Source organism: Salmo salar, chromosome ssa14 (assembly GCF_905237065.1).
Source record: "Salmo salar chromosome ssa14, Ssal_v3.1, whole genome shotgun sequence".
NCBI lineage: Eukaryota > Metazoa > Chordata > Actinopteri > Salmoniformes > Salmonidae > Salmo > Salmo salar.
Genome location: NC_059455.1, coordinates 43,638,472 through 43,699,419, shown reverse-complemented (window position 1 = coordinate 43,699,419; position 60,948 = coordinate 43,638,472). Strand labels below are relative to the sequence as shown.

Genomic DNA, 60,948 nt, shown 5'->3' with positions numbered 1-60,948 from the left:
ATATGGTATAGTATAGATATGCCTGTGTATGTTGATAATTGTTTTAAATAATTTAATAATAAGATAATTGTTTTAAGTAAAACATTCTTAACAGTGGGCCATTTACAGAGTATAAACCTTAGTTAATATGTAACCTAAATATACTAGACTCAAGGACATCAAGAACAGAACGAATGGGAATCCAAACAAATCGTTATATGACCGGGTTATATGGTTGGTGAGGCTCTCTCTCTCTCTCTCTCTCTCACACACTCACTTAGTACTGCAGATGTGCTACACAAACCAAGACAGACTGCGAGACAGACTGACAGACAGACAGACAGACAGACAGACAGACAGACAGCGAGACAGACAGACAGCGAGACAGACAGACAGACTGCCAGACAGACAGACAGACAGACAGACCAGACAGACAGACACCCCCGCACAGTTTCCGTGAAATGCCCAATTGGAGTCTGGGTGACGTATCATCGTCATTAGGTAGTGTTGTGACGTTGTGTGGCTCGAGCAGTAGTGGTTTCTAACTGTAGCTTGTTGATGGTCGGTAGAACCGAAGGAAGAGAAGCCGAAACGACCTCATTCAGGCAAGTATTTTTAAACGGGTTTCTGTACGTTGTTTTTAGCTTGATTGTAAATATGTAATTTATCACGTTTTCATTTTTGATTATTTGACGTTTTTTTTCCCGAAATGGAGCTATGATTTGAGGCTTTAACAAGCGGTCGCTAGTAAAGGTTAGCTAGCCTAGGCTAGCTGGCTTTGGCTTCACACAGCGTTGCGGTTGGATGTGTATTCAGTGGCCATGCTAAGCTAACTTCAATCCCCGTTTGCCCAACTGGCTTCAATATACATTTTTTTGTAGTTAAAGTTGAGCGAAAACAATGTTAATTCGAGTTATCGAATTGGTTTTGTGTTTTCTCTTGCACAGTCCTCATATGTTGCCGTAATTACCCCCTCAACATTTAATTAACCCAGACTATTCGCTATTGTATCAGTTTTATATTCCGAAATACTTATTTGTTGTGGTTCGTTGGTGTAAAATACACCACAGCCTTGGCTTTACCTTGCTAGCACATTTTTTTGTATTCAGACGTGTTGGCTAAATGTGTTGCTAACGTTAGCTAAGCCCGGAATGTTGTTCTACGTTCAGCTAGCTAACGACGTTAACGTTAGTTGGTAATTAATTGTAGGTCGGTGTTAGACAGTCTCGTAGCAGACAGCAGCCTAGCCAGTGAATGTCATTATCAGTGCTGTCTACATACCAGTGCCATGACCGTGGCGAGCCAGAGGAGGTGAAGTACAGTTTGTAGACGAGGGGGAGAAAGGGAGTTTGGAGAGGAAAGGAATGAATGGAGCTGTGCGCGTTGTCCTTGCTAGCTACGAAGGGGATACTGTGTGAGATGGAGAAAAAAACAGGGTAAGGGACCCTCCAATCTCAACGTCCATTTTTTTTAATTTAATTTTATTGTTTTTTTCAGGAGAAAATTGACGTATTTTGAATATCAATATTAACAACCCTGTTAAAAAAAATAACTATACAACTATGTTATTTGTATTGCGTGGAAACATTTCCGTTTTGGTTGGTAGGCAACGCGTGAATGAATCAAGGGTGGTGAAGCTCGCCTTGAACCTGTTCTCCATTGCATTGGTGAAGCATTCGGTATTATTGCATTTAATTATGACGCGGAGCCATACTAGAGAATGGGATTTTTAACAATAACTACAACCACCTGGTCTGCAGCCCCGCGTTTTGTACCCCGATAGTTGCTTCCTTTGGTGGACAGATCTGTACATACTGTAGTTACTGCATGGATGTCAGTCAGTGGTGCGGCTGGTAGAATGCTGTACTGTCGTCAGCACACGGCTACTGAATATGCACCGTTAAAGACATTCGACTGCCTAAATGCAGTATTTATATATTTTTGCCCTATATGTTTGTCTTTGAGTCATTTTTTTTTTTTACATGGATGAGATTGGTCACACAAGCACTCAATGTGATTGTGGCTAGTTATATGGGAGGCTGCTTGTCATGTTGTCGCCGAATGTTGACTGTTTCCACTGAAATGCTGTAGATATATTTTCCTAATGTTGGATTACAGTAGTTAACAGTGTACTGTATTTACTGTTAATACAACAGTCGTTTAGGTATACACCGTTTTATTATAGTCGGAGTTGTGAGCTTTAAATGCAGCTAGGTTCTGCGGTGTAGGGAAAATACCATGTTCCACATCCATTGAATGTCACACTGCGTTTCAGTAACGTAACGTATTGACCCTTCACTAAGCCCCGCCTCAGATTTTTCGGAACGCATTCTCAGTGATCCAGTTGATAGCAACAGTCCCTCTAGTCTGACACATTGGACAAGTTCAAGTTTAAATCGCATAAAAAGCCAGCAAATGAGGGCTACGGCAATAACTGAGTTTTCATAAAAAAGTATTTAAATGTCTTGAGTAATTTTAACAGGGAAAATTGTTCCTAGGCTGTACCAGGTGTGAACTTTTTGTGACAGTATTTAGAGACCTAGAGAGGGCCAGAGAGACAAGCTATATACTAGTTGTTTGTTGTCTTGCTACCTGGTTGGTTTAACTTGACAAAACTAGCACTTTCTGTTGGCAATGGAATGGTGATTTTACTGCCATTGGGTGAAAACTTGGGATGTGAATTGCCCCATGGGGTTCAATGAAAAGGGCTGAATGGGGAGATGTTTGGGTGGTGAGGTATGGGTATGCTAATTGCCTTTTGGCCCCCAATTGGTCTGTTGAGCCACTCAACCCTCAAACAGGATAGCCCCCACCCCAGAAAATACACCTTAAATATATACATACATTTTTTTGCAACCCCCCCAAACATTTTAATTTCATAATCGGTTGTAATTAGTCTCAAATAAAATGTTTTTCGTCACATGCTTTGTAAACAACATGTGTAGTCTAACAGTGAAAAGCTTACTTACGGACTTTCCCAACAATGCAGAGATAAAAGTAAAACGCCTATTAATTAAATACACCATGAGTAAAGAAACTTGGCTATATACACGGGCTACCAGTACCCAGCTGATGTGCAGGGGTACAAGATAATTGAAGTAGATATGTACATTTGGGTAGGGGTAAAGTGACAAGGCAACAGGATAGATAATTAACAGTAGCAGGAGCGCATGTGATGAGTCAAGTTAGGGTCAATGCAGATTGTTCTCTCTGCTACCAGATAGCTTCTCGGACTGTCTATGACTTGCGTGGCTAGAGTCTTTGACAATTCCTTTTACACATGGAATACATTTTAATATAGTTAGTTTTACCGACGGGGGGGAGAATAAAGCCCCCCCCCTCGTTTCCTCTCTTGGTTTGTGTTAACTCCTGAACCTTTCCCATCCCCTACAGGAAGCAGACAGAGACTTAGACGCAACAATCTGAACAGAAACACTGCAGTCTCCACCATGTACCTTTCTGAACACCAGCAGATGTGGAACATTTGAAAAGATACTAACAAAACCTACATAGACTACTCAACGGGGGACGAATAGATCCAACGAAGGTGGTCGTGGAAAGACTCATCCGTAGCTCTAACTCTGACATGGCCAGTACTCAGACGAGTCTGAAAACCCCATTCAAAGACCTGACCTCGTTCAAGGGCAACATGAAGCAGCTGTACCGTGAGAGAATAGAAGACGTGCCCATTAAGAAGAGGCTGATGGCTGAGATGAACCTGAAGCGCCGAAGCCTGGACCCTCTGCCCCCCTTGCCCTGGACCCCCAAGGTAAAGAGGGAGGCTGGGGAGGAGCAGACCCAGGACCGGGAGGTGGATCCAGGCATGACTAGATCAATAGAGATGGACAGTAGGGGGGAGTTCCAGGTATGTGGAGCGAAAGCTTTAGACCTGAGCCCTGGGCTGAAACACACGCTGGCAGCCTTCACTCTCAGCAGCGCGCGCTCTCTGGGGGGCCCAGCAGCCTTCTCAGCCCGCTCTGGCCACGAAGCATCCTCCTCCCCCGGCCCTGATTCCTATCCTGGCATGGCACCTCTACCCTCCCCTCCTGTGCTGGGAGGTATACCCCTGCTGGTGCCCAGTGACAGCTCCACGGAACTCAGCCACTCCCTTCTCGAGGGAGAATCCATCTCGTGCTTTGCCGTCGGCGGGGAGAAGCGCCTCTGCCTCCCCCAGGTGCTGAACTCAGTTCTCCGCCACTTCTCCTTGCAGCAGATCAATTCGGTGTGCGACGAGCTCTATGTGTACTGCTCGCGCTGCGACGGGGAACAGCTCCACATACTCAAGGTGCTGGGTATTTTACCCTTCAATGCTCCGTCCTGCGGCCTCATCACCTTAACTGACGCCCAACGCCTCTGTAACGCCCTGCTCCGCCCGGGGGCTGTGCTCCCCTCCGAACCCATCACTAAGCTACCCGGCCAGGAGCTCCTCAAGGAGACTGAGGCCAGCTTCCAGGTGGAGCACCAGTGTCTGGGGAAATGCCAGGGTCTGTTCGTTCCCCAATTCTACGCCAAGCCCGAGTCGCCCTGTATTCAGTGCGTGGAATGCCAGCTGCTCTTCTCTCCGCAGAAGTTTGTGATGCACTCTCACAAGTCGCCGGACAAGAGGACCTGTCACTGGGGCTTTGACTCGGCCAAATGGCCGTGCTACCTGCAGCTGGGGAGGAAGTACCTGGGAACGGCAGAGGAGCCGCATCTCAAACAGCTGTTGGAGGACATGAAGGACAAGTTCCACTACAACCGAACCAGCGACAAAGTAAGTAAGAATGACTTCTTATTGTGTTTCTCAACAGATAAGTTTGCGTTAGACTTTTAGTGTGGTTGCACTGTCGTTGGTAGAGTCTAAAGAAACCAGCTCTTGCTGTGTGTAAGACGATACATAGGGGACAGGTGACATTCCTCCTGCTGCCTGTATGGTGAGTTTTCATTGAAGATTTTACCCTATTGTGTTTTACCCAAAATACTCAGACTTTTCTGTTTCCATCTATGCGGACCAACCCCTCATGTCTCACTGGGCCATGGCTCTGGCGGATCTGCTCTGACCTTGGGCCAAACTTGGGCCCTGGGTACTTTTCAGCTGGAATGGCAGGTAGCCTAGCGGTTAAGAGTGTTGGGCCAGTAACCGAAAGGTTGCTGGTTTGAAATCCCCGAGCAGACTAGGTGAAAAATCGGTCTGTGCTCTTGAGCATGGCACGTAACTCTAATTGCTCCTGTAAATCGCTTTGGATAAGAGTGTCTGCTAAATGACATAAATGTAAATTTACATAACAAGGGCTAACTGAACTTAAGCGCTTTCTCACAAAGCAACTGTCTTGAAATCAAATCAAGTTTTATTGGTCAAACACACATGTAGCATGTGCTGTTGTTGATTGTGCTCGCCCCAAGCCTTTAGTGTCACATTCCTGGTGGAAACACAACAACACAAGCGCTGACATCTACGTGGAAACACAACAACACAAGCGCTGACATCTACGTGGAAACACAACAACACTAGCGCTGACATCTACGTGGAAACACAACAACACTAGCGCTGACATCTACGTGGAAACACAACAACACTAGCGCTGACATCTACGTGGAAACACAACAACACTAGCGCTGACATCTACGTGGAAACACAACAACACTAGCGCTGACATCTACGTGGAAACACTGGCAACCCACTAATGTGGGGGGTAAGTCGAGATGGTGTAGTAGATCAGAGCGGGGGCGGACAGGCTAACTGCTGACCAGCTGGTCTCTCCCGCTCTGGGTCACTGCAGTGTGTGTGTGTGTGTGTGTGTGTCACACACAGGGGAAGAGTATCATTTGTCCTTCGGGTCAGCTGGAGGTCACTAGAACCATCACTAGACAATAGGCAAGAGCACTGACTGGTGTAGTGGACTCTCCCTCGCTCACTCAGACCTCTGGGCAAGATATTGGGGACAGTTTAGATTCATTACATTCACCCCTCCCCTCTTTAAATGACCTTTTTAAGCATGCCAAAGTTATTTTTAAGTCATTCAATTTGTTGATGGTTATAAAATACAATTTAAATGGAGAATCTTAATTGAATGCCTTAGTCAAGTACTAGGCTGAAGATGTTTCTGGGAAACTGGCCTTTGATCTTTATTCGTACCACTGGAGTGTACAGTAACTGGCAACCCAAGCCCATACATGGGCGAATGCCCAAGTTGCATCACCTTCACCACCAGTGCTTTTCACTGAAGACCAGAACCAAACAGGATTCTACAGAGCAGAGTTATAAAAAAAATATTTAAATGTTTTTTTCTTTGTCATTGTGAAAAAAAAACATTTAAAATGGACAGTGTGAGAGAGCAGGCCAGCAGGACCCATAGAAATGGCCAGCAGGACCCATTAAAATGGCTGACTCCAGCTGAAAACAAAGCTCTAGATGGTTTCTCCTCTGTTGACTGGTTCATCGCTATGTCTCATGACAGGACCTCTCTTCTTGATCAAACTGGACTATTAGGGTACGTCACAAATGGTACCCTATTTTCTATATAGCGCACTATTTTATAGGGCTCTGGTAAAACGAATTATGTACTATATAGGGAATAGGGTCTAGTTTGGGACGTAGGCTTAGTTTTTTGCCTTGTCGATTTAATGATGGCTCACTAAGGGAGAGTTGACTAGTTAGATGACCCTGATTTTAAACTGGTGTTTTCCAGGTAGGCTGATTTGAATTCAATGCAGCCTGGCAGGTTATCGGTTAAACGAGACTATGGACTCAAAGCGTTTTTATAGTGTATTTCTAGTGTGTGTGCTGTGCAGGTGTGAGAACACTGCTTGCTGTACAGTCATTTGGCACTCCCTGTCTGCTGTGTTTGTCTGGCAGAAAGAGAGGGAGGAAGAGGGGCCCAGCCTCTCCCGTATGTTTCAATTTGTGTGTGTGTGTGCCGGAAATACCGTCTGGTGTCTAGTCTAGCGCCCAAACCACATTCCTCCCTCCTTCCTCTCGCACTTTGGCTTGGTCCACTGTGTTCGTCTGAGACACTCATCTCTTTCATACGAAGATGTTTTTCCGTCAACTTGACCATACCACCAACTTTTTCTCCCTTTTCTTTCTATCTAAAAGGTATTGCCGGTATCAAAGCCAACACTTTTCTTTTTCTTTTTTTCCCCCCCTGCCCAACGACCTGGTAATAATTTCGGTAAAGTTCTGCCTACAGCTTAGTATGAAACATAGCCTTAATGCTGAGGCGGCATTGGCACGCGCTGCCCTCTTAAACTCTTAATGGTTGCTAGGCAGTGCCAGTTAACCATCTTCCTGCCAATTGTAGACTTTGCGAGACATATCACTTCTCTCTTCACATAGCCCACCACTAAGCATGCATTGTTTTCTTAATCACAACTGGATGGATCCATTTTTAAGAATTACTGTGGAAATAAATATCACTGATATGAAGAAAATATTGGAATAAAGTTAGCTAATTTGAAGGTATGTATCAAATTGTTTCTTACTGAAACTCCTAAGGTCATCCACTCGTATGTAATAAATTTGAAGCAATAGCCTATACCTGCGTGTGGTCAACTAGATGATAATTTCAGCACCGTTTTCATTTGGACAGCGCCATCGGTCTGCTTAAGAAAAGTGTTGGGACTAGTCTTGATAAATCAATCTATATCAGACTTTTTTATTATTTTTTTTCACCGAATATCCGTTTGCATATTTTTAAAATAATTGTATTTATTTCACCTTTATTTAACCAAGTAGGCCAGTTGAGAACAAGTTCTCATTTACAACTGCGACCTGGCCAAGATAAAGCAAAGAAGTGTGACAAAAACAACACCGAGTTGCACATGGGATAAACAAACGTACAGTCAATAACACAATAGAAAATCTGTATACAGTGTGTACAAAATGAAGTAAGGAGGTAAGGTAATAAATAGGCCAATAGTGGCAAAGTAATTACAATTTACACTGCAGTGATGGATGTGCAAGTAGAAAATACTGGTGTGCAAAAGAGCAGAAAAACAAATATGGGGATGAGGTAGGTAGTTGGTTGGCTGGGCTATTTACAGATGGGCTGTGTACAGGTACAGTGATCGGTAAGCATCAGCTGTCAGAGCAGCTTAACGTTAGAGGGAGATATAAGACTCCAGCTTCAGTGATTATTTTTTTTTTGCAATTCGTTCCAGTCATTGGCAGCAAAGAACTGGAAGGAAAGGTGGCCAAAGCAGGTGTTGGCTTTGGGGTTGACCAGTGAAATATACCTGCTGGAGCGCATGCTATGGGTGGGTGTTGCTCTGGTGACCAGTGAGCTGAGATAAGGTGGGGCTTTACCTAGCAAAGACTTATTGATGACCTGGAGCCAGTGAGTTTGGTGACGAATATGTAGCGAGGGCCAGCCAACGTGAGCATACAGGTCGCAGTGGTGGGTAGTATATGGTGCTTTATTGACAAAACGGATGGCACTGTGATAGACTACATCCAATTTGCTGAGTAGAGTGTTGGAGGCTATTTTGTAAATGACATCGCCAAAGTCAAGGATTGGTAGGATAGTCAGTTTTACGAGGGTATGTTTAGCAGCATGAGTGAAGGAGGCTTTGTTGCGAAATAGGAAGCCAATTCTAGATATAATTTTGGATTGGAGATGCTTAATGTGAGTCTGGAAGGAGAGTTTACAGTCTAACCAGACACCTAAGTATTTGTAGTTGTCCACATATTATAGGTCAGAACCGTCCAGATTAGTGGGCGGGCGGGTGCGGGCAGCGATCGGTTGACGAGCATGCATTTAGTTTTACTAGCTTTTAAGAGCATAGAAAGAAGGGCCAGATGTATATAGAATGGTGTCGTCTGCGTAGAGGTGGATCAGAGAATCACCAGCAGCAAGAGCGACATCATTGATATATACAGAGAAAAGAGTTGGCCCGAGAGTTAAACCCTGTGGCTCCCCCATAGAGACTGCCAGAGGTCCGGACAACAAGCCATCCGATTTGACACACTGAACTCTTATCTGAGAAATAGTTTGTGAACCAGGCGAGGCATTGACTACGGTTAGGCTTGGGAAATGTCAGCTGAGGTGATTTGATTTTTAAATATATATATATTTTTATTTCACCTTTTATTTAACTAGGTAGGCTAGTTGAGAACAAGTTCTCATTTACAACTGCGACCTGGCCAAGATAAAGCAATGTTCATGATCGTCGTGTTTTGTTGGTTCCTTTTATTAGAACATGTTGCCATGTTACGTAGTTTAACAAGTGGGTTATTTTGCTCTTCACTTAAAGGCCTACTCTCAACCAAAAGCCTGTAACTTCGCTGACTTGTCTCAATGTGATTTTTGTTTGTTTCACTGAATAGGTTAATTTAGTTTCTGGCTGGGTAGATAAGTCTGGGGGGTGGTATAGCTCATCTAATATATTTGCTCATCAAGGTCTGTTCAGAAACATTTAGCATGCAATAATGTAACCTAAATCAAGTGTAGACTATTATTATTTTCTTGGTCGCGTAAAGGCAACTCCAAAAGCCCACTGAGGTTGTGAAATATGAACACGAGACTTGCATGCTTTTGAAAATAGGATTGCAATTATTTTCTATCAGTATCAAGATGAAAATACACTCAATGTAAGAAACACTACGCCTGCTCCCTATCAAAGTGCAGTGAGTGTAGGAAAGAGATGCATTGTGTGTCAAAAAACCATAGGCTTGGGCTCTGTTTCAAAATAACTTTTTATTTGACAGCAGTTCCACATGTTCCCGTGACACAAGTTCTGTGGGAAAAATATTCTTTGTATTTTATTCTGTTATATTCTTACTATAAATATACTAAGCGGACAGTTTATTAGATACACCCATCAAGTACCAGGTCGGACCCCCTTTTGCATCCAGAACAGCCTGAATTCTTTGGGACATGGAAACATGAATCAATTCAAGGGACCAAACGTGTGCCAGGAAAACATTCCCCACACCATTACACCACCAGACTGTACCGTTGACACCAGGCAGGATGTGGTCATGGACTCGTGTTGCTTACTCCAAATCCTGACTGCCATCAGCATGACGCAACAGGAACCGGGATTCGTCAGACCGGGCAATGTTGTTCCACTCCTCAATTGTCCATTGGTGGTGTTTGCGTGCCCACTGGAGCCGCTTCTTAGCTGATAGGAGTGGAACCCGGTGTGATCGTTTGCTGCAATAGCCAATCCGTGGCAAGGACCGACAAGTTGTGTGTTCCAAGATAGTACAACATTGGTGTTCAGAATTCTGAGCCGTTATGTCTGTTTGTGGCCCGTCTGTTACCTTGCATGATTCTTGCCATTCTCCTTCGACCTCTGTCATCAACGAGCTGTTTTCGCCCACAGGACTGCCGCTGACTGGATAGTTTGTTTGTCGGACCAATGGAGTTCTTTTTTAATGGGGTTTATTCAATGGATTTATTAAAATAGATGCCCACCCACATCTGCAAACTACTACTACCAGTTGTACCCGGCAAGCCGGAATGCACACGGGAGGTATAAAACACGTATACAGGCCAGAGTGTGGTAAAAATGGGCTTGTTTTTTAAGGGGGTCATAAACACAGCCCAATATTTTACAGGCAAAATACCATGAATCCTATCAGACGGACAGACCTGGGGGCCACTCACTCACAGACACATCTCCACTGCAGAGCAGACTAATACACACCTTCAGCAGGACACTTGATACACCTTAAGGTGTGTGAGACCCTACTGTCTCTGTGTAATGAGCTGCAAATAACTGGAGGTTAGTGACATCCCTGTGTGTCTCACTCATCAGAGGCCCTCATGTGTGTGACAGATACAGTTTCAGGTGAAGGTTCTTTTTTGCCCTCTGCTTGTGGGGGGACTGTTCTGTCTTCTGCCTGGAGGGGGAGGGGGGGAACTGTTCTGTCTTCTGCCTGGAGGGGGAGGGGGGAACTGTTCTGTCTTCTGCCTGGAGGGGGGGATTTCTTCTTCTCCTAGATTGTTTCTGCCTGGAGGGGGGAACTGTTCTGTCTTCTGCCTGGAGGGGGGGAACTGTTCTTTAGAGAAAAAATATAACTGTCTTTGTTGGTTGAACTTGTTTTTCTAGCTTTGTCTGTCTTCTGATTTGGTGGAATTTTAATGTTGACTACTTTACAACGTCTGTACTACACTGTGTGTTGTGGTACACGCGCATCCACGGTCCGCTGTAACATGAACCTGGGCCGTTCTGAAAGGGCACAGAGCAGATTCCTGTAAATGTTCTGTTGTAGAGGAAGCAGGTGACTGTCTGCTCGAGGGTGACGTTATCGCCCCCCCCCCCCCCACTAGAACGGACATAGGAGTGTGTGAAAAGTCTCCCTGCACTGGGATTCCCTTCCAATATCTAACCCTCCCCTCGTGTGTGAGTGAGAGAGAGAAGTGGACAGACTGTAGGGCTGGTCCCTAGCTGCTAGCATTCATCCTCCAGACTGGGACTGCCTCACAAATGGCACCCTATTTCCTATACAGTGCACAACTTTAGACCGAGAGCTCCACAGAGCCCTGGTCAAAAGTAGTGCACTTTAGGGAATATGGTGCAATTTTGGGAAACAACCCAGCCACCTGCTGATCTACCACGTTGACTGACTCACTGTTTCCACATCCTGCTGGAAGTTGGATAGCGAGAGGGGGGAGAGACTGAATTGTAGGGTTGAGCTATATCCAGATTTCCATACCTTCATTCCATGCCTGTGCCATCCCGGGATATACATTATTACCGCTAGTGCACAGAAGGGGCACATTTTTTCCCCCAAACGTAACGCATTTCCACTGCTCCAGAGTCCAATGGCGACTAGCTTTACACCGCTCCAGCCGACGCTTGGCTTAGCGCATGGTGATCTTAGGCTTGTGTGCGGCTGCTCAGCCATGGAAACCCATTTCATGAAGCTCCCGACAAACAGTTCTTGTCCTGATGTTACTTCCAGAGGCAGTTTGGAACTCTGTAGTGAATGTGGCAACCGAGGAGAGATTTTTACATGCTACGCGCTTTAGCACTCGGCGGCCCCATTCTGTGAGCTTGTGTGGCCTAACACTTTGTGGCTGAGACGTTGTTGCTCCTAGACAATTCCACTTCACAATAACAGCACTTACAGTTGAGCGGGGCAGCTCTAGCAGGGCAGAAATTAGACAAACTGACTTGTTAGAACAGTAGCATCCTATTACGGTGCCACGTTGAAAGTCAGTGAGCTCTTCTGTAAGGCCATTCTATTGCCAGTGTTTGTCTATGGAGATTGCATGGCTGTGTGCAAAAAAAATGTATACACCTGTCGCTGTGGCTGAAATAGCCAAATCCACTAATTTGTAGGGGAGTCCACATACAAAAGTATTTCTCACACACTCCGGACTCCGACCATTGCTCATCCTAATATTTCTTGATTCCATTATTTTACTTTTAGATTTGTGTAGTGTTGGATATTACTCTGCTGTTGGAGCTAGGAACACAAGTATTTCGCTACACCCGCAACATCTGCTAAACGTGTATGTGACCAATAACATTTAACTGCTGTTTTGGGAAACTAGTACCGTTAAGCTTCATAATAAAAAAATTACCTGCCTGGCAAAATGATGAACGCAATATGCTTTATTACATAGTGCACAAGTTGACTGCAGTATTTATTTAAAAAGTACTAATTTTCAAAGCGTAAAGTCCCTTACCAAAATGCTAACAAGTATTAAGGAATCCTGATAGACAACACTAACCTAAATGCTAACGACCGCATTGCGAACGTTTTGTACAGTTTCTGACCTAAAGTATGTATACAAGTAACTCAAACCCTACTCAGTTTTCTGCACGCACAAAACTAATATTAGCTGGCAAGGTTCTTGATCCAGGAGGGAATTATACTGTTACTAGGCACATGCTTGATTTTGGAATAAGCTAGCCATCTAGCTAAGTGGTTAACTAGCTAATACATTAGCAAACCAAATGCACAACAGCAGAGTGTTCAGAACATTTTTAGACAGTTAATTTAATAGTTATAAGATATCTAGCTGGTAGTTGTGAATTGCAAACTGTAATTAGGTCACCTGGCGCATGCTGCACTACTGTGCTTGACACAAGGCTCCGGTCTCTTGTCGTTGTTAGCTTGTAAACAAACACCACGTGACTGTGGACTACCGTAAGTTACATAATGTGACCGATAAAATGAACGCAATGTTCTCTATCTCAACGTATTGCACAAGTTGACTAGGTATTTACTACAGATTCAAATTTATAAAAAAAATAAGAAATAGTTTTGACACTATTGGGGAAAAACGGTCCACTGACTTTTTCCAAATACTACGTTATACCGCCCAAGCCTACTCAATTGCGTACTTCTCACGTCTCCTCAACCCCTCCCCTCTGACCTCCTCCAATGGGTTTTTGAGAAGGACCTAGAAGGACCTAGAAAGAACTTCAGGAAGTTTGTTTTCCCCAACAGCTGCTGTTTCCATATCCTTATTGGAGTGTTGAGGAGTCAAGGCCCTTAGTCGTGTACCTTCCTATGGAGTGAAAGAGAACATGCCTTCAGCGAGAGCTTAGCTTTGTGTGTGTCTGGAAACCCTTGGACTGGTTTACAATGTGCACATTGACACTGTGTAAACAGTGGCTGGCTGACGAGAAGTAAGGGTTAAACTAACACATTGGTCAGGGTGTGTGCGCCTGTGAGGCTTCTGGAAGTGTGTTTTCCCCAACGGCTGCTGTTTCCATATCCCTATTGGAGTGTTCAGGAGTCAAGGCCCTTGGTCGTATTCAGTAGGTACCAAATGGTGGACAATTGGAGTAGGTAGCTACTTGAACTTATCCAATAAATGCTAATTTTGGCATTTTCGCTTCAGTGTTTTGCTGCAATGAGTTCTACTGAACACAACCCCGGTCTGGTCTCTTCATTGTGCCTAGTGTAGCCACTAGTGATGCACCGACATGACATTTTTGGCCTATACGATATCCAATATTTTCCTTGCCAATAAACGATGCCCATATTTAACATTTTAGCGGCCTTTTAACTACTAGAATGCTTAAAACACACACACACACACACACACACGGACGCAGCGGTCTAAGGCACTGCATCTCAGTGCAGAAGGCGTCACTACAGTCCCAGGTTTGAATCCAGGCTGTATCACATCCGCCCGGATTGGGATTCCCATAGGGCGGCGCACAATTGGCCCAGCGTTGTCCGGGGTAGGCCGTCATTGTAAATAAGAATTGTTCTTAACTGACTTCCCTGGTTAAATAAAGGTTACACACACACACACCACACTGACCAAAAGGTTATTTTGTTGCCATTTAAATATGTCCCCATTATCAGTAAAACAACATCTCTACCTATTTCTTTCACTGACTTGCTGTGCTGTTTCGTTGTTCAGTCGTTTCATTCTCAACCAGGATTTCTATGGAACGCCGTTTGGGTCTTTGCGTGTCAAAAAAGATGTGTCAAATAAGCTTGTTGACCAATCAGGACCTGAATATGACTGCACGTCACATAATTTAACCTGTTGGGGGTAGGGGGCAGTATTTACACGGCCGGATAAAAAACGTACCTGATTTAATCTGGTTATTACTACTGCCCAGAAACTAGAATATGCATATAATTATTGGCTTTGGATAGAAAACACCCTAAAGCTTCTAAAACTGTTTGAATGGTGTCTGTGAGTATTACAGAACTCATATGGCAGGCAAAAACCTGAGAAGATTCTGTACAGGAAGTGCCCTCTCTGACCATTCCTTGAGCTTCTTGACTGTTTATTGAAGACTGAGGATCTTTGCTGTAACGTGACACTTCCTACGGCTCCCATAGGCTCTCAGAAGGCGGGAAAAAGCTGAATGATGTAATTCCAGCCACTGGCTGAAAAACATTAGCGCTTTTGGCAAGTGCTCTATCAGAGGACAATGGGCTGAGGCGCGTGCACGAGTCGACCCAATGTTTTTATTTTCTTTCGTCTTTGAACCTAAACACGCTTTCCCGGTCGGAATATTATCTTTTTTTACGGGAAAAATGGCATAAAAATGGATTTTAAACAGCGGTTGACTTGCTTCGAAGTACGGTAATGGAATATTTAGAATTTTTTTGTCACGAAATGCATCGTGCGCGTCACCCTTCTTTACCATTCGGATAGTGTCTTGAACGCACGAACAAAACAGAGGATATTTGAACATAACTATGGATTATTTTGAACCAAACCAACATTTGTTATTGAAGTAGAAGTCCTGGGAGTGCATTCTGACGAAGACAGCAAAGGTAATAACATTTTTCTTATAGTAAATCTGATTTTGGTGAGTGCTAAACTTGGTGGGTGTCTAAATAGCTAGCCTGTGATGGCGAGCTATCTACTCAGAATATTGCAAAATGTGCTTTCACCGAAAAGCTATTTTAAAATCGGACATAGCGAGTGCATAGAGGAGTTCTGTATCTATAATTCTTAAAATAATTGTTATGTTTTTTTGTGAACGTTTATCGTGAGTAATTTAGTAAATTCACCGGAAGTTTGCGGGGGGTATGCTAGTTCTGAACATCACATGCTAATGTAAAAAGCTGTTTTTTGATATAAATATGAACTTGATTGAACAAAACATGCATGTATTGTATAACATAATGTCCTAGGGTTGTCATCTAATGAAGATCATCAAAGGTTAGTGCTGCATTTAGCTGTGGTTTGGGTTTATGTGACATTGTATGCTAGCTTGAAAAATGGGTGTCTGATTATTTCTGGCTGGGTACTCTGCTGACATAATCTAATGTTTTGCTTTTGTTGTAAAGCCTTTTTGAAATCGGACAGTGTTGTTAGATTAACGAGAGTCTTGTCTTTAACATGGTGTAAAATAGTCATATGTTTGAGAAATTGAAGTAATAGCATTTCTAAGGTATTTGAATAACGCGCCACGGGATTCAACTGGCTGTTGAGTAGGTGGGACGATTTCGTCCCGCCGACCCTAGAGAGGTTAACACGTTAATATTTATTTTTACATAGTTATTACACTCACTCGTATTTCTTATGTCATAACGATTCATCGATATGTATGCTATGATGCTGGTGAAGTTGTCTCGCGCACCTACAGTGCTGGTCATAAAAAAATAAAAGCTAGCTAGCTCATGGATGCATACAATGTTCTTCCCATAAAACATAGCAAAACATCTGTTTCAGTGACGATATAGCTCGGTGTCATCTAAAATAACCCTGATTAACCCTGAACCCTGATTTATAAGACAGTTCTTATTTGATCAATGGTGGTCGGACCCATCTACAGTTGAAGTCGGAAGTTTACGTTCACCTTAGCCAAATACATTTAAACTCAGTTTTTCACAATTCCTGACATTTAATCCTAGTAAAAATCCCCTGTCTTAGGTCAGTTAGGATCACCACTTTATTTTAAGAATGTGAAATGTGAGAATAATTTATTTGAGCTTTTATTTCTTTCATTACAGTCCCAGTGGGTCAGAAGTTTACGTACACTCGATTAGTATTTGGTAGCATTGCCTTTAAATTGTTTAACTTGGGTCAAACGTTTCTGGTAGCCTTCCACAAGCTTCCCACAATAAGGTGGGTGGATTTTGGCCCATTCCTCCTGACAGCTGGTGTAACTGAGTCAGGTTTGTGGACCTCCATGCTCGCTCACGCTTTTTCAGTTCTGCATCACACATTTTCTATAGGATTGAGGTCAGGGCTTTGTGATGGCCACTCCAATACCTTGACATTGTTGTCCTTAAGCCATTTTGCCACAACTTTGAAAGTATGCTTGGGGTCGTTGTCCATTTGGAAGACCCATTTGCGACCAAGCTTTAACTTCGACTGATGTCTTGATGTTGCTTCAAAATATACACATCATTTTCCTTCGTCATGATGCCATCTATTTTGTGAAGTGCACCAGTCCCTCCTGCAGCAAAGCACCCCCACAACATGATGCTGCCAGCCCCGTGCTTTACGGTTGGGATGGTGTTCTTTGGTTTGCAAGCCTCCCCCTTTTTCCTCCAAACATAACATTGGTCATTATGGCCAAACAGTTCTATTTAGGTTTCATCAGACCAGAGGACATTTTTACAAAAACTACAATCTTTGTCCCCATGTGCAGTTGCAAACCGTAGTCTGGCTTTTTTATGGCAGTTTTGTAGCAGTGGCTGCTTCCTTGCTGAGCGGCCTTTCAGGTTATGTCGATATAGGACTCCTTTTACTGTGGATATAGATACTTTTGTACCTGTTTCCTCCAGCATCTTCACAAGGTCCTTTGCTGCTGTTCTGGGATTGATTTGCACATTTCGCACAAAAGTACATTCATCTCTAGGAAACAGAACGCGTCTCCTTCCTAAGCGGTATGACTGCTGCGTTGTCCCATGATGTTTATACTTGCATACTATTGTTTGTACAGATGAACGTGGTACCTTCAGGGGTTTGGAAATTGCTCCTAAGGATGAACCAGACTTGTGGAGGTCCACAATTATTTTTCTGAAGTCTTGGCTGATTTCTTTTGATTTTCCCATGATGTCAAGCAAAGAGGCACTGAGTTTGAAGGTAGGCCTTGAAATGCATCCACAGGTACACCGCCAATTGACTCAAAATATGTCAATTAGCCTGTCAGAAGCTTCTAAAGCCATGACATTTTCTGGAATTTTCCAAGCTGTTTAAAGGCACAGTCAACTTAACGTATGTAAACTTCTGACCCGCTGGATTTGTGATACAGTGAATTATAAGTGAAATAATCTGTCTGTAAACAATTGTTGGAAAAATGACTTGTCATGCACAAAGTAGATGTCTTAACCGACTTGCCAAAACTATAGTTTGTTAACAAGAAATTTGTGGAGTGTTTGAAAAACGAGTTTTAATGACTCCAACCTAAGTGTATGTAAACTTCCGACTTCAACTGTATGTGATGCTAGCCACAATAAGGATTAGCCACAATAGTGGACTTTGCGGTTAGCCTTCAAAATGAAAGTATGGCACAGTTCTACTATTTGTATTCATTTGCATCACTGTCAATTACATACTTTTATTTTGAAGGCAGGCTGCAATTCCACTATTGTTCCTAATCCTTATTGTGGCTAGCTTCACAACACATAACCCGGTACAGTCGAGCCTCACTAGCGAGATGAAGCGATCTGGCTGCTGATAATATTAGCTTTGGGCTACAGGGTTAAATAGCTTGCTAGCTATTTGTTTTCATGAACTGAAGTTCAATTCCAATAAGCAAACAACAAGTGGAAACCTAGCGAACACTTACTCACAAGGATTCCTAAATCATTGCTAAGAATAATGAAAATGAATGCAGATTCTACTGGTCATTGTTTTCAGGCTGGTTGTATTGGTGCTAGCTAGGTACCGAGCTAAGAGAAGTTGCGGTCGAACAAATGATGCATTATTACCAACATGGTATTGTAAACACATTGTTCGTGACCTGTGTTTGCTTGTTGGCAGACTTTTTTTTGTATAGCTTTGACAGTGCTACTGTATCTTTTTTGACACGCAAAGACCCAAACGGTGTTCCATTGTATGTATGTATGTATGTCGTTAAGCTAATAGCAGTGACACTTACTGTGTAACTCCGGTAGAGCAACATTTGAAAAATAGCGCACTTGGTCGGTGCTCGACCAGTCGGCGAAAGCCAACACCCCCCACGACCGAGAACGGTTGATTGTCAAGGGCAATGAATTCCATTATCTTGGCTTTAATGGATTTTGCCTTTTGAGTTGCCTCGCTGATGTTTTGTTACTTTTTCAAATGACTGCTCAATCTACACAGCAGACGTTGTGGGCTAGGTTATGAATACTGTGTTGCACGTGTAGTGCAACATTTTACGTGGCATCATTACGAAATGTGCATACCTATATAACGTAGGTACGTCAGCTTTGACATCGGTTTTGCACATCGGCGTTAAACTAGACATTGGCATATAGATATAGATATATATTATAGAATTTAAGTAATTTTTATTATTTTAAATAATGTGCATCCCTAGTAGCCACTGTGCCTAGCTAGCCTCTCCTGCCTTTACCAAGGGCTCTACACTGATCTTTTTTACAAGGAGCACTTGTGCTCCTAATATGAAAAATGTAGGTGCACAACCTAAAACATTTGAGGTAATAAAGCTAGAATCTTTCATTTTTCTAGGGGCTCTGGTGCCCGTACAATTCAAATTCCAGGTCACACAGCAAAAATATTTAGGTGCATGTGCGAGTAAAATGGTGGCTCTGTAGAGCCCTGCCTTTACCTAGTAAGTAGCCTAGCCAACCTCTGCTCTCCTCCCAGTAATGTCAATAGGGTGTTAGTTAAACCTGGTTCACACAACACCCGGGGAATGCGTGACCTCATTCAACATTAGTTTTGGGTGTTAAATTTTGACTTACTCAAACTGACCCATATATTTTATTTATTTATAATTTTTGGTTATTTGACCCTTTTTTTTTTTTTCTTTTCCAATTTTGTGATATCCAATTGCTATCTTGTCTCATCGCTGGAACTCCCAAATGGGCACGGGAGAGGCCAAGGTCGAGTCATGCGTCCTCTGAAACTTGACCCGTCAATCTGCACATCTTAACACCCGCATGCTTATCCCGGAAGCCTGATGACCGAAGTCAGTCTGCAGGCGCCAGGCCCGCCACAAGGAGTCGCTAGAGCGCAATGAGCCAAGTAAAGCCTCCCCTAACCCGGACTGGGAACCCCGGTCATGGTTCGGACCCCAGGTCTGTAGTGTCTTAGACCACTGCGCTACTCGGGAGGTGTAACTGACCATGTTTGAAACTGAAAATTGAACTTGGCCTGTCATATTTATTCACACCAAAGATGAAGAATCAAGTTATCAACTTGTGACCCCGATGTGTATTTCAACAATGGAATAGTCACGTAATTGTTTTCTCAACAACTTGTACAGCAACGATCTGGTGTTGATAGTGTCAATAGAGATGTTGGTGAGATAACAGACTTGTGCTTTAAAATAGGGCGATGACGCTACCAGCATGAAAACACGAAGCAGAACAAACTATTTGATCCTTTAAAAATCCTGCTGTATTTAAATTTGTGTGCTATGTTTTATATATTTTTATACATTTATATTTTGGAAAATAAATACATGGATGACAATGTTTTTTTTCCCAACATTGGGGCTATTTTTACTGAAGAAGTTAAATTCGTTTTGTTTCCTTGCCATGGTACTGTGTTTTGCAATACTATAAAAGATGACGATAACTAAACTGGCAGCTCGGGTGTGTGTTTGGTGTCTAAAACAATGAGGTAATGAGCCGGTGAGTATGACGAGTGTTTGAACTTCTCTCTGACACACACACACACACACACACACACACAGATAGGGTGGCGTCATCTATGGTGGGAGAGGTTTTGTCTCTTCTCTGATTTAAAGGCAGAGATTCTCAGTGCGTGACTCCTTGGCCTGGTTGTGAAATACCTGTTAGTCTGTCTGGGGGGACTCCGTGTCCTAATATACACGCTTTCAGATTATGAAAGGACACTGGCGTGCTTGTTAGGAATGTGTGTGAGGCTGGGAGCATTTACATACAATTTTGTTCTGAGAGCGCAGTGTGTGTGTCGGTAGGGCCTAGACGGCAGCTGCGGTGCAGACAGCTGCTTTTCTGTCTTCCTCTATTTACAGACCAGTGACTTACATTACCACAGACCAGTCTCTCTCCTCAAATTCTTTCTTGTTCTCTCTCCTCGCTCTCTCTCTATCCTCAAACACGTCTCCAGAACTGCTCATGTTCACTAACTTGCTTAACTATCTCCTATATTGTTCTAAGGGTTCTACTCCTATATTCATACTTTCTGCAAGGTCCTAGAATGGATGTTCCCAGACAGTGTGTCTAGAGGGCCCCCACCACCACCACCACCACCAGTGTTTTTAAACAGTCAATGTCCCCATGGGCCCAATTTAGAAGAGGGTAACAAAATAAGTGTTGCAACGATCCGATAAGGATCTGTCTGGGAGGAGAGGAGGGAAAGGGAGCCTAGAGTATTAATCTAGACAGACAGCTAAGGCTAGGAGTATATTATAAACTGCGTGGTTCGAGCCCTGAATGCTGATTGGCTGACAGCCGTGGTATATCAGACCGTGCACCACGGTTATGACAAAACATTTTTTTACTGCTGTAATTAAGTTTGTAACCAGTTTATAATAGCAATAAGGCACCTCTGGGGTTTGTGGTATATGGCCATTATGCCACGGCTAAAGACTGTATCCAGGCACTCTGCTTTGCGTGGTACATAAGAACAGCCCTTAGCCATGGTATATTGTCCATATACCCCACCCCCTCGTGCCTTATTGCTTAATTATAGCCCCCATGGGAAAGGCTGAGCTGCTACAGGGTGAAGGGAGGAGAGGGGGTGGGTCAGTCTAGGATAGCTGGTTCCTGCTGTTGTCTTGGTCAGCCTCTCCCCTTTCTCTTTTTTATTATTATATGTTTTTCTGTCTTTCTCTACATACTGCTCAGACATGCAAAACCCTCATGAAATCCCCTCTCCTCCTGGGTGAGACTAACTTTGACCTCACATAACTTCCACTGAACGGAACACTCAGCCTGGAACAACCCACCTATTCAGCCAATCACACGCGAGGGCGGGCCTCCCTCCTCAGTGTGTCTCCTCTCTCGCTCTCTCCCCCCACTCCCCCCTGGTCTCTCTTTCTCTCCCTCCATCCCTCAAGGCCTGCCTCCCTCTCACTCCCAGCCGCTCTCTCTCTCTCTGCTCTGCCATTTTTTTTTTTTATATATATTTTTTTTAACTTTTTTTTTTCTCACACTTTCTTTCCCCTCTTCCGTAAAAAACAATCTGTTCATAGCTCTGGACGAGAGTCACTACATTATTTCAAACCATCCCATCTATGGAAAGAATCTTTAAGAGTTACTAGGGAAACGTGAACTCTACACCGAGCAGTGCTCCTGCCCTGTTTTTCTGTCAGGGGCACGGTCAGGGGAAGGGGCTTATTGTAACTGCAGCTAGCTTACATACGCACTCCAGTCAGGCAACCGACTGAACACAGACTGCTGTTCCCTTGTCTCACTACCTGACCTCGATAGACGGCGCTGGTTCCAACAACAAAGGAAAGAGGATAACTAGGAGAACATGGAAAATAGGTTATTAGCATGAGACCAGGTCTCCCCCCCAATTTGGCACCTTATTCCCTATGTAGGGAATAACACCCTATAGAGAATAGGGTGCGATTTGGGATGCAGACCAGAATAATTAGTAGTAAGTAATAAATTGAGTTAACCAATGAAAATATTTAACTGCCCCAATGTCTGGTCTCCCGGAGCAACCAGGGGGCTGTGTGTACTGTAGAGATGTCCTTGTTGGAACTGTGATTTAATGGAGTGATGCCCAGACATGCCCAGGCTTTACACACAGACAGTGCTATACACTCACAGACACAGGAACTGTAGTGTATTCAGACCCCTAGACTTTTTTTTCCTTCACATTTTGTTACGCTACAGCCTTATTCTAAAATGGATTACAATGTTTTTTTCCCCTTCCTCAATCTACACACAATACCCCATAATGACAAAGCAAGAACAGATTTGTTGAAATTTTTAGCAAATATGTAAATGTGATATTTCCGTTTTTTTTTTGGTTTTAATCAAGGAACGTAACAAAATGTGGAAAAAGGAAACGGGTCTCAATACTTTCCGAATGCACTGTTTAAAAGCAGTGTCATCGCTCTCTCGATTCAGAGATGGGGGAAAGACCAGATATGGCATTAAAATAATCCTCTTCTCTTACCACTCAATTAGTGCCTTCACAAAGTATTCATACCTCTTGACTTATTCTGTTTTTCTGGGTAAGTCTCTTAAGAGCTTTGCACGTCTGCATTGTACAATATTGGCATATTATTCAAACTCTGAAGTTGGTTGTTGATCATTGCTAGACAGCCATTTTCAAGTCTTACCATAGATTTTCAAACCTATTTTAGTCACAACTGTAGGGCACTCAAACATTCAATGTCGATTTGGTAAGCAGCCCCACTGTATTTTTGGCCTTTCGTTTAAGGTTATTGTCCTGCTGAAAGGTGAATTCCTCTCCCAGTCTCTTTCAGAAAGTAGACTGAAGCAATTTTTCCTCTGGGATTTTGCCTGTGCTTAGCTCTATTCCGTTGCCTTTTATCCGAATCTCCATTCCATTTCTTTTTATCGTGTGTGTCAGTCAGTCAAAAGTTTGGACACACCTACTCATTCAAGGGTTTTTCTTTTAACAATTTTCTACATAGTTTGTTTTAAGTATTATTCTACTATGAAATAACACACCGCCATGCAATCTCCATAGACAAACATTGGCTGTAGAATGGCCTTAATGAAGAGCTCAGTGACTTTCAACGTGGCACCGTCATAGGATGCTACCGCTCTAACAAGTCAGTTTGTCTAATTTCTGACCTTACAGAGCTGCCCCGGTCAACTTTAAGTGCTTTTATTGCCAAGTGGAAACATCTAGGAGCAACATTGGCTCAGCTGTGAAGTGGTAGGCCACACAACCTGACAGGACAGGACTGCTGAGTGCTGAAGCGCGTAGTGAGTATAAATCGTCTGCCCTCGGTTACAACACACACAGTTCCAAACTGCCTCTGGAAGCAACGTCAGCACAAGAACTGTTTGTTGGGAGCTTCATGAAATGGGTTTCCATGGCTGAGCAGCCGCACACGAGCCTAAGATGAGTGATGAATCGCGCTTCACCATCTGGCAGTCTGATGGACGAATCTGGGTTTGGCGGATACCAGGAGAACGCTACCTGCCCCTATGCATAGTGCCAACTGTAAAGTTTGGTGGGGGAGGAATAATGGTCTGGGGCTGTTTTTCATGGTTTGGGCTAGGCTCCTTAATTCTAGTGAAGGGAAATCTTAACGCTACAGCATACAATGACATTCTAGATGTTTCTGTACTTCTAACTTTGTGGCAACAGTTTGGGGAAAGCATGACAATGCCCCTGTGCACAAAGCTAGGTCCATGCAGAAATGGTTTGTCGAGATCGGAGTGGAAGAACTTCACTAGCCTGTACAGAGCCCTGACCTCAACCCCATTGAACTCCTTTGGGATGCATTGGAATGTCGACTGCGAGCCAGGCCTAATCGCCCAACATCCGTGCCCGACCTCACTAATTCTCTTGTGGCTGTGTGGAAGAAAGTCCCCATAGCAATGTTCCAACATCTAGTGGAAAGCCTTCCCAGAAGAGTGGAGGCTGTTATAGCAGCAAAGGGGGGGACCAACTCCATATTAATGCCCATGATTTTGGAATGAGATGTTCAACGAGCAGGTGTCCACATACTTTTGGTCATGTGTGCTTCTAAATCTGGTTCTTTACTTGGATAGTTGAAGAAATGTGAGTAAAGCTGGAAGTAGAGGATAAAGTAGCTAATTATCTTCAGCGAGCTAGTTGCACACACTACACTGTCTTCTCTGGCCGTTAGGAACCTCGGGGGGGAATAGATCCTGTCTTCTCTGGCCGTTGAACCTCGGGGCCCCCAGAATAGAACCCTGTCTTCTCTGGCCGTTAGGAACCTCAGGGGGGGCCCCCAGAATAGAACCCTGTCTTCTCTGGCCGTTAGGAACCTCAGGGGGGGCCCCCAGAATAGAACCCTGTCTTCTCTGGCTGTTAGAACCTCGGGGGGGGCCCAGAATAGAACCCTGTCTTCTCTGGATGTTAGGAACCTCAGGGGGGGCCCCAGAATAGAACCCTGTCTTCTCTGGCTGTTAGGGACCTCCAGGAGACACCCTCCTCCTGAGGGTTTTTTACCAAAACGCAGTGACCCTGTCTGTGTGCTACAACTTCACATTTACTCTTAGTGTTGTTTGGGCTAATAGCCTATATCACCCATTTCAAGTACACATTCTGCATGCCATACCAGGACATGAGGGTCTGCCCGTACATAATGTGTAAGCTATAACAAATAGTTTGTGCTGCACTGTGAGGGTATGACCTGGGGCCATTATTACAAATACGCTGGATGACACGAAAGCACACTCAGTGTACTGGCATCCTCATTTCTGACCGTCTCCGGCGCCCAGGGGTAGGAGGGCGGAAATTCAGGGTCGTCCTCCCCCGTCACGTGCACACACAGCTCCCTTCGTCCTCCCCCGGGTCACTTCCTCTCCTTCACTGCTCTGCTTCCTGTAGCCTGATGACTTGTGTGTGTGTGTCGTCACTAGCGTGTAGCCTCACATGACACATTCTTCATCAGATGAGATTCCTCCGGACAGGAATCATTCCTTTAGTTTCTACATTCGTTATACAAATAATTCTGTACTCCCAATCCAATGACCCCTGGTTTCGTGTGTGTGTGCTGTGGTGTGCTTACTATAAAGCGTATCATCATCCCTTCCACCCACTCATGCTTACTACAGTCATTTAGAACACAGTCGTTCTAAAGAGTCCTTGTTACCGCGGAAATTGACTCAACCGCACAAATGCCCAGCCATCCGGTCTTCTTCGGTCAGCTGTTTGTTAAAAAAAAAAAACGTATGACTTAATTTATTTCATCCATAGTCGTGGACTCGGCTGACGACATTTACTCTACTGGTCCGTTGTTTGGTCAATAGGCTGTTGGTCGACCGACATTTTATTTTATTGAGCAATAGCAAAAAAACACTAATCATGGTGTACAAGACACCTATCTGATTGGATACTGTCTGAGTGGACTGATGCATTGTGGAGGTGTGGGGATGGCACAGTCCATCACTCTTAAGACGTGCTACTGAAATGGTTATATTATGTAAGAACAATGGTGCAAAAACAAATTCTCCTGTGTTGGATAGTGGTTGCTGTCTGCGGTTCTGAAACACATCAGTGCGCTGTTGAAATGCCACCTTTTCCTGGACCATGTTGCTACGGTGCGTTCGGGAAGTATTCAGACCCCTTGACTTTCCACATTTTATGTTATTTCTCACGGTCAAGTAAAAAGTGCGTCTCCCTGTCGTGGACTGACCACAGACGCTCCTCTTTGGGTAGCCATGTCTTTTTGTGTTTCCCTTTTTCTGTAGCCAATTGGTGGGCGACAAGCCTGTTTTTGGTCAGGATCGGTCTCTGTTTTGTATCTGACAGAGTAGTAGTCTTTTGAGGCCAAATAGCAATTTTAGTTTATTCAGTGTTTTTGTCAAATGGGTGGTTTTCATTTCTGTAAGAATTTGATTTCCCTGTGTGTTTGGATAATCGGTCTCTCTCTCCTGTGGTAAAATACGTTACTGTAATTGTTCCATGCTATATCCTACAGGCCTCTATATGTTGAAGGTGTATGTCCTTATGTTTGTTGTTTCAGTGCAGTTTGAACTTGCAAGAGTGTGTGACACCTGTGTGATTGTGTGTGCAATTAATGTCTTTAAATAATCCTGGAAAATAATGTCTAGAGGAAGAGTGGAAGCCTCTGGCTGACTCCCTCTTTCTGTGGTACTTTTACCTCACTGTAATTGTTGTGCGTCATAGCCTTCAGAGGCCTACCTCAGACCCTGAGACAAACTCTCTCTTTCTCTCTGTGTTTCAGAAGGTGGTAGAAGAGGACGGCGAGGTGAGGAGATCGTCTCCTCCAGAGCCTCTAGTGTCTCGTAACAGTAAACTAGCCGACAACGACGCAGGGACCAAGGTATGACACACAGGAAGCGGCGCTCTGCTCACGCTGCCGACGTAGCTGGTTGCATTGACGGCACTGACCCCTCCCCCTAACTATTGTTCCTCTGTATACCAAAACTTCTGTACATGTTTTTTTTTTGTACTAGAACATGAAAAATGGTTTGCTAGAATGTGTTACTTTCGCTACTTTTGTCAAATGTCTCGCGTCTTCTACCGAGGTTTGAGAGAGAATCAATTCTGTCGATCAGCGCAGCCGATGGCACTGTGATAGCACTGTCAGCTCCATGTACCCACTGCTAGCTGTAGTCTGTCCTGAGGAACCACTGAACTCACTGGGAGTCTGGACTGTATCATGTTATCTCCTCTCTCATACTGACTCTAGTCTGTCCTGAGGAACCACTGAACTCACTGGGAGTCTGGACTGTATCATGTTATCTCCTCTCTCATACTGACTCTAGTCTGTCCTGAGGAACCACTGGGAGTCTGGACTGTATCATGTTATCTCCTCTCTCATACTGACTCTAGTCTGTCCTGAGGAACCACTGGGAGTCTGGACTGTATCATGTTATCTCCTCTCTCATACTGACTCTAGTCTGTCCTGAGGAACCACTGAACTCACTGGGAGTCTGGACTGTATCATGTTAGCTCTCCTCTCATACTGACTCTAGTCTGTCCTGAGGAACCACTGGGAGTCTGGACTGTATCATGTTATCTCCCCTCTCATACTGACTCTAGTCTGTCCTGAGGAACCACTGGGAGTCTGGACTGTATCATGTTAGCTCCTCTCTCATACTGACTCTAGTCTGTCCTGAGGAACCACTGAACTCACTGGGAGTCCGCCACTCATGCTGCACAGAAGTTAACATGCTTCAATAATGCAACACGGCATGTCAATGTTGAAATTGCTAATTACTGTCGCAAAATAATGTCCGTTACAGGCTAGAACACTTTAGAATGCAAGAAGATACTGGTAGCTTCCAGCTTTGTAGGCTAACTTTCCTTGCTAGCTTACAGCTGAAGCTAGGGTCAGTTCACTACCCTAGTACCTTGTTTGTGATATGCAAACCATAATGAAAGATATTTCTGATTGTCAAACTCTATCCATTCACTTTATCTTTCCCCAGTCAAGATCATCTTTGCTCGAGCCTCAAACTGACTGTGTGTGAATGACGTAATGGGTCTTAGAGAGAGCACGCACGTTTTATATAATAAGAGATTTCTTCTATGCAAATGTTGTTGATCAGTACAGAATTTCCCGAATGGAAACCGATTGTCATCTGTAGCTCCATGAAATCAGCCAAAACAAGCTCAATAACTCAATGCATACACACACTCCTATTGAATGTACGTTAGCCTGTATTGTGAATAGGTCTAGACTACATCTTGGTTTATGACTAGATGAGACATTTTACCATTCAAATTTGATTGGTTGCATGCACATCTTATTGCGGGTGTAGGGAAATGATTACCATTGAAGTAGTTAGATTGGAGGGGTTGGGAAAAACAAAGTCAAATTGATTGTTTTAATTAATGAATACATTGAAATGTCATGATATTTAACTCAAAAGATCTGTCTGGATTAACGACCTTTCTGTGACTAATAGAACATCGTTTTATTTATTTTTGCTCTGGAATTGTTTTGGTATTCAGTATCGTGATAGTAAACCTGTTATCGGTATCCAAGTCAAAGTTCTGGTATCGTGACAACACTACCACTAACCTTACTCCAACCCCCTTCACCTGAATCCTCACTCCTCCTAAGCACGTAAGCTGACACACTGGGTTCAGGTCCTAACACACTGCCCTATTGAAATGGCAGGCTTCATCCACCACTCCTCTCAAGCATTTAAAGGCTGTGCTCACTCTTCTTCTCTCAACTCCTCACATCACCCTCCCCTTAGAAAGAGCCTCTTCTTCTCTCTCAACTCCTCACATCACCCTCCCCTAAACACACACAATTATAGCTACAAACATTGACATTCAGATATTATACACCTACTAATCTTTGTTTCATGGTTTTATCGAGATGCAATGAAGACCTAGTATATTAAAAGGTTTATTATTGTGTTTGCAGGTTCAAGCCCAGGCTACTCTGGTGTTCCCCCACATCAAGGAAGAGCCCAGTCACCCCAGGTATGTTAACCTTTACTACCCCGTAACCCTTTATCCTCTCTTCTACCCCCTGCCACAACATTCTATCACCCCCCCCCATGGTCCACTCCAGGTACATTTGTTTGCTTATTTGGATACCTCTTATCCCACAATGGAGGCTAATCTTCTGAGTACTGGGGACTGGCTAGCTATGTTTCTTCCTCGTTGGAAGACCTTGCCCTTGACAATCCATGCCAAGTAACTTTCCAAGCAACTTCCTAGGGAGTGTTGCTGTAGCAGTGCTGAAACCCCTGCTCTGCTTCCTACCCTGCCTCCAGTTGGACCCACCGTTGCATGTGTGTGTCAGTGTGAAGTTGTGGTCTACCACTCATTCATCTGGTCCAGATGAAGGCTGAGATTAGCTGGATTACAGGAGGCAGGGCAGCACGTGACATGGTAGACACAGGCAGGTTAGACTACGGGATTACAACTGGCCCCTCATCTGGACACCAGACCAGGGCTGGTCAATGGTTTTTACGGAAGATTTGCTACTAAAGTGCAATGTTAAAAACTTGTGTTTTTCATGTAACAGGAGTGAGTCCCTGTAACATGTCCTATAGTATAGAAACAGTCATTTGGTTTTGGGAAACCTGCTTGTAATTTAACAATGCAAGTCAAGTGGAATCTAACAATGAAGTCAAAATTACATTACTAAGCGGCGGTGTTCTCTCGCTCTCTATTTACGACCTATATAGAGTGCTGTCAGAGTATTCATACCTCATGATTTATTTCACATTGTGTTGTTACAGCCTGAATTCAAAATTGATTAAAATAGATTTTTTTTATACACACAATACCCCATAATAACAAAGTGAACCTGTTTTTAGACATTTTTAGTAATTTATTGAAAATTAAATACTGAAATGTCTAATTTACATAGGTATTCACATCCCTGAGTCACTACTTTGTAGAAGCACGTTTGGCGGCGATTTACATCTTTGAGTCGTCTTGGGTATGTCTTATCAGCTTTACACATCTGGATTTGGGGATTTTCTCCCATTCTTCTCAAGCTCTGTTAAGTTAGATGAGGGAGTGGCGGTGAACGGCAATCTTCAAGTCTCCACAGATTTTCAATGGTATTCAAGTCTGGGCTTTGGCTGGACCGCTCAAGGACCTTCACATTCTTGTTCTGAAGTCATTCCAGTGTTGCTTTGGCTGTATGCTTGGGGTCATTGTCCTGTTGGAATATGAATCTTCGCCCCAGTCTAAAGTCGATTGCACTCTGAAGCAGGTTATCAAGAATTAACCTGTATTTGGCTCCATTCATTGTTCCCTCTATCCTTACCAGTTTCCCTGAAGCTGAAAAGCATCCCCATAGCATGATGCTGCCACCACCATGCTTCACGGTAGGGATGGTGTTAGATGGGTGATGAGCTGTGCCTGGTTATCTCCAGACAGCGCTTTGCATTCAGGCCAAAGAGTTACATTTTTGTTTCATCAGACCACAGAATATTTTGCCTTTATGATCTGTCTTTCACGTGCCTTTTTGCAAACTCCAGGCGTGCTGTCGTGCCTTTTTCTCAAGAGTGGCTTCCGTCTGGCCACTCTTCCATAAAGCCCAGATTGGTGAAGTGCTGTAGAGAGATCTATTTAATCAATTTTGATTTCAGGCTGTCACACAACAACATTTTGAATAAGTCAAGGGGTATGAATACTTTCTGAAGGCACTGTACGTATGATAACCATGTGTCTCTGTCTGTCTCTCTGTAATGTCTGTATATGTATGATAAGGTAAATGTTCTGATCTGTCTCCCTGTCATGCGCTCTCTCCCTTTCAATTCAAAGGTCTTTATTGATATGGGAAACATGTTTACATTGCCAAAGCAGGTGAAATAGATAATAGACCAAAGTGAAATAGTAAAAAATAAACCGTAAACATTACACTCACAAAAGTCCCAAAGGAATAGAGATTTCAAATGTCACGTCTATATACAGCAGTGTAACCATGTACAAAAGTGAAAATAAATGTTGTATTTACAATGGTGTTTGTTCTTCACTGGTTGCCCTTTTCTTGTGGCAACAGGTCACAAATCTTGCTGTTGTGATGGCACACTGGTATTTCACCCAATGGATATGGGTTATTAAAATTTGGATTTGTTTAGAATCATTCAAATCATAGGCTCCTGAGTGGCGCAGCGGTTTAAGGCACTGCGTCTCAGTGCTAGAGGTGTCACTACAGACCCAGGTTCAATCCCGGGCTCTATCACAACCGGCCGTGATCAGGAGTCCCATAGGGTGGCACGGCGTCGTCCGGGTAAGGAGAGGGTTTGGTCCGGGGTAGGTCGTCATTGTAAATAAGAATTTGTTCTTAACTGACTGGCCTAGTAAAATAAAAAATGTGGCTCTGTGTAATCTGAGGGAAATATGTCTCTCTAATGTGGTCATACATTTGGCAGGAGGTTAGGAAGTGCAGCTCAGTTTCCACCTCATTTTGTGGGCAGTGTGCACACAGCCTGTCTTCTCTTGAGAGCCAGGTCTGCCTATTGCGGCGTTTCTCAATAGAATGTCTATGCTCACTGAGTCTGTACATAGTCAATGCTTTCCTTAAGTTTGGGTCATTCAGTGGTCAGGTATTTAGCCACTGTGTACTCTCTGTTTAGGGCCAAGTAGCATTCTAGTTTGCTCTGTTTTTTTTTTTTATTAGTTCTTTCCAATGTGTCAAGTAATAATTTTTGTTTTCTCATGATTTGGTTGGGTCTAATTGTGTTGCTGTTCTGGGGCTCTGTGGGGTCTGTTTGTGTTTGTGAACAGAGCACCAGGACCAGCTTGCTTAGGGGACTCTTCTCCAGGTTCATCTCTCTGTAGGTGATGGCTTTGTTATGGAAGGTTTGGGAATCTCTTCCTCTTAGGTGGTTGTAGAATTTTCCGGGTCTTTTCTGTATTTTGATAATTAGCGGGTATGGTCCTAATTCTGCTCTGCATGCATTATTTGGTGTTTTACGTTGTACCCAGAGGATATTTTTTGCAGAATTCTCCATGCAGAGTCTCAATTTGGTGTTTGTCCCATTTTGTGAATTCTTGGTTGGTGAGTGGACCCCAAACCTCACAACCATAATGGGCAATTGGTTCTATATCTGATTCAAGTATTTTTTAGCCAAATCCTAATTGCTATGTCTTCTTCTCTTTCTCGCTCTTTGCGCTCTCGCTGTCTAGTTACTACCTGTATACGTATGGTAACCATAGTTACTACTCTCCCCCTCTCTAGTTACTACCTGTATACAGTGCCTTTGGAAAGTATTCAGACCCCTTGACTTTTTCTACATTTTGTTATGTTAAGGCCTTATTCTAAAATGGATTAAATAAAACACATTTTGGGAAAATGTTGCAAATTGATAAAAAAATACAAAAACAAAGTATTCAGACCCTTTGCTATGAGCCTCAATTGAGCTCAGGTGCATCCTGTTTCCTTTGATCCTCCTTGATGTCTCTACAACTTGATTGGAGTCCATGTGGTAAATTCAATTAATTGAACATGATTTGGAAAGGCCTGTCTATATAAGGTCCCACTTTTGTCAGTGCATGTCAAGGCAAAAACCAAGCCATAAGGTCGAAGGAATTGTCTGTCAAGCTCAGAGACAGGATTGTGTCGAGGCACAGATCTGGGGAAGGGTACCATAAAAAAATTCTGCAGCATTGAAGGTCCCCAAGGACACAGTGGCCTCCATCATTCTTAAATGGAAGAAGTTTGGAACCACCAAGACTCTTCCTAGAGCTGGCTGCCCAGCCAAACTGAGCAATCGGGGGAGAAGGGCCTTGGTCAGGGAGGTGACCAAGAACCTGATGGTCACTCTGACAGAGTTCCTCTGTGGAGATGGAAGAACCTTCCAGAAGGACAACCATTTTTGCAGCACTCCACCATCAGGCCTTTATGGTAGAGTGGCCAGATGGAAGCCACTCCTCAGTAAAATGCACATGACAGCCCGCTTGGAGTTTGACAAAAGGCGCCTAAAGGACTCTCACACCATGAGAAACAAGATTCTCTGGTCTGATGAAACCAAGATTGACCTCTTTGGCCTGAACGCCAAGCTTCACGTCTGGAGGAAACCTGGCACCATCCCTACGGGGAAGCATGGTGGTGGCAGCATCATGCTGTGGGGATGTTTTTCGGTGGCAGGGACTGGGAAACTAGTCAGGACCAAGGCAAAGATGAACGGAGCAAAGTACAGAGATCCTTGATGAAAACCTGCTCCAGAGCTCTCAGGATCTGACTGGGGCGGAGGTTCACCCTTCCAATAGGTCAACGACCCTAAGCACACAGCCTAGATAACGCATGAGCGGCTTCGGGACAAGTCTGAATGTCCTTGAGTGGCCCAGCCAGAGCCTGGACTTGAACCCAATCTAACATCTCTGGAGAGACCTGAAAAGGGCTGTGCAGCAATGCTCCCCATCCAACCTGACAGAGGATCTGCAGAGAAGAATGGGAGAAACTCCCCAAATACAGGTGTGCCAAGCTTGTAGCGTCATACCCAAAAAGACTCGAGGCTGTAATTGCTGCCCAAGGTGCTTCAACAAAGTACTAAGATTTTATCTGTAATACATTTGCAAACATTTCTAAATCTGTTTTTGCTTTGTCATTATGGGATATTGTGTGTAGATTGATGAGGGGGGGAGAAAACAAGTTAATCAATTTTAGAATAAGGCTGTAACTTAACAATGTGGAAAAAGTCAAGGTGTCTACTTTCCGAGTGCACTGTACATATGATAACCATGTCTCTCTCCCTCCTCTCTGTAGTTACAACCTGTATACATATCACCATGTCTCTCTCCCTCCTCTCTGTAGTTACAACCTGTATACATATCACCATGTCTCTCTCCCTCCTCCTCTCTCTCTGTAGTTACAACCTGTATACATATCACCATGTCTCTCTCCCTCCTCCTCTCTCTCTGTAGTTACAACCTGTATACATATCACCATGTCTCTCTCCCCTCCTCCTCTCTTGTAGTTACAACCTGTATACATATCACCATGTCTCTCTCCCTCCTCCTCTCTCTCTGTAGTTACAACCTGTATACATATCACCATGTCTCTCTCCCTCCTCTCTCTCTGTAGTTACAACCTGTATACATATCACCATGTCTCTCTCCCTCCTCCTCTCTCTCTGTAGTTACAACCTGTATACATATCACCATGTCTCTCTCCCTCCTCCTCTCTCTCTGTAGTTACAACCTGTATACATATCACCATGTCTCTCTCCCTCCTCCTCTCTCTCTGTAGTTACAACCTGTATACATATCACCATGTCTCTCTCCCTCCTCCTCTCTCTCTGTAGTTACAACCTGTATACATATCACCATCTCTCTCTCCCTCCTCTCTGTAGTTACAACCTGTATACATATCACCATGTCTCTCTCCCTCCTCCTCTCTCTCTGTAGTTACAACCTGTATACATATCACCATGTATCTCTCCCTCCTCCTCTCTCTGTAGTTACAACCTGTATACATATCACCATGTCTCTCTCTGTAGTTACAACCTGTATACATATCACCATGTCTCTCTCCCTCCTCCTCTCTCTCTGTAGTTACAACCTGTATACATATCACCATGTCTCTCTCCCTCATCTCTGTAGTTACAACCTGTATACATATCACCATGTCTCTCTCCCTCCTCCTCTCTCTCTGTAGTTACAACCTGTATACATATCACCGTCTCTCTCCCTCCTCTCTGTAGTTACAACCTGTATACATATCACCATGTCTCTCTCCCTCCTCCTCTCTCTCTGTAGTTACAACCTGTATACATATCACCATGTCTCTCTCCCTCCTCCTCTCTCTCTGTAGTTACAACCTGTATACATATCACCATGTCTCTCTCCCTCCTCCTCTCTCTCTGTAGTTACAACCTGTATACATATCACCATGTCTCTCTCTCTCCTCCTCTCTCTCTGTAGTTACAACCTGTATACATATCACCATGTCTCTCTCCCTCCTCCTCCTCTCTCTGTAGTTACAACCTGTATACATATCACCATGTCTCTCTCCCTCCTCCTCTCTCTCTCTGTAGTTACAACCTGTATACATATCACCATGTCTCTCTCCCTCCTCCTCTCTCTCTGTAGTTACAACCTGTATACATATCACCATGTCTCTCTCCCTCCTCCTCTCTCTCTGTAGTTACAACCTGTATACATATCACCATGTCTCTCTCCCTCCTCCTCTCTCTCTGTAGTTACAACCTGTATACATATCACCATGTCTCTCTCCCTCCTCCTCTCTCTCTGTAGTTACAACCTGTATACATATCACCATGTCTCTCTCCCTCCTCCTCTCTCTCTGTAGTTACAACCTGTATACATATCACCATGTCTCTCTCCCTCCTCCTCTCTCTCTGTAGTTACAACCTGTATACATATCACCATGTCTCTCTCCCTCCTCCTCTCTCTCTGTAGTTACAACCTGTATACATATCACCATGTCTCTCTCCCTCCTCCTCTCTCTCTGTAGTTACAACCTGTATACATATCACCATGTCTCTCTCCCTCCTCCTCTCTCTCTGTAGTTACAACCTGTATACATATCACCATGTCTCTCTCCCTCCTCCTCTCTCTCTGTAGTTACAACCTGTATACATATCACCATGTCTCTCTCTGTAGTTACAACCTGTATACATATCACCATGTCTCTCTCCCTCCTCCTCTCTCTCTGTAGTTACAACCTGTATACATATCACCATGTCTCTCTCCCTCCTCCTCTCTCTCTGTAGTTACAACCTGTATACATATCACCATGTCTCTCTCCCTCCTCTCTGTAGTTACAACCTGTATACATATCACCATGTCTCTCTCCCTCCTCCTCTCTCTCTGTAGTTACAACCTGTATACATATCACCATGTCTCTCTCCCTCCTCCTCTCTCTCTGTAGTTACAACCTGTATACATATCACCATGTCTCTCTCCCTCCTCCTCTCTCTCTGTAGTTACAACCTGTATACATATCACCATGTCTCTCTCCCTCCTCCTCTCTCTCTGTAGTTACAACCTGTATACATATCACCATGTCTCTCTCCCTCCTCCTCTCTCTCTGTAGTTACAACCTGTATACATATCACCATGTCTCTCTCCCTCCTCCTCTCTCTCTGTAGTTACAACCTGTATACATATCACCATGTCTCTCTCCCTCCTCCTCTCTCTCTGTAGTTACAACCTGTATACATATCACCATGTCTCTCTCCCTCCTCCTCTCTCTCTGTAGTTACAACCTGTATACATATCACCATGTCTCTCTCCCTCCTCCTCTCTCTCTGTAGTTACAACCTGTATACATATCACCATGTCTCTCTCCCTCCTCCTCTCTCTCTGTAGTTACAACCTGTATACATATCACCATGTCTCTCTCCCTCCTCCTCTCTCTCTGTAGTTACAACCTGTATACATATCACCATGTCTCTCTCCCTCCTCCTCTCTCTCTGTAGTTACAACCTGTATACATATCACCATGTCTCTCTCCCCTCCTCCTCTCTCTCTGTAGTTACAACCTGTATACATATCACCATGTCTCTCTCCCTCCTCCTCTCTCTCTGTAGTTACAACCTGTATACATATCACCATGTCTCTCTCCCTCCTCCTCTCTAGTTACAACCTGTATACATATCACCATGTCTCTCTCCCTCCTCCTCTCTAGTTACAACCTGTATACATATCACCATGTCTCTCTCCCTCCTCCTCTCTCTCTGTAGTTACAACCTGTATACATATCACCATGTCTCTCTCCTGTAGTTACAACCTGTATACATATCACCATGTCTCTCTCCCTCCTCCTCTCTCTCTGTAGTTACAACCTGTATACATATCACCATGTCTCTCTCCCTCCTCCTCTCTCTCTGTAGTTACAACCTTTATACATATCACCATGTCTCTCTCCCTCCTCCTCTCTCTCTGTAGTTACAACCTGGATACATATCACCATGTCTCTCTCCCTCCTCCTCTCTCCTGTAGTTACAACCTGTATACATATCACCATGTCTCTCTCCCTCCTCCTCTCTCTCTGTAGTTACAACCTGTATACATATCACCATGTCTCTCTCCCTCCTCCTCTCTCTCTGTAGTTACAACCTGTATACATATCACCATGTCTCTCTCCCTCCTCTCTGTAGTTACAACCTGTATACATATCACCATGTCTCTCTCCCTCCTCCTCTCTCTCTGTAGTTACAACCTGTATACATATCACCATGTCTCTCTCCCTCCTCCTCTCTCTCTGTAGTTACAACCTGTATACATATCACCATGTCTCTCTCCCTCCTCCTCTCTGTAGTTACTACCTGTATACATATGACAAGATGGTGGCTCCTAATGTGTCTCTGAGGGATCAGCCGGAGGTCAGCTCTGAGGTTCTGGGTGTGCTGCTCAAACACCACTACAGTAGGAGACTGGCCCACGGCCACCAAGACACTGCTATGGGTCAGTACCACACACACACACGTAAGTTATGTTCTTCTATCCTCGTGGTGACCAACTTATCCTTTTCATTCAAAATCATGTTTTCCGTAACCCTAACAACTAACCCCTTACCCTAATTATTAACTTAACCCTCAACCGAAACCTAACCCCTAAGCTTAAAATAGCCTTTGTCCTCATGAGGATTTGGGAAATGTCCCCACGAGGGAGAATTTCTTGTTTTACTATCCTTGTGGAGACATTTCTGTTTTAAGTCCCCACAAAGACAGAAGAACTTGCGCGTGCACGCTGCTGCTGTTTCCCAGTCTGTTGACCTTGAAGGGCTGAGTGAGACACAGCTGAGCTGGTGTGTGTGTGTGTGTGTGTGTGGCTTAAAACGGTTTTGTTTTTGTTTACTGTGGCAGGTAGATAACATATTTTTATTACTGGACACATTTTATTTTTGCTTTAAAAACACAACAAAATGGATGAGCATGTTTTTAAAACGAGCAATGTATTTCTATTAAGTAATGTGGTATATTGCTACATTTAATTTTTTTTTAACCAAAAATATCACAGATGAGACGATGTTCTAAGGTTACCTTGGTAACGGGGCCACGAGTCATCGCCTGTGAGAATCTGAGCTGGGAGATGTTTCTTCTCTTTGCTAGTAGTGGAAGAAAACTCAAACATTTTGAAAAACAGCTGTATTTGTGAACTAAACAATGTAAATATCAAAGAAACATGAGCATAGTCTCACTTTAGTAGTTAAACCAACTTTTATGCCTGTGCGCATTGCTAATAAAATACATCTTTAAGCACTTCACACAGTGCACACAGACACCCAGCCAGGTAGTGTTGCTTGGATAGCTATAACGTTAGGATTCCTATTTCTTTGTGTATTACCAGATATGAAACAAAATGGCTGAAATATTTTTGAAAACAGCTACTGCAGCATTTATTTAGCTATAAATCACTATTCGCACGTGAGCCCATACTTGACTTTTTGGCTATTTTTATGAACTGCTTGCACTGTAGAGCCCTGAGTGTGACCACCCGCCAATGTGGCTGGTGAGTTAGACATTCTTACCCCCAATACCTAAATGTACCTGCATTTGGCTCGTAGCGGGTGTTTAATTTTAAGGCCCTGTGTGTGTGTGTGTGTGTGTGTGTGTGTGCGCTCTCCATCCATGTGGGTGGCTGTGTATTTGCGAGTACATACAGTATACACTGAGTGGACAAAACATTGTACACTGTCTTATCTTAGTTACCCATGCATGTGTGTGGGTTGACTGCTGTGGGTGTGTGGTGTGTGTGGGTTGACTGCTGTGGGTGTGTGGTGTGTGGGTTGGTTGACTGCTGTGTGTGTGGGGGGTTGACTATACTGCTTCTGTCTCTCAACCTCTCCTTCCTCCTCCTCTCGCTCCTCAGATCTCCATGCCTCTCCCCCTGCTCCTTCCGTTGTCAACGACGCCAAGTCTCAGCAGCACGTTGTTCCTAATGCCGACCGGGACCGGCAGCAGCCAGTTTCCATGGAGACCATCCCCGGCAACAAGAGTTCTTCTGCTGTAGCGATGACCGCGTCGGTAGCGGCGCTGGGGAGTAAAGATGTCCTGTCTTCTGTCTGTGAGGACGACAAGGAAAGGATCGTAGTGGAGATCGTTCAGATGTACAGCAGACAGCAGGAGAAGCTGCATTCCACCCTGCACAACCAGCTGCAGCTAGAGATGGTGAGACACTACAGACAACTAGAGATGGTCAACTCCAGACAGAAAAAATGGCATCAGCCACGGTCAATAGCGTAGATCAGTGTTTACCAATCCCCCTCCAGGACTGCTCTAATTTGTTCCTGTCCAGCAGTAACACTCCATGTCAGCTGGTTGTCTTTAAATTTTGAATCGCCTCATTTAATTGTATTCAACATATTACATTAGTAATCATTCCTGATTTTATAGTGTACGGTTTAGCTTAACTTTGAATTACTCCAGTTACTGAACAACTGACATAAACCATAAGGGGTATCAATCAGAAAATGTAACCGATCATCCTGTGTGTCTCTGTGTAGGAGTTGGAGGCGCTGCGTGGAGGCGAGGCTGTCAGGCTGCAGCAGCTGGCAGCAGAGCAGTGTGAGCTTCAGAGTGAGCTGGAGGCGGTGCACACTGAGCATGCCCACAGGCTGGGGCAGGTGAGGGAGGAGCAGAGGGAGTTGGAGCACAGACTGGAACAGCTGAGGCAGCAGAGCTGTGTTTGTGACAACACACACCAGGAGGAACACTATGCTAAGCAGGTGTGAGATCGCTATGCTAACCAGGGGTGGAATCGCTATGCTAACCAGGGGTGGGATCGCTATGCTAACCAGGGGTGGGATCGCTATGCTAACCAGGGGTGGGATCGCTATGCTAACCAGGGGTGGGATCGCTATGCTAACCAGGGAGGCATGGACCGCTATGCTAACCAGGGGTGGGATCGCTATGCTAACCAGGGAGGCATGGACCGCTATGCTAACCAGGTAGGCTTGGACCAACAGTGTGTGTGTGTATATATATATATATATATATATATATATATATATATATATATATACACACACAGACTGTGTGTGTGTTCAGACCCCTTCACTTTTTCCACATTTTGTTACATCACAGCCTTATTCTAAAATGTATTAAAACTAAATTATCCCTCATCAGTCTACACATAATACCCTAACATGACAAAGCGAAGTATTTTGTAAATGTAAAAAATATATATATTAAAAATAAAAAATACTTATTTACATAAGTTTTCAAACCCTTTGCAATGAGACTCGAAATTGAGCTCAGGTGTGCTCTGACAGTGCATGTCAGAGCAAACACCAAGCAATGAGGTCGAATGAATGGTTCATATAGCTCTGAGACACGATTTGTGTCGGCACAGATCTGGGGAAGGGTACCAAAACATTTCTGCAGCATTGATGGTCCCCAAGAACACAGTGGCCTCCATTCTTAAATGGAAGATGTTTGGAACCACCAAGACTTCCTTGAGCTGGCAAACTGAGCCATCGAGGGAGAAGGGCCTTGGTCAGGGAGGTGACCAAGAGTTTCTCTGTGGAGATGGGAGAACCTTCCAGAAGGACAACCATCTCTGCAGCACTCCACCAATCAGGCCTTTATGTTAGAGGGGCCAGACGGAAGCCACTCCTCAGTAAAAGGCACATGACAGCCCACTTTGAGTTTGCAGAAAGGCACCTAAAAGACTCTCAGACCATGAGAAAGAAGATTCTCTCGTCTGATAGAACTTTTTGACCTGAATGCCAAGCGTCACTTCTGGAGGAAACCAGGCATCGCTCATCACCTGGCCAATACCATCCCTTCGCTGAAGCCTGGAGGTGGCAGCATCATGCTGTAGGGATGTTTTTCAGCGGCAGGGACTGGGAGACTAGTCAGGATCGAGGGAAAGCGAAACGGATGCCTCACAAGTCCTCAACTGGCAGCTTCATTAAATAGTACCCACAAAACACCAGTCTCAACGTCAACAGTAAAGAGGAGACTCCGGGATGCTGGCCTTCTAGGCGGAGTTGCAAAGAAAAAGCCATATCTCTGTCCACTGTCTGTGTTCTTTTGCCCATCTTAATCTTTTTTTTTTGGCCAGTCTGAGATATGGCTTTTTCTTAAACCTAGCCACAAAGCCCTAACCCTAATTGTAACTGTAAACCTAAGCTTAAAATAGCCTTTGTCCTCACGGGGACTCAAATGTCCCCACGAGGGAGAATTTGTTTTACTATCCTTGTGGGGATTTTAGGTCCCCACAAGGATCGAGTAAGGACAGTCACACAGACGCGCACACCTCCTGCTGTCTCCTTCATCCTCTTGGCGTCTGGCTTAGGCTGACTGGCTGTGTATGTGTGTGTACTGTTCAGACTAACCTGACTATATCTTTCTCTCCCCTCCCTCCCATCCTCTAGCTGGCAGAGCTGCGTGGGAGGTTGGATGGTGCGGAGGCTGACCGGGATAAGCTCCAGGAAGAGTTGAGGGGTGAGCGGGATGCCCGGGAGAAGCTGGAGAGAATCATCTCTCAGCTCCAACAGCAGATGGGCCAGACGGCCTCCACCTCGGCCTCCTTCGTCGCTACAGGGAGCCCCTCTCCGCCCCCCACCCCCTCCTCTCACACCCCCCACACAGAGGGACACACCGCAGACCCCGCCGAGCAGCCGAACGGTCATGCTCATAAGTAGAGGAACTTAAGAAATGCCCCTTCTGTCTCTCACCTCTGTTCGATTCCTGCGACTCCCTCCCTTCATCCCTCACCCCCCTGCTGGGAGAGACGGCAGCCCTTCAGACACAAACAACTCCCTCACCATGTCTACCCTCTTCTCCCCCAGGCTGCTTCTCTCATGTCGATTATGGTAGCCCCCCGTACCTCTCTGATTCAGAGGGGTTGGGTTAAATGGGGAAACATTTCAGTTGAATGCATTCAGTTTTACAACTGACTAGATATCCCCCTTTCCTCTGTGTCCTTTCTCCCTCCCTCCTCCTCTTTAGTTTTTTGGATAAGGATTTCTGTTTGTTTATTAATTTAACACCAAATTAGTTTAATGTGTTGGTTTACCCCCGCCCCCTGTCCGTAAACAGTATTTCAACTTTTTGGGGATGTATATGTTTGTTTTTAATTTATAGTTTTACTGAACGAACAAACGACTGCTTGGCAGACCGATAGGAGTAGGGTGTTTAAGGACACTCTCCTCCCATCCTCTCCTCCTTCCCTCCCGTCCTCTCCTCCCATCCTCTCCTCCTTCCCTCGCATCCTCTCCTCCCATCCTCTCCTCCTTCCCTCCCATCCTCTCCTCCCATCCTCTCCTCCCATCCTCTCCTCCCATCCTCTCCTCCCATCCTCTCCTCCCATCCTCTCCTCCTTCCCTCGCATCCTCCTTCCCTCGCATCCTCCTTCCCTCGCATCCTCCATCCTCCATCCTCGCATCCTCCATCCCTCGCATCCTCCTTCCCTCGCATCCTCCTTCCCTCGCATCCTCCTTCCCTCGCATCCTCCTTCCCTCGCATCCTCCTTCCCTCGCATCCTCTCCTCCTTTAGATTGTGGATTTGATGTGTTGTAGCACACACGAAGTGTGGGAGGTCAGACACAGTTCTCTCCTGGCCCTGCCCCTTGATTCTGTTCTGAACTGCGGTTACACTAGCGTTCAGTTGCTCTTCCTACTACTACCTGGCATGCCAACTGGAGCTGCTTGGAGCTAAGATGGCGCCCACGTGGGTGTTCCCCATCTCATACAGACAGTCCAGTGCTCTGGCCCAGCCACACAGGACATTTCATGGATACACATTTTTATTTCACCTTTGTTTAAAAAATAATCATTATACCCATTACTTTCAAATAAGCGAAAAGTAAAAAAAAATATTAAAAAATAAATAAATTCTAAATGTGTAAATCATAAAGGTATATGAAAACATTTTTACAGAGCATTTGCAGTCGTCATTGTTAAACCTCATGAACGTGAATAAAGTGAGAGCTATGAGACATGTAAAGCGAAAGTGATGAGACGGAGGGCTGCGGAGGAGAGGTTGAAGAACCACTGGGCTAGAACACACAAACACACCACATTTCCTCTCAGAAAGTGTTTGATTTCCCTGTTAGCAACAGTTGGTGTGTCCTGCCACCCTCTCTCTTCTGTGAGACACTCTGCATCCCAAATGGTAGACTATTCCCCGTATAGTGCACTACTTTTGACAAAAGTTATGCCCTATTCCCTATATAGTAGTGCACTATATAGGGAGTAGGTTGTTATTTGGGACACACACACTCTGAGAGCTGCAGGGGCTAGCTGTCTGCCTGGGGGAATATGGGTCACAGGTGAAAGGAATTAGTCCAGACTGACACCTGATCTGCCTGCCTAGGATCCAGGGCCCTTCCTCTTTCCCCTCCACATTATTCCACCTCACTGAACAAACAGAGCCTTGCCTGGCCCAGGAAGGGATGTACAGTCAGGCGAAGAGAGAGTGGCAGGGAAGAGAGGAGGGGGAGAGACGGGCGGGGAGAGTGGGAGTGCAGGGGGCAGACACCCTCTCAGGCTGGGTGGGCTGGGAGAGGGGAGCCCCTTTTGTCTCATCAGAATGTTGGCAGCTGCCATACCTCCCTCACACCAAAGCAATGCCACATGAGCCAGGGGAGTGTGATTTGTTGTGTAGAAGTCCAGGCAAACAGCACACCCAGCCCCAATCAGCTAGCTCACACAGAACGGATTTAGCCCCCACAGGCAGACCCTAAGAGGGCAGGGAAGTCTTTTTTATAGCCCCCCCCAAGACCCTAAGAGCCAGGCAGCATGTAAATAGTATTTAAAAGGGGGCCTTGGCTTAAACTCCAAGCATCTTTTTTTTTATGCATCTGCTATACATGCAAATTGGTAGACATTCCACTGTGCTCGGACTTTTCAATGCAGATCTCTAAAGAAAGAGTTCCCTTTAGAACTGTGTTTACACCATGCCCTGACACAATACTTACAATATAGTAGGTCTTATTTTGTTAAGCCGCAACGTTTAAACAAAGCTACAAAACCTGTTTTCATGAGGACAAACCCCCCCCCCCCACACACACACAAAACTACAACGAAACAAACACCCTGGGTGTCTGATGTGAACTTCAGTCACATGCAGAACAAATCCAATCCATACTGCTCTACCGACCGTTGTTCCATATAAACTTTTGGAAATTATTTTGAGGGGGGAAAAAATATATTTAATGTATCAACTAAAGATTTATATTCACTTTGTACATACATTAGTAATTTAATATATTAACTATGCCATGGGATAATATTCTAAAGGTTATTATAAAATTGACTGGACCAGGCAAGGCCGACGCTCTAAAAACATCCGTAATGTTTCAGTTGCCTGAGTCTTTGAAAAATTCAGATTTGACTTGTATTTTACTCTGCTAAAGGAACACTCCGCAATATAACGTCATCGTACGCAGCAGGCAGACTTCTTGTTTACCGTTATCAACAATAGCAGAATTCAAGACTGATTGGCTGTTAATAATTATTTATTTTTTTACGGCATGCCTACATTGGGACTAACAGATAGTGGCAGTCTTGGCAGATTAGAATTTATTGTTGTCGCTCCGCTGTGTACACTGATATTGTGGAGCGCACTTTTTTTAAAGGGTGTAAAATTGCTGTTGGGAATTCGGATACGACCGCAGGGTTGAATAGGAAAGGAAGTGCGTTGTTACAGTACTTCCCCAGACCTGATTACATTTATTTGTTTATTTCGTGCATAATGATTTCACCCTGATAGACTTGATGTGTAATCATAATGTATACACTTTCTCCCTTAATCCCTTTTCGTACACTAAAACCACACCCCCAGACAAATTTGAATATGCACCGAACATTTGTTTATATATAAAAATAAATAAATTGAAAACAAACAAAAGGTTTGCATGTAACTACGTAAGTAAATGGATCCTTTTAATATGGTTTGTTAGTTGAATGATTTCTGACTTGATATGTTTATGGTATAAAAACGAAGTGTTTGTGTCCTAAGAGACACTATTCTCTGGTCTCCATAGGGCTCTGGTAAAAAAAATAATGGTGCACTATATAGGAAATAGCGTGTCATTTGTGACACAAACTTCTCCCTCCCTCCCCACCTAACACACAACTTGTTGACCAACTACCTAATCATACTATACAAATGTAGCCTCTGGATTCTGCAAAGTGGAGCGAGAGAGAAGTGTTTGGTTCTGAGCGCATGTCTATTTGCCAGTGACCGAAGCACAGTAGCTATGAAAAAGGGGAGAGACTTATTATCGTGTAGCGCTGTGGGTTGTGTCCTCATTTTTGTCAACAACACTTTATCGTCTTGGGGGTATAGGGTCCTTGTGACTGCATTGATGTTTTACATCACAAGATAATCAGTATTAGGGTTTTGTTATTATCGCCATAGTTACCTCTAGAACACTCTATAACAATCGTTTTGGGGTATCAAATGTATTTCTTGTACTTCTATATTTTCTGTTGGTATAAATTGAATTTTATACACGAGGGCGCTCTATATTTACTTAAGTACAATGCCATGCTAATGATGTGATGGATACAATGGACTAAAATAAGTGAAGACATACTATGCTGTAACACGGTGTGCTGGTCCCTCTTGCATTTGCAATGTTATGAGAACTAGAAGACTATGGGCCCTGGTCAAAGGTAGTGCACTATAAAGGGAATAGGTTGCCATTTGGGACTTTCCACAGACGTGCTTTGTACAGTTTTTATTTTATTTATTTTTTTATAGCTGTGTATTTTGTCCAACTCGACTTACTACTAGACCCTTGGCCTTGCTTCAGGAGCACAGTTATACAGTAACTAGCATTTCCATATTTTATTTTTTTTTTTTTTACATCCATCCCCAATGGATTGTTCCCAGACTTAAATGGATAGCGCAGCGATTTTATTTTTTTAAATAGTAAAATCACTTAACTATCCCTTTAATGAAGGTGACGTAGTGTAGAAGAGGTAGTACTCTGTAAACGATGGCTGCAAGTTGGATTTGGGATTCCCTGAAGAAATGTTGGATCAATTGTTTCCATTTATGCTTTGTAGTTGGATATTTATTTAGGAACACCATTCTTATTTAGCAGTGTGGGAGCTAGCTAGAATGTTAATATAACACAAAAATTATGATGTATGTTTTGGTTTTCTCTGAGGTATAAACACTACGTGTACGCCATGTTTTCAGTTTAAATTTAGTATACCTGACAAATCGTAGATTAAAATAAAATATTTTTATGGCTGTTTAAAAACGAACTTTTCTTTTTCGTAAAATGCTATATTCTGAAAGATGTATGGCAGTGAGTGTCTGTATGACTTTTGCAAACCATGTTGCCAACAACAATGCAGTGTGATTGAGACGTTTGGTCTTTGCATGAAACGAGACACGGTTCTCCTACCTCATGTTGTGATATAAAATGTTTTTTAAGCAGAGGACACTGCATCTTTAACCGTTGGTCATAATTGATATTTACTAGTATATGATGACATGTGTACATGCTTTTAGCTAATACCTCAGTTGTATTTCTAGTGTTCCGTTTTCTCTCCCTCTCCCTGATCTCAGACCTTGTAAACATATCCTGTATAGCCAATGATATAAATATACCCTGTATAGACAATGAACTTGGATCAAATTCTAGTAAAGTTCTTGTGTCAAAACTGATGTAAGTCTTATGTTATTCTGGACGTGAAACCGGTCTCTCGTGTCGTAGACTGATCGATTAATATTATCTTTATTATCCCTGATAGGCAATTAGCTGTACATCAGCCAGTCAAAGTATATACCAACACTATAAATAAAGTACCATAAAACAACTTATACAGCAGGGATCATACTGAACAAAAAAATAACGATTTCAAATATTTTACTTCACAATGGCTGTGCGAAGTTGCTTGATATTGTTGTACACGTTGATCCAGAGCATCCCGAACATGCTCAATGGGTGAAATGTCTGAGTATGCAGGCCGTGGAAGAACTGGGACATTTTCAGCTTCCAGGAATTGTGTACAGATCCTTGCGCCATGGGGCCGTGCATTATCGTGCTATAACATGAGGTGATGGCGGCGGATGAATGGCACGACAATGGGCCTCAGGATCTCATCACCTCATGTGCATTCAAATTGCCATTGATAAAATGCAATTGTGTTCATTGTCTGTAGCTTATGCCTGCCAATACCATGACCACACCGCCACCATGGGGCACTCTGTTCACAACATTGACATCAGAAAACCATACACGTGGTCTGTGATTGTGAGGCCGGTTGGACGTCCTGCCAAATTCTCTAAAACGACAGAGGTGGCTTATGGAAGAGAAATGAACATTCAATTGTCTGGCAACAGCTCTGGTTGACATTCCTGCAATCAGCATGCCAAACTGTACGCACCCTCAACTTAAGACATCTGTGGCATTGTGTTGTGAGACAACTGCACATTTTACTGGCCTTTTGTCCCCAGCACACCTGTGTAATGGTCATGCTGTTTAATCAGCTTCTTGATATGCCACACATGTCAGGTGGATGGATTATCTTGGCAAAGGGGAAATGCTCAAACACGGATGTAAACAAATGTGTGTAAAAGTAGAGAGAAATAAGCTTTTTGTGCATATTGAACATTTCTGGCCTTTTTTTTTTTTTTTTTTTTTGAGGGTGTAGGGTGAAGTTGCCTGTAGTTGCTGATCTTGGGTCAGGTTTGCATTTTTCCCACCAATGGTTAAGGTTAGGATCGGGGGAGGAGAAGCTGATCCTAGATCTGTACATAAGGGAAATTTCACCCCGGATCGTGGCGGTCTGTTGGACCAGGACCCAGTAGTGGTCAGAACCACAACGGGCTAGAGGAGGAGCTCGTAGGTGTAGCAGGCGATCTGAACCAGCAGGCAAACGTGGTGCCTGCTGAGGTGGAGGCCCAGGAGAGAGGTGTCTCCCTGAAAGAGAGAGGGAGAGCAAGCGCTACAGAGTACCGATGTGTGATCAGAAATGTAGAATAACACCAATTCCAACATTCCAAAGGGCTTGTTTCCTTTGGAGTTTTTTTTTATTTTACAGTTTTTTTTTACCAGTCAGTAATTAAGCTTTCTACTTAATAAACAAATGCAATCAATCAGCTGAAGGTGGAGAACAGACAGGGACAGGCTCATAAGGGTGTCCACCAAGGTCAGAGAGAGGGGAAACGGCCCCAGGAAACTGCTTCAGATGGGCTCGGTGGAGAAGGAGCAGGGCCCAGCCTAGCTCCAAATTTCAGTAACTTAACCTCAAAACTATACATTTTAGAAATGAATATACAAATATCGAAAGCATTTAATGAGAACTGAAAGGTGTGCAAAATGCAACTGTCTCATTTTACAATACGTAATTTTTTAACAGTCCCTAACTAGCCCCGGAGCTAGGCCATCCAAAGGCAAACCAACTTCGCCACGGTTACACACCAGCTGGCTGACGCTAATTGGCAAAAGCATTTGGCTAACTCTACCACCTGCAAACACACACGAGACAGCCATGTCAAATCACGCTGTGAAACCGACTTACGTTTGAATTTCTTACATTTAACAAATCTAAAATGGAGGCTAAGTCACAATGTTTAGCTGTCCTTTTAATTTCACCCCAATATGAAATCAATATTAGGGTTGAGAAACAACTGAAAATGTTTTATGAGTTGTGGGTTGTGTCTTTGAATTCAGTTACCTCGACCAACACATCAAATACATCTCCAGCAGGATGTGGTTAATCATACCCTGATGATTAAAAGATAGTTAAAACGGAAGACAAAGTCATTACATTTTTTTTCTCAGTTCATTCACACCCTTGGACCCAATGAGAACCCTTTTGATACAGAATATATAGGGAATAGCCTACTTCTAAGGGGATCTCTTAGAAGTCTAATCTCTAGAAGTGTCTTCTATATTTCTCTCAAGCAAAGCAGAGATTCATATTCTTTCTTCTCAGTTGCTAGGCTTCTATCCAATTGGAAAAAAGATTTTAATGCCAATATTCTAAAATCTGCATTTTCCCACCAGATGTGTTTCCCTCAAATTGACTTGTTGCAGATAAAAGGCTGTGCGTGATGATGTAAGGCACATTAAAAATAACTTTTGCAGTTAAATTCCCATGTGTGGAATAGGCTAGGCTACCGACATGAGATTATTATGGATAAGAGAGAGATCATTTTTATTTGTCAAATGGCTGCCAAGCATCGATTATCATTTCACCAGAACACAGGAGGGATGATTGCTGATAATGGGCCTCTGTACACCTATGTAGATATTCCATTAAAAATCAGCCGTTTCCAGCTACAGTAGTAATTTACAACATTAACAATATCTACACTGAATTTCTGATCAATTTGATGTTATTTTAAATGGACAAAAAATTTGCTTTTCTTTCAAAAACCATGACATGACATTCTAAGTGACCCCAAACTTTTGAATGGCATTCAACACCATAGTGCCCTCAAAGCTCATCACTAGGCTAAGGGCCCTGGGACTAAACACCTCCCTCTGCAACTAGATCCTGTACTTTCTGATGGGCCGCCCCCAGGTGGTAAAGGTAGGTAACTACACATCGGCTACACTGATCCTCAACACGGGGCCCCTCGTGGGTGCGTGCTCAGCCCCGTCCTGTACTCCCTGTTCCCTCCAACACCATCATTAAGTTTGCTTATGACACAAGTGGTAGGCCTGATCACCAACAACGATGAGACAGCCTATAGGGAGGAGGTCAGAGACCTGACCGTGTGGTGCAAGGACAACAACCTCTCCCTCAACGTGATCAAAACAAAGATGATTGTGGACCACAGGAAAAGGAGGACCGAGCACGCCCCATTCTCATCGACGGGGCTGTAGTGGCGCAGGTTGAGAGCTTCAAGTTCCTTGGCGTCCACATCCCCAACAAATTAACATGGTCCAAGCACACCAAGACAGTCGTGAAGAGGGCATGACAACCTATTCCCTCTCGGGAGACTGAAAAGATTTGGCATGGGTCCTCAGATCCTCAGAAGGTTTTCCAGCTGCACCATTGAGAGCATCCTGACGGGTTGCATCACTGCCTGGTATGGCAACTGCTCGGCCTCCGACCGCAAGGCACTACAGAGGGTAGTGCGAACGGCCCAGTACATCACTGGGGCCAAGCTTCTTGCCATCCAGGACCTCTATACCAGGCGGTGTCAGAGGAAGGCCCTAAAAATTGTCGAAGACTCCAGCCACCCTAGTCATAGACTGTTCTCTCTGCTACCGCACAGCAAGCGGTACCGGAGCGCCAAGTTTAGGGCCAAGAGGCTCCTAAATAGCTTCTGCCCCCAAGCCATAAGACTCCTGAACACCTGGCTACCCAGACTATTTGCATAGCCCCCCCCCCCACTCCCCGGAACGCTGCTGCTACTCGCTGTTATTATCTATGCATAGTCAATTTAACTGTACCTACATATGACATATTTCCTCAATTACTTCGACACCAGTGTCCTCGCACATTGACATTGACTCTGTACCGGTACCCCCTGTATATAGCCCCACTATTGTTATTTACTGCTGCTCTTTAATTATTTGTTATTCTTATCTCTTTTTTTTGTTGGTATTTTCTTAAAAATGCATTGCTGGTTAAGGGCTTGTAAGTAAGCATTTCACTGTAAGGTCACAACTGTTGTATTCGGCGCATGTGACAAATACAATTTGATTCGATTTGAAATGAGGGATACAAAGTACATTTAAAGCAGGTTCTTCCACACAGGTGTGGTTCGTGAGTTAATTAAGCAAGTAACATCCCATAATACTCAGGGTCATGTCTAAAAATCCTCAGTTGTCCATTATTTTATCTACCATGGCTTGAAGAGATCTCAGTGACTTTGAAAGAGGGGTCTTAATGGAGCATAGAGGATTTAAAGGCTTAAACAGTTACACAATAATAAACAGTGTGTGTTTTGAATCTTCACAATGTTATATAATTACTCTGTGTGTTTTATCTTGGAATGGAACAATCTGGGCCTGGTTTCCAAATAGCGATGGAATTTATGTTTACCAGTATTTTAACGATGCATCTTTCCCAACGGCCAATAGGATGGAAAGAAAGGGAGCGCTGCTCTCGGATCACCTTTTTCCATTCAAATTATACATTATAATTATTTCACAATGCTGACGACGGATCAGCTCCTATTATCACCCATCGCTGCAAATATTGAGGCAGCTTATTCTAATACTTACCCAATAAAAATGCATCAACTCACGATTTGGCACATCATCACGCACATGTTAGGCTACATCACATGAAATGGACAGTGCCAGTCAAACGTTTGGACAGCTACTCATTCATTTTTCTTTATTTTTTAAAATGTATTTTCTACATTGTAGAATAATAGGGAAGACATCAAAACATGAAATAACACATGTGGAATCATGTAGTAACCAAAAAAGGGATAAACAAATCAAAATATATTTTATATTTGAGATTCTTCAAAGTAGCCACCGTTTGCTTGATGACAACTTTGCACACTCTTGGCATTCTCTCAACCAGCTTCATCTGGAATGCTATTCCAACACTCTTGAAGAAGTTCCCACATATGCTGAGCACTTGTTGGCTGCTTTTCCGTCACTCTGCGGTCCAACTCATTCCAAACCATCTCAATTGGGTGGAGGTCGGGTGATTGTGGAGACCAGGTCATCTCATGCAGCACTCCATCACTAACCTTCTTGGTCAAACAGTCCTTACACAGCCTGGAGGTGTGTTGGGTCATTGTCCTGTTGAAAAACAAATGATAGTCCCACTAAGCGCAAACCAGATGGGATGGTGTATCACTGCAGAATGCTGTGGTGCTATGCTGGTTAAGTGTGCCTTGAATTATAAATAAATCACAGACAGTGTCACCAGCAAAGCACCCCCACACCATCACACCTTGTCCTCCATGCTTCACAGTAGGAACCACACATGCGGAGATCATCCGTTCACCTACTCTGCGTCTCACAAAGACACGGTGGTTGAAACCAAAAATCTTACATTTGGACTCATCAGACCAAATTACAGATTTTCACTGGTCTAATGTCCATTGCTTGTGTTTCTTGGCCCAAGCAAGTCTCTTCTTCTTATTGATGTCCTTAAGTAGTGGTTTCTTTGCAGCAATTTGACCATGAAGACCTGATTCACCCAGTCTCTTCTGAACGTTGATGTTGAGATGTGTCTGTTACTTGAACTCTGTGAAGCATTTATTTGGGATGCAATTTCTGAGGCTGGTAGCTCTAATGAACTTATCCTCTGCAGAAGAGGTAACTCTGGGTCTTCCTTTCCTGTGGCGGTCCTCATGAGAGCCAGTTTCATCATAGCGCTTGATGGTTTTTACGATTGCACTTGAAGAAACTTTCAAAGTTCTTAATGTTCTGTATTGACTGACCTTCATGTCAGCAATGATGGACTGTCGTTTGTCTTTGCTTATTTGAGCTGTTCTTGCCATAATATGGACTTAGCCCTATTTGGTAAAAGACCATCAGAAATACCTTGTCACAGTGCAACTGATTGGCTCAAACTCATTAAGAAGGAAAGAAATTCCACAAATTAACTTTTAACAAGGCACACCTGTTAATTTGGTTACTTCATGAAACTTTTGACTGGTACTGTATATTATATATATTTTAATTCAGTCATCTCGGCTTTCATTTGAAGCTGCTTTTTATACGTTGCTTGTTTGTATCAATTGCAACGACATTGGCAACTTTTTATTTTTAGTTAACTTTGTTCTAAAGTTATCACCGGTCAGAGAGAGACGCATATACCATATACCTTGTACCTATGTTAAACTGAGATCTTCTGTGTATAAAGTGATGAGGGAGGGCAAAAAAGCAACTAATGACCCACTTTGCTGTTCAAGTTTTTATTTAACTCGGCAAGTCAGTTAAGAACAAATTCCTATTTACAATGAAGGCTTACTTGTAAAGCCCTCCCCTAACCAGGACGACGCTGGGCCAATGGGACCCTATCGGACTCCCGATCACGGCCGGTTGTGATTCAGCCCGGGATCAAACCCGGGTCTGTAGTGACAACTCTAGCACTGAGATGCAGTGCCTTAGACCGCTGCGCCATCTGGGAGGCCTGAGGCAGGCGTTGGAATACAAGCGTTTTCAAGTGCAATTTTAATAACGATGGTTTTGGGAAACAGCTCAGGGATTTAACGATGCTCCTTCTAACGATGAACTTCGCCTTTAAGATGCTTTTAGGAAACCGGGACCTGGGTGTTAGTTCACGCTGTATGTCTAGGCGTGTCAAAAGAGTGCTGAATGACGCCAATCAGTTGACACCGACTGGGTCATTCCACCGATTCGGTAGCCTTGTACGAACCAACATGCGATATCAGGATGGTTCGTACGCAGCTACCAATTCGCGCCCTTTGAAAGTTAAAAGTTTCTGGTATAACGTCAGAGCCGTCGGAAACCAGAGTGCGCATTCGAGCGGATCACTTTTGTCCAGTCGGTGACCATCTTTGATATCATTGATCACCACCTTTCAAACTGTGTTGCACTCTGGGGATAAAAATTGTCCGACTTGCGCCTACATGTCGACTGCATGAACTTGTAAAAAATCATGTGATCAAAGGTCATTAAGTTTTGAGTTCTGTAATTTTCTGCAGTTACTCTTCACGTACTTTATCCTGCAGCCATTACCTGCATTGTGGGAGACTATTGTCAACCAATCATTAGGATGTTTCTGTTTGACCCACATGACCAAAGAGATGACTGAAACATTAACCAATTTGCCGTGATTTATGTGTACAGTGGATATATACAAATAAATATGATATTTGAGTCTCCCTCACTAATTGCTTGTACAATGTGTACACAAATAATATATTATGATTTCAGTTTGTAAGTGTGTGATATGGGGGTTAGATACATGTCTATTTCAACATTTAAAAAAAGTTTATAAACAATGGCAACAATGCCATGTTGATCTGGGCCCGGTTTCCTGAAAGCATCTGCTCTGTTAAAAAAACCCACATTACTGTCTGATTTTCGGTGGTCCCAGACTCAACTCACACGACTTTCATCTACGGTCGGTTGCTTTAGCCTTACTGCTCAAATGCACTCAGTCAGGTGCCGTGCCTCTGGAGCCAGCAGCAGGAGATGGCATGTATGGCAGGCGTTACCCTCTCCCCTGGGACCCCCAGCCATTACATGTATTTGATATATTCTAGAGCTAGCACACCTGATTTAACTTGAAATGTCTTGGGGGCCCTGAAGAGAGGGTTGAAAACAGCCTGATCTAGGATACTGATGCCATAAAACCCTGTCGTTGGCAGCTCACTTCTCAACAGGGTTTCCTGTCTAACCCAGGATTCAAATTTTGATGTTATCAGTCTAGCAATATGTAGATAGATACATAGGCTACTAAATGTAGATAGATACATAGGCTACTAAATGTAGATAGATACGTAGGCCACTAAATGTAGATAGATACGTAGGCCACTAAATGTAGATAGATACGTAGGCCACTAAATGTAGATAGATACGTAGGCCACTAAATGTAGATAGATACGTAGGCCACTAAATGTAGATAGATACGTAGGCCACTAAATGTAGATAGATACGTAGGCCACTAAATGTAGATAGATACGTAGGCCACGAAATGTAGATAGATACGTAGGCCACGAAATGTAGATAGATACGTAGGCCACGAAATGTAGATAGATACGTAGGCCACTAAATGTAGATAGATACGTAGGCCACTAAATGTAGATAGATACGTAGGCCACTAAATGTAGATAGATACGTAGGCCACTAAATGTAGATAGATACATAGTGTTAAAGTTGCGACAGTTCGTTTCTGGTAACAGAACAAAATAGTCAGCACATAGTAACTTCTGATTTAGCTGTACTTTAATTAATGCAAACACGTGTATGGTAAATGTGTCGTTCGTATACGGTCTCTCTGTGACACCTCGCAGGGCAAAACAGAAGAAGAGGGCGTCACATTCTATTGTTCTCTCTTTTATACTGAGAGATATTTCCTGCTCAATGCTGGCCTGTCCGAGGGAGGAGGAGCGTGGTTTAAACTTGCTCCTCCTGTCGTCGGCGTCTAGGCTGATCCCAGCGTCGTGACGCACTTCCTGTTGCCGGTTGTAGTTCTTCTTGTCTTCAACCGTTAACCCACTCGTAGTTTATGTACCCAGCATAGCTTCCCCAGTATATTATAAAGGTTATGCATACAAATAGCCAGTTCAACCCTAACAATAGGCCACTAAATGTAGATAGATACATAGGCCACTAAATGTAGATAGATACATAGGCCACTAAATGTAGATAGATACATAGGCCACTAAATGTAGATAGATACATAGGCTACTAAATTGGCCATTGAGATGGCGGTCTGTTTGAGATCTCTAATGTTGCGCAGTGGTGTGGCAGGTTTGACGCTCTTCAACAGTCGATCCGAAGCAGCCGTTTCCAAATGGCTTCCACTGCGCATGCAACTTTATGTTTTCATTCTGTCAACTGATGTTCCGATAGCTAGCTAGGTTAAGCTTTCCAAGTAAAACCACAGACACACAATTAGCATTATAACATTTGCTCTTGACCAGCTACTAGTATTTAATCAGGTTCGTTTGCTATCAAACCCGTGGAAGGTAACACAGCGCTGATGATGTCGTAAGGAGTGCTGTTAAGCAACTCAAGGTAGCTACGGCAGCTTAGACAACTTTACCGTTTTTTTTTTGCTAGCTAGTTAACTAAACTTAGTTCAGTTGACCTTGCATTGGCACTAAACCATTGTTAGCCATGTCTTGTTAGTCCGTGCTTTTCTTTGTTTAGAAGGCTGTCATGCTAAGCTTACAGGAGTGTAGGCTTTAAACAAGTTGAGATTTGGCTAAAGCTGGCCTGCTTAGATAGCTAACTTACCTAACCAGCTAGTAATTTTATCCAGTTATCAAGACTAGCTATAGCCCAAAGGCCAGCATATGGCGATATTGAAACGGCTCAATACTAGCCTTTGGGCTAGTCTAGCTATATAATTAGACAGGTCATGTGTTGATAGTGTTTATATATTTGCCCTGTAAACCCAATTTGCATGGTTTTGTTAACTACGTTGTTGTGACACTAGTCACTCTGCTGCAGCATGTGGTCAACCAGGGATATTTAGAGTTTCAACCCCAGTTTATGTGTGTGTACTGTGTGTTCCTACAGGATGGAGAGCCAAGAGTCATCCTGTTCCTCAGCTACACCAGAGAGAAGCTCCAACCCTCCAGAGCCAGTCAGGTCCTCGACCTCCAAACACAGGAAGTCACCTAAGAGACGACGGGAGGAGAAGAGGTCCCAATGCCATCATCAGGATGACCAGGAACACCTGTTGCTACCCGACGGCGAGCAAATCAGGTTGCCGGGCCAACACGAACACTCCGAGCCCTCTGGGTCTTCGACGGCAGAGATCGCAGAGACCTCCCCTAAGAGGTGCGTGTCTGAGAGCTGCAGATAGCCTGGGACAGTAGTCTCTTTCAGTAGCTGCTTGGTGTGCTGTCTTGTGGATAGGATTTGTCAAGACAGCACAAAAAGATCTGGGACCAGGCTAACATGAGACTACTGGGACAATAATGCCATTATAGCTACAGTACTGCCTTAGGGTAGCTAGCTGGACATGCCATAGCCACAGTACTGCCTTAGGGTAGCTAGCTGAACATGCTGTCTCTCTGACTGTCTGTCTGTCTGGCTCGCTCTCTCGCTTTTGCTCGCTCTCTCGCTTTTGCTCTTTGTCTGTCTGTCTGTCTTTCGCTCTTTGTCTGTCTGTCTGTCTTTCGCTGTCCTGTCTGTCTGTCTGTCTGTCTGTCTGTCTGTCTGTCTGTCTGTCTGTCTGTCTGTCTGTCTGTCTGTCTGTCTGTCTGTCTCTTCGCTCGCTCACTCTGTCTGACTGTCCTCTTTTCTACATCCTACAGGAGAGCTCACTTTCTCCATGGACCATATCCTGCTACTCACTTTGGACCCAAAGCCTGTATTCTTCCTAACCCAACGTCAGTCATGTAAGTCATTGGTGTGGGAACTTCATTGCACTTACAGTACATACGGTCTGGAATCTGTTTCCCTCTCTGTCTTTGTTATTTTAGTTGCATCGTTTGGCATTGAATCCTTACGTAACTGTCCCAGTATCAGCAGGTAAGATGATCATTAAGGACAGGACTGTGATTGGGTAGTAGTGTCCTATGGAGAGTTAAGGACAGGACTGTGATTGGGTAGTAGTGTCCTATGAACCGGTACTGTGAGTCAGGACACCTAGGGTACTTAGTTGCAGAGGGTCTAGCTTAGGGCTGTTTCATTGACCAAGTTACCACATACACCGGCTGTCATGAGTCAAGACCGCAGTAAAATTCCACGTGACTGTTGAGTCACAGTAATCTCCTTTAATGCACTCTGGACATGTGTTGGTAGTACCCAACTCACTAACGACCACTGACATCAATGAAAATCACATCAAACACTCATCAAAACAGTATCATGCTTTTAAAACTGACCTCACTGTGATGATCAATTTGAAGAAAGAGGTTCAACAGGTCCCAATGGCAACTGAGTGGAACACATGGTCGTTGTGGATGTTTCAAGCCTAACAACGAAATGGACAGCGCTTTCTATGGTGGTGATTCATTCAAAACACATATAAGAGCTTATGCATACCCATAGGCCTATATATGAGCCCAAATTATAATAATGATTGTATCATTATACAATACATAGCCTACTGCATATTACACACGGCAGAAAAACATAACAGATTGAAGATGTCTTTGGTACATAATTGGGTCTAGCCTATACTCCAACATTAAACTAATTCTAGTAATGGTCTTTTGACTGTGGACTGTATTATTATGCATTCTGAATGGACTGGTTACCTTATGCCATTGGGCATTTTTCCTATTTTCATAATTAATAGGCTACACATGACCTTTTAGCTACAGAATATATCACCACCATGCGTTTCCATCTCTTCTCCTCTCTCCTTCATTCCTTTCTCCAGCGCGCAGACAGAGGGGCTGTCAACAGTTTAAGGAAATTTGTTTAGTTGTGAAAACGTGTTACTGTCGATGTTCCCGAACAGATTTCACTTGGTTTCCCAAATGAAGCACTGGGTAGCTGCAGGAACAGGGTTGGAGAGCCCATGGCATACAGAGTTTGGGTGGAAAATCACCTGTCGCACAGCAAGCGTCTGCAAGCTCCTACCTGGCATGATTGGAAAACAAACTGGTGGGAAAGCGGCCTCCATTCACTATTTGAGTGCATACGGAGGACATGTATTTTTTCCACCTGCCCCTCTTCCTGCCCATTTGATAATGGGCCATTCTAAATCAAAACTTTTAAGAGATCTGATTTTTAGGTTATGACTACTTTGCTACAATGACACTTAGTTATCTACCCACCTCGTCCCTCTCTTTTAGCATGTGCACATAGTAAGTACACCATCATGTCTTTTCAGATTCCATAATGATTCTTTAGTTGTGGACTCTCCATCACCACACTCCCTCTCTTGCTTTTCGTCCTCATCTTTGTAAGTCACCTTGATTTTGCAACTGTGTTTTTTATTAGTTCCTTTATGAAATATTTAGTGAACTCCATGACAGTAGTTGAAGCAAGGGGCTATAGCAGCACACAAGTAGGCTACAGATGCATGCTGGGCTGGGCATGCCCTGAGCTCGTGAAGTGAACGCTACTGGAGTGAAATTGGAGCGGGCGAGAAGGCCGACCTTTGGGAATCACGCTCCAGTCAAATTGGGCACTCTCCGCTCCTCACTCTGCTCTCGCTCCACTCACGTATTCTGCCACTGGCACGCTGAAGAAGTGTGTTCTTCACGGGTGAATCCCGGTTTCAACTGTACTGGGCAGATGTGGGCGAGCGGTTTGCTGATGTCAAAGTTGTGAACAGAGTGCCCCTTGTGGTGGTGGGGTTATGGTATGGGCAGGCATATGCTACGGAAAACAATTTTAATGCACAGAGATACCGTAAAGAGATCCCGAGGGCCATTGTCATGCCATTCATCCGCCGCCATCATCTCATGTTTTAGCATTATGCACGGCTCTATGTCGCAAGGCTCTGTTCACATTTCCTGCCAGCTGAAAATGTCCCAGTTCTTCCATGGCCTACATACTCACCAAACTGTCACCCATTGAGCATGTTTGGGATGCTCTGGATCGACATCTACGACAGCATGTTCCAGTTCCCGACAAAATTCATCAACTTTGCACAGCTGTTGTAGAGGAGTGGGACAACATTCCACAGGCCACAATCAACAGCCTGATCAACTCTATGCGAAGGAGATGTGTCGCGCTGCATGAGACAAATGGTGGTCACACCAGATACTGACTGGTTTTCTGATCCATGCCCCTACCTGTTTTTTTAAGAAATCTGTGACCAACAGATAAATATCTGTATTCCCAGTCATGTGAAGTCCATAGATTAGGACCTAATTCATTTATTTCTATTGACTGATTTACTTATATTACCTATAACCCAGTAAAATCGTTAATTGTTGTGTTTATTTTTTTTTCAGTGAATGTTTTGATTTCTATCATTCACAACTAAAGTTGCCCAATAACTCTAAATCTAGCATATAGGACCTGTTTCAAGTGATCACCTTTAAGCTCAACATAACCACTTCATATGCGCACTTGCTCCGGAATGGGAAACATTTCCTTTTGATTCTATTCGACCAAGTTCAATTATATTCTTCTTACTTTAAAATCATATAATATTAAAATAATAGAACAGATTTATAAGCATATCTTGTCTGCTAAATGAACTAGCCTACAGCCTAGGCTGCCATTGGCATGGTGCATAGCCAGATAACATACAGTAGGCAGACTCGTATTCTGAAATACATTTTCTTCATATCAAAATGTTGCTTTAGACCTGCCTAAAATAATGGATTTATTGTGACGGTGTATATTAAATTGATTTATTATACTTTTAAAAATGTAGATGTTTCAGAAGCGCGCGTTAGTGGCTTGTAGGAGGCTTGTATGAGTGGCGGCCTGGAGATGCTGAACTTGCTTATGTTAATAAACTGTTAATTACCATGAGACAGGCAGGCTTTTGCATGACAATAACCCCCACTCTACATAGACACACTGTCCATCTAGACAGTAAAGATAAATAATCAACCCTGGGATCTGGTGAGACTGAGTAGCTTTGGAGTTTGGACTTCGTTATCTAATTCTGTATTTACCATGTTAATGAATGACTGTTCAGAACAGCTTCGATTTTCGAAAATGAGGGATTCTTTTCAGCGCGACCACCGGACGTCGTTTAAATGGTAACAATAAGGAAATTCAAGACTAGTTAGAAAAATGTATTTTCGGTAAAGGGGAATGTGGAATCGGCCAATGTCTATGGAAGTGTGTGTGTAGCTGTACTGTTCTGTGCCGGATATTGTGAGGTGAACTGTAAAATGTATAAATAAATGTAGACTAATTTTAATGAAGTTTGATTGTGTGTGTGTTGTCGTCGTCCTCAGGCACATCCAGGATCCGGCCAGTCAGCGCCTGACGTGGAACAAACCACCAGTCAACGTTCTGGTCATCAGGAAGATACGAGATGAGAGCCTGGTGGAACCATTCAAAGAACTCTGCCACTTCCTCGTTGAGGTACTGTATCATAGAGCTGAAGCGAGTGTGACTATGTGCATGTGCTTGCATGTTGTTGTTTTATGATGCGTTTGAATAGGAGCGATGTACATTATCAAAGGTAAATCTATAGAGATCAATGCAGTTTTAGAAATATTTCTCTTGGTGGAAGCATGCAGTCCCAGAATTGAATGAAAGCATGAATTTTGTAGTCTTGTCTCATACATGCAGCACTATGATGATATCAGACTGTTCAGTCTGAATCCGATCTACTGGATACCTACCAGGGTTGGGCTTTCAATTCAGTATTGAGGAAGTAAAGTGACGTTCCATTTCCATGTGCTCCAGGAGAAGGGTATGTTGGTGTTTGTGGAGAGGAGGGTGGTGGCTGACGTCTCCCTGACTACGGACGAGACCTTCGCCTCAATCCGAAAACAACTCTGTACCTTTAGAGAAGGTAACAGACACACACACACCATCTCCCATAGCATAACATCCACCCAGCAGTGTGTCAGATCCATTCCTCATCAGTAAACGTGTGTATTGGGTCACAAGGCTACAACATATATAGTTCTACTGAATTCCTGAACTGTGTTTCCTGTCCAGGTTATGATGACATCTCTCACTGTATTGACCTCATCATCTGTCTGGGAGGAGACGGGACTCTACTCTACGCCTCCTCTCTCTTCCAGGTACCCACTAACACATACAGTACACCAGGGGTGGGCAACCTTGTTCCTGGGCAACCTTGTTCCTGGGCAACCTTGTTCCTGGGCAACCCTGTTCCTGGGCAACTCTGTTCCTGGGCAACCCTGTTCTTAAAGTGCCTCAGGTACGGCAGGATTTTGTTCCAACTAGGCACCA

General features: G+C 43.8%; 2 protein-coding genes across 6 annotated transcripts in view; both read left to right on the top strand.

The window, feature by feature from the left end:
* The first annotated feature begins 317 nt into the window (after positions 1-317).
* LOC106569597 (ski-like protein) lies at positions 318-41,826 on the top strand. 4 transcript variants are annotated; one of them, XM_014141114.2, is made up of 8 exons: positions 318-584; positions 3,373-4,732; positions 26,386-26,481; positions 28,543-28,601; positions 36,871-37,037; positions 38,424-38,722; positions 39,058-39,279; positions 40,933-41,826. In XM_014141114.2, exons 2-8 carry the CDS (start codon positions 3,566-3,568, stop codon positions 41,200-41,202), a joined length of 2,280 nt encoding a protein of 759 aa, XP_013996589.2. In that variant the 5' UTR covers positions 318-584; positions 3,373-3,565; the 3' UTR covers positions 41,203-41,826. The 4 variants fall into 4 exon arrangements, with proteins under 4 accessions (XP_013996589.2, XP_013996590.2, XP_013996587.2 ...); XM_014141115.2 differs by having other exon boundaries at positions 26,383-26,481; positions 36,871-37,016; positions 40,933-41,825; XM_014141112.2 differs by having other exon boundaries at positions 26,383-26,481; positions 40,933-41,825.
* A 13,066-nt stretch (positions 41,827-54,892) lies between these two features.
* Positions 54,893-60,948, top strand: part of nadkb (NAD kinase b) — a 15,351-nt gene continuing 9,295 nt past the window's right edge. Inside the window, exons 1-6 of one of the 2 annotated variants that reach the window (XM_014141110.2) lie at positions 54,893-55,161; positions 55,669-55,932; positions 56,412-56,495; positions 59,976-60,105; positions 60,433-60,541; positions 60,691-60,776. In XM_014141110.2, the coding sequence (XP_013996585.2) occupies positions 55,670-55,932; positions 56,412-56,495; positions 59,976-60,105; positions 60,433-60,541; positions 60,691-60,776 (672 nt within the window). In that variant the 5' untranslated portion in view covers positions 54,893-55,161; position 55,669. Of the gene's footprint in view, positions 55,162-55,668; positions 55,933-56,411; positions 56,496-59,634; positions 59,775-59,975; positions 60,106-60,432; positions 60,542-60,690; positions 60,777-60,948 lie in introns of those variants that run through there. The other variant, XM_014141111.2, reaches the window with a different exon arrangement.

Bases quoted from the DNA above. Each gene is read 5' to 3' on its own strand.
- LOC106569597 (XM_014141112.2), top strand. From the start codon at position 3,566: ATGGCCAGTACTCAGACGAGTCTGAAAACCCCATTCAAAGACCTGACC. The intron at 38,723-39,057 runs GTGAGACACTAC...GTCTCTGTGTAG, and splicing joins ACCAGCTGCAGCTAGAGATG to GAGTTGGAGGCGCTGCGTGG. The intron at 39,280-40,932 runs GTGTGAGATCGC...CCCATCCTCTAG, and splicing joins AGGAACACTATGCTAAGCAG to CTGGCAGAGCTGCGTGGGAG.